This window comes from Vipera berus (genome assembly GCF_964194415.1).
Source record: "Vipera berus genome assembly, chromosome: 3".
Lineage (NCBI taxonomy): Eukaryota > Metazoa > Chordata > Lepidosauria > Squamata > Viperidae > Vipera > Vipera berus.
The window spans coordinates 1,983,943-2,054,198 of NC_138204.1; the positions used below are offsets into that span (position 1 = coordinate 1,983,943).

Genomic DNA, 70,256 nt, shown 5'->3' on the forward strand with positions numbered 1-70,256 from the left:
CTTCCGAGTGGGACCTGTGGGAAGGACAGTGAGGGAGGGGGGGTGGTAATCAGCCCATAGAAGGGGCATCTCTTTAGGTCCCAGAGATGCTTTTTCAGGAGGCAACTGGACTTTCTTGCTTTCATTTGAAGATGTTTCTCTTCTCATCCCAGAAGCTTCTTCAGGTTCTGACTGGAAGGTGGGGAAGGGAAGGATTTATACTCCTTGCAGAGAGCTGGTCATTTGCACTCTTTCAGAGAGCCATTGAGGCCACCTGGAGGTTTACCTATGTCCTCAGCTATGCTTTTTCAGAAGGCAACTGGACTTTCTTGTTTCTCTTTGAAGATGTTTCGCTTCTCATCCAAGAAGCTTCCTCAGGTTCTGACTGGATGGTGGGCAATGGAAGGATTTATACTCCTTGCAGACAGCTGGGGATTTGCATTTTTTTTAGAGAGTCCTTGAGGTCACCATGAGGTGGGGAATGGAAGGACATAGAAAACCTCTAAATCAGAGGTCTCCATCCCTTCTCAACTGGCGGACCGGAAGGAAAGGGAGGGGGAAGCAATTTATGCGTACACGCGTGCACACACACAAACAGAGCTGCGAGCACATGTGATGCAAATGGAGTGGAGCTAGCACCCGCATGACACTCACTAGCACTGCCCCGTTATTGCTGCGGGGGCATTAGCGCCACCCCGTTTTCACCGCACGGTGCCCCGTTTTTGCCGCGCCCCGCCCCGTTTGCATAGCAGCGACACTACAGTAGTGTGAGTAAGGGTGACTGCATGCACGCATGTGTGTGCACCGGCCAGCATGTCCCGTGGCCCGGTGGCCAGCAGGCCATGGTCCAGTAATGGGCCACAGCCCACAGGTTGGGGACCCCTGCTCTAAACGGCCTGAACGACCCTCTAAAAGAAGGCAAGTGACCAGCAGTCTGCAAGGAGTATAAATCCTTCCCTTTCGCACCATCCAGTCAGAACCTGAGGAAGCTTCTCGGAGGAGAAGCGAAACGTCTTCAAAGAGAAAAGCCAAGAAAATCCAGTTGCCTGGCGGGGAATGGAAGGATTTATATTCTTTGTAGTCATCCGGTCGTTAGTACTCTTTCTGAGAGCGATTGGGACCACTTGGGCTTTATTTGTATCCTGTACCCAAGTGGCCACAACAGCTCTCAGGAAGAGTACTAACGACCAGATGACTACAAAGAATATAAATCCTTCCATTCCCCACCATCCGGTCAGAAGTGAAGAAGCTTCTTGGATGGGAAGCGAAACGAGAAACGAAAGTCCAGTTGCCTCGTGAAAAAAGCACCTTTGGGATGGTCCTACATGTTTCTTCTCTCTTCTCCAGAATTATGTACGTTCAATCCAAGACCAGTTGCAGAAGCTGCCCACCCCATACGAGGAGAAAGGATTGGGGAGGGGGTCTAGAGGTGGTGAATCACTTCATGCCTCCCTGTTTTGAGGACTTTGCGGTCCTCCAAAGAACGTCCTTTGTCTTTTAAATGCAGATGGACCGCTGAATCCTATCCCAGATGGGTTTGTTCTCCTGTGTTGTTCCCTGGGCTTGTGAAGGGATCGTTTTGTTTCCCCAGCGTACATGTGCAGATCAAGGGCTCTCTAAAAGGAGGCAAAGGGCCAGCTGTCTGCAAGGAATATATAAATCCTTCCATTCCCCCACCCTCCAGTCAGAACTGAAGAAGCTTCTGCAATGAAAAGCGAAACATCCATGTCTAGAGGAAAGAGAATCTCCACAGTCTCTTTGGGTCCTTTTCAACTGGCATCATAGAGGATCACATGGGGGCAGGGGGAAAGAGAGCTAGACGAAGATTTCCACCCTGTGCAGATAAGTCCTCAACTTATGACTACAATTGGGAGTGGAATTTCGATCGTAAGTCGAGTCACCACGTGGACAGATTTGATTTTATGAGCAGCCTGATAGCAGTCACGAAGCAAATGATGTGGTTGTGGAAGTGAATCCAGCTTCCCAAATGGACTTTTCTTGCCCTAAAACTGCCCCCTCCCTAAAAAAAATGGTCCACAATGAAGCGGCTGCAGAATGTTTCAATCTGTCGAATGTCAGCCGGTTGCCCAGTGTCCGAATTGCACAACGGCGGGACAGCGAGGGTGATGTGACGCACAAGTACAGAACATAAAGCAATTTTTCAGAGGCTGTCGTAACTTTGTCGTTAAACAAACGGGCGTAAGTCAAGGGCTACCTTTAGCAAGCTCACCACCTGAAATAGCAGTTGTCCTTGACTTACGACAGCTCATTTAGTGACCATTCAAGGTTACAACAGGGAGTTGTGACGGCTTTTCACTCTTACAAACGTTGTAGCATCCTGGTCTGCTCCAGCCTACGACCGTCCCAGTTTGCTTCAAGGACAACCCCTTTTATCTTTTTAAATCAATAGGCTGGAAAAAAAACCAAGCCAAATTTATTTCCAGTTCCAAATAATAAATAAGTCCTTCAAACAAAAAAGCAGCAGAATATTTTCCTTAACAAAAATAAATGATTCAAACCTCAAACAAGAGTCAAACAGGAAGATTAGCAAGAACAGACCAGGATTTCCTTTGGAGTCCTACGAAAAGTTGCCTTCAGCAACCAGCACTGCCCACACCTCCCCCTTTTATTAGCAGCCCCAAGGCATGGCTTCTCGATGCCTTCTCCTCCTTTCGCTGAGTTGCCTCATAGACGTCCTCTGCTCTACTCTGCTCAACTGCCTTCTGCTTCTAGCACAGTGGTGGCGAACCTACGGCACGGGTGCCAGAGGCGGCACTCAGAGCGCTTTCTGTGGGCACCCGCGCCATGCCCCGGAGGTGGCAACTGTCCCTCTTCAGGTAAAGGTAAAGGTAAAGGTTCCCCCGCACATGCGTGCTAGTCGTTTCCGACTCTAGGGGCCGGTGCTCATCTCCGTTTCAAAGCCGAAGAGCCAGCGCTTGTCCGAGGACGTCTCCGTGGTCATGTGGCCGGCATGACTGGACGCCAAAGGCGCACGGAACGCTGTTACCTTCCCACCGGACTGGTCCCTATTTTTCTGCTTGCATTTTTATGTGCTTTCGAACTGCTAGGTTGGCAGAAGCTGGGACGAGTAACAGGCGCTCACTCTGTTACGCGGCACTTGGGATTCGACCCGCCAAACTGCCGACCTTCTGATCGACAAGCTTAGCGCCCTAATCCACTGAGCCACCGCGTCCCTGTCCCTGTTCAACTAGCCACCTAATTTGCCGGGGTCCCACATGGCTGAATGCATCCCAGCATGGCTGGTTTCCCTCCCCCTCCATCCCGTCCCTCCTGGCCTCGCACGCTCTCCTTTTCCCAGGCACGACCCACTGCATCAACTCCTCAGCTGTTGGCTGATCATCCATCTTGGAGGCAGCTTCTTTGAACTGCTGGCGATGGGCTGCGGAGTCCCAGAGTGCACCTGTCGAGGGGCCGGCAGGCTGTGGCTACTGATGGAGACCATTGGCCCCCATGCGCTCGCTGGCCTCTGTGTGCAGGGCCGATGGTGTCAGGCAGCAGCTGCCCCAGCCGTTGCCTTGCCCCATGGCAATGGCACCCCCACCCGGCCTCGCCTCACCCCACAGGATGAGTCTCCTGCCTACCGCCCCACCTACCAGAGACCTCCTGGAGCTCCCCCAACCCTGCCCACCCCCAACAGGTGTCTCTCCCCATGGGTGACATTGAGGTGACCACACCCACCTTGGCCACACCCACCCAATCTTCCATGACCACCACAGCCACACTCACCTGGCACCCAGCGATAAATAAGTGGGTTTTGGGTTGCAGTTTGGGCATTCGGTCTCTAAAAGGTTCGCCATCACTGTTCTAGCGTCTCTAAACAGATTCAGCTGTGACTCCTCTGAGTCTGAACCCTCCTCCTCACACAGCTGAGCCTCATAACGAACATGACTGGAGGGGCCAGGCTCTTCCTCCGACTGAGAGTCCTGCAATCCATCAGAGCCTCCCTCCGACACCGAAGGTTCTCCAAACCCCTCCTCCTCCTTCTCCTCGTCAGATCCGTTGGACTCAGCTGCTGGGAGCACAGGCTGTCACGGAATCACAACACATCCCCCCACGGGTCATGTGATCAAAATTAAAATGCTTGGCAACTGGCAGTTATTCGTGACGGTTGCAGTGTCCCGGGGTCATGTGATCACCTTTGGACAAGCAAAGTCAATGGGGAAGCTGTATTCATTTGACAACCGTGTTACTAACTTAACTACTTAACAAGTGTGGCAAGGAAGGGCATAAAATGGCAAAGCTCACTTAATGACAAAATTTTGGGGCTCAGTTGTGGTCACAAGTGGAGGACTACCTGTACTTTAAGCCCTGTGCACCCAAGTCAGGGGTCTCCAGTGGCTTTTCAAAGTTGACCAGCAATCCTAATTATCCTCAGCCCAAATGTTATCCTTGGAACATCTACCTTGTGATGTTCCAGCAAAGAGCTGGAAACAAGATCTTGGGGGGGGGGGAGGAAGAATGGAGGATGGAGGAAGAAGAAGAAAGAAGAAAGGAGGAGAAAAAAGAAGGAAGGAAAAGAAAGAAGAGATAAGGAGAAGGGAGAAGGGGAGAAGGAGGAGGAGAAGGAAGAAGGGAGGAAAAGGAAGGAGAAGGAAGAGGACGAGAAGGGAGGAGAAGGAGGAGGAGGAGGAGGAGGAGGGGAAGATGGAGAAGGGAGGAGGAGGAGGAGGAGGAGGAGGAGGATGGTCTCTGAGCTTGATTTTCTTGCAGACGTTTCATGACCCAGGTAGGGAACATCATCAGTGCTAGAAGGGAGGGGGGTTCAGGAGGAAGAGGAGGAGAAGGAGAAGGGAGGAGGGAGGAGGAGGAGAAGGAGAAGGAGAAGGAGAATGTTAGATGTTTTGTGCCAGCCATGGCAGTTCCCCAAAAAGGTCATCAGATGGGAGCAAAGAGGCTTCTTTGCTCCCACTGGTGGGTCAGGGGTCCCCGGCCCCTGCAGCCCCATTGGTGAGAGTTAATTGGTAAGGGAGGGGCTGAGGACCCCCATAAAAACCTCTGCTCAGGGGCTGCTCTCTGCTTGCGCTCTGCTCTCTTTTTTTTGTTCTCTCTTCTGCTTGCTTGCTTGCTGATCCATGAGCTCAACCCAGGCATGGATGCCTCCATGCCAGGGAACTCTTTCTATTTACTTTATCGTTAAATAAAGCTTTGAATGATTGCATCCCTGCGTGATGCCTTTTACTTGGAAGCACCTTAACGAATCATCGACCTCGTGAGACCATCTCACAGAGAAGGAGAAGGAGAAGAAGGAGGAGAAGGAGGAGGAGGAGGAGGAGAAGAAGAAGAAGAAGAAGAAGAAGAAGAAGAAGAAGAAGAAGAAGAAGAAGAAGAAGAAGAAGAAGAAGAAGAAGAAGAAGAAGAAGAAGAAGAAGAAGAAGAAGAAGAAGAAGAAGAAGAAGAAGAAGAAGAAGAAGAAGAAGAAGAAGAAGAAGAAGAAGAAGAAGAAGAAGAAGAAGAAGAAGAAGAAGAAGAAGAAGAAGAAGAAGAAGAAGAAAGTTGTTCATGGAGGCCACCCCCAAAGGCTCCCCTTACACTGAGACAGTTTTCATGTTGGTCTGGAACTCCGGAAGCCACTTGCTCTTCAGCATGTCGTCCTTCCCACGGTATTCCCGAAGCATGTAATTCAGGTACTCCTCCTGCAAGGAGATGCTCCCTCTGGTTAGGCCACCTGTGTTCCAGGTGCTTTGGGAAGAGTAACTCAAAAATATCTTTCACTTGAAAGAACCCTCAAGCTATGATCCAGTTCCGGGGAGATGGAGCTGAGAAAGGGGAAGGAAGTTACGAAGAATGGTGCCAAGAAACAAAGGGGAAATCAAGACGAGGGGCTTTGTAGTCCAAGACACCTGGTGGGCCTCCATTTGGAGGAGATGGTGGCAACCTACTGTGATGATCCAGCCCTCTTTGCAAGGGCTGGGGAAAAGTGGGGATGGGGATTTATGGTCAAAAGAAGGTCCCTACCCAGTCCACAGAGCCATCACAGTTGGCGTCCACTTTCATGAAAATGACATCCACATCTTCATCAGAAAGTTCGCCCAGGATCTTCTTGATCGCTTTACGGAACCGTTCCATATCAAGTCCTAACAAGAACCAAAAACAGAGGCCATCAAATCCGTCCCAAAGGTGCATCTTTTTTCAGGAGGCAACTGGACTTTCTTGTTTTTCTTTTTGAAAACGTTTCGCTTCTCATCCCAGAAGCTTCTTCAGGTTCTGACTGGATGGTGGGGAATGGAAGGATTTATACTCCTTGCAGACAGCTGGGGATTTACATTTTTAAGAGAGTCCTTGAGGCCACCTGGAGGTTTATCTGTGTCCTCAGGATTGTCTGAGTGGTGCAAATGGGGGTGGAGCCTTCTTGGAACTGTTGAAACGACTGTGTTGTAGACTGGAGAAAGATGACAACCCCCTTCACAAACGCAGGGCGCAACATGGGAGAACAAACCCATCAGGACAAGAGTCAGCGGTCCATCTGCATTTGAAAGACAAAGGCCACTTTTTTGAGGACAGCAAAGTCCACATTTTGGACCAAGAGGACCACTGGTTGGAAAGAGGGTCCAAGAGGCCATGTAGCTCAAAACTGAACAGCCCTCCCTCAACCAGTATATGACACTATCTCTCTCCAGTCTACAACATGGTCCTTTCAACAGTTCCAAGGAGGCTCCACCCCCATTTGCACCACTCAGGTGACCCTGAGGACACAGACAAACCTCCAGGTGGCCTCAAGGACTCTCTAAAAAAATGCAAATGACCAGCTGTCTGCAAGGAGTATAAATCCTTCCATTCCCCACACTCCAATCAGAACCTGAAGAAGCTTCTTGGGTGAGAAGCAAAATGCCTTCAAGGGAAAACCAAGAAAGTCCAGTTGCCTCCTGAAAAAAAAAGCACCTTTCGGACAACCATGACCTGGAGGATTGAGCATCTCCATGGAGAAGAAGCCATCAAACTCGTTCTTGGTGTCTCTAGGACTGGGAGAAGATCTCAAGTGGTTGTGTGGTCTTCAAAGCCCAAGGCAAGACCCCCTCTTTCCCCCACCAGACAGAGCCACGGTGGAGTGAGGACCCTCCTCACCTTCTCCATCCACGTCTGCTTCTCGGAAGGTGCGCTCCAACTTTTGTAAGTGGTCGTAGTTGATCTGCTCCTCCAGATGTTTGCAGCGGGCTTCGTCGTAAACATCTGCAAACTTCATCAAGTGCCGATGGGACGAACACAGGCGCCCCGCCTTGCTCAGTATGCCAGGAAGCCTCATCTGTGTGAAGGATCAGAACATCCGTAGCCCTTGACCTACGACCACAATTGACCCCCCCCCCAAATTTCTGTTGCTAAGCGAGACATTCGTTAACTGAGTTTTCGCCCCGTTTGACGACCTTCCTTGCCTCGGTTCTTAAGCGAACTGCTGCAGTCGTTAAGGTAGTCACATGGTTAAATAAATCTGGATCTCACTTGTCAGAAGGTTGCAAAAGTGGATCAGGTGACCCCTCCCCCCTGGGATACTGCAACTGTCATAAATCCAAGTCAGTTGCCAAACGTCGGAATTTTTGTCACATGACCCTGGGGGAGGCTGCAACGGTCATACGTGCGAAAAACGGCCATGAGTCACTTTTTTTCCAGTGCTGTTGCAACTTGGAACAGTCACGAAATGAACCATTGTAAGTCGGGGACTAACGGTACAGGTAGCTCTCAAATTACAACCACGATGTCCTGGTTCCGACAGATGAAACTCTTCCAGGCATTGTTTACCTTAAAGGAACTTTTATTTGAGTAGCAGAATATCAGCACTTACATGTAATCGAAGCCGAAAGCTGAATCCCCGCCCCCCCTGGGCACCTAGTATCAAAGCACAATTCCCTCCTCCAATGAACAGTCATAAATCACATCCCCCAATTAGGCTTCCTCTCTGTTCTGTCCCAGCATACGTACGTCTTTGTTACTTCACAAAGACTTACCCCTCTTTTAACCAGTAGGCTGGAAAACCAACCCCTTTTATTTGAGTTACAGACCTGATAATTGTCCCAAAAGCAAAAGGGAGCACAAGTCAAACAGGAAATACTTCACAGGCAAGGCAATCAGAACGTGATCCTGTGAAACTGGAGTCCTTTGCCAACGGTTGCCTTCAGCAACCAGCACCGCCCACACCTTCCCTCTTTATTATGCAGCCCCAAGGTGTGGCTTCTCGATGCTTTCTCCTCCACCCTTGGAGTCGCCCCATTGCCTCCCTCTGTCCTGCTCTTGTTGCTTGTCGGCGTTTGCCAGCATCTATGATGTCTTCCAGCTGTGAGTCCTCAGAGTCTGACTCAGCTTCCCAGCACAGCTGGGTCTCAGCCTGAGCACGAGTGGAGGGGCCAGGCTCTTCATCCGATTGTAAGTCTGGGAGCTCCTCAGAGCCTTCCTCTGACTCTGATGGCTCTCCAGGCCCCTCCTCCTCCTCCTCTCATTCCTCAGACTCAGCTCCCAGGTCCACTGGCTGGCACAGAATCACAACACTCTCCAGCTCTCCAGCCCGCCAATTCTTTATCAGCGCTGGGCTCAGTAACCTTGATTCTCACGCTAACTTTCGTGTTATGTCTAGCTGGACTCTCACATCCCCCCGCTCCCAGCATCATCTAACTCTAAAAGTGAAAGGGAAAATATGGCTATATTTCCATCTGTTGTCAATGCAAAAACATCCGATGTGAGCAGCATTGACACACAATTTACAAGCAGAATTTTGGTGGCCAAAGGAAGCAGTTAAGTCAGTTGCACCCAGTTTTACAGCCTCGTTGGCCAAGGTTCTTGAGTGAACCATGGATGAATCATGAGGTCACTAAGCAGACCTGGCTTTCCCAGTGACTATGCTCGTCGGAAGCCGGAAGGGAAGCTTGCAAACAGCATTCAGGTGCCTTCAGGACAATCATCCTAAATGCCGCTAGTCCTCAACTTACAACAGTCTGTTTAGTGACCGTTCAAACTTACAACGGTTCTGGAAAAAGTGACTTAGGACCATTTTTCACACGACCGTAGCAGCCTCCCCAGGGTCATATGATCAAAATTCAGATGCTTGGCCACTGACTCATAGTTATGACGGTCGCAATGTTCCCGGGGTCACGCGATCCCCTTTTTGTGAACTTCTGACCAGCCAAGTCAATGGGGGAAGCCAGGATTTGCTTAACGACCGTGTGACGAACTTCACAATTGTGGCAACTCACTTAACAACCGTGGCACCAAAAGGTGGTGAAATGGGGCAAAATGCATGTAACCACCGCCTAACTTTGGGCTCCGTCGGGTCTATAAGTCGAGGACTTACCTGTACCTGCCCAAATTAGGATTGCATAATCGAGAGAAAACCCCGACGGTCGTAAGTGCAAGAAATGATTGTCAGCCAAATTTTCAGTGCCACCAGAGGGTTGAAAGTTGAGGATGACCTGCGTTTTGTAGCAGAGTCACGACAAAACCACACTCTCATCAAGAGAGAAATTACGACTCCACTTTTAGTAAATTAATCTCAGAGAAGATCGGTTAATTCAGGGAACCAACGCAGATCCTTTGCAAGTTGGGTGTCTCACAGTGAAGACAACTTACTTGCGGGTCCATCAACCCAACTACAAACAGGCACATTATGATCACAATGGATCCCCGAATTAGACAATCGTTTTACGACCTTCCTTGCCACTGCTGTCAAGCGAATCACGGCCATCGCCAAGTCAGTAACACGGTTGTTAAGAGAATCCGGCTTCTCCCCATGGACTCTGCTGGTCAGAAGGTGGCAAAAGGGGATCAGGTGACCCCCCGGGGACATGTGTGACCGTCATAAATGTGAGTCGGTGGCCAAGCGCCTGAATTTTGATCGCGTGACCCTCCGGGGATGCTGCAGGTCGCCAGTCTGAAAACTGGTCATAAGACATCCTTTTTGGTGCCGTGGTGACTTCGAACCGTCACGAAATGAATGTTTGTACGCCGAGGAGTGCCTCCACAGCTGAGGAGAAGGAAGAATAGGCTTTGAAGAAAATCCAGGCTACGTAAGGGAGGTGGGACACTTGGAGTTGAGCTGGAGATGGAGCAAAGCTTGAGGAGAAAAGCAACAGCAGGGAAGATAACCATTAGGCCTCCTCCCCACCACGCTGCAGCCCTTTTCCAGGAGCTCCCTCTGAGGCGCGTGAACCACAGGGGGAACCAGGTACTTACGGCAGGGTGTGGAGTTGTGGCAACCTGCTTGAAGCCCAGGTCTCCCTCGGAATCCACGCCTCCCCTAAAAATAGAGAGGCAAGCCAACATCAGCTCCAAGACCGTCAATGCTAGCCTGTGATTAGCAGAGCACACACTCCCCGCTAAAGCGCCCAGAGGAAGGGTTGCAAAAAAGGAGAGATTCATAACTCAGCGTCGAACTCTGAGCGTGGCTTTTTTCTTGCAGGCGCTTCATGACTCGACTGGCTAAAAGCATCAGTCCAGAAATGAGAGGGGTTTGTAGAGGGGTGGAGAAGGAGAAGGACTGTGGAGTCCTCGGTCCTCTCTGAGACTGGTTCGTTGCTTGCAGATGTTTCCTGATCCAGCTACGTGACCTCGGCAGCGGTAGAAGAGAATGGCGTTTGCAGAGAGGAGGAGGAGGAGGAGGAGGAGGAGGAGGAGGAGGAGGAGGAGGAGGAGGAGGAGGAGGACTATGGGGTCCTCAGTGCTCTCTGAGCTGGGTGGTTTTCTTGCAGACGTTTCATGACCCAACGAAGTAACATCATCAGTGCTAGAAAGCAATGGTGTTTGCAGAGAGGAGGAGGAGGAGGAGGAGGAGGAGGAGGAGGAGGAGGAGGAGGAGGAGAACTGGGGGGTCCGTGGTGTTCTCTGAACTGGGTTGTTTCCTTGCAGCCCTTTCATGACCCAACTAGGGAACATCATCAGTGCTAGAAGGGAGGAGGAGGAGGAGGAGGAGGAGGAGGAGGATGGCGTCCATAGTGCTTTCTGAGCTTGGTTGTTTTCTTGCAGATGTTTCATGACCCAACTAGGGAATATCATCAGTGCTAGAAGGACGTGGGGTTTGCAGAGATGATGAGGATGAGGAGGAGCAGGAGGAGCAGAAGCAGGACTGTAGTGTCATCAGTGCTCTCTGAGCTGGGTGGTTTTCTTGCAGACGTTTCATGACCCAACTAGGGAACATCCTCAGTGCTAGAAAGCAATGGTGTTTGCAGAGAGGAGGAGGAGGATGATTATGGGGTTCATGGTGCTTTCTGAAATTGGTTGTTTTATTGCAGATGTTTTATGATCCAACTAGGGAATGTCATCAGTGCTAGAAGGAAGTGGGGTTTGCAGAGAGGAGGAGGAGGAGGAGGAAGAGGAGGAGGACCGTGGGGTCCTTGGTGCTCTCTGAGCTTAGTTGTTTCCTTGCAGACATTTCATAACCCAACTAGGCAACATCATCAATGTTAGTGTTAGCTCTAGTGGCTAGCACTGAAGATGTTATCTATTTTGGGTCATGAAATGTCTGCAAGAAAGCAACCAAGCGCTGAGAGCATCAAGAACCTTTCAAGATACCAACTGTTTACCCTCACTTCTTGAAAGCTTTCCTTGTACATGGGCACCATAAAGTGGACTTCCCTTCCAGATCTTTTTCAAGGTCCACCCCCAGTCAAGATCAATCCTGAGAATCATTAGATGGGGCTGAGTTCATACATGTAACTCTCAATCCAGAGCAGTTGCTCAACCTTAGCAACACTGAGATATGAGGATGTCGGCGTGGCTGACTGGGAATTGAAATCCACATATCTTCAAGTTGACAAAATTGAGAAACACGGTTCTATAATCATGGTTGAATGCCCACAACACCTTGAACCACTAAGCTATCCAAACCTCATTTCCGCCTTTCACCAAACATATTGTGTGGATATAAGCAGAGAATCCATTCAGAATAAACAGAACAGAGTTGGAAGGGACCTTGGAGGTCATCTAGACCAACCCCCTGCTCGAGAACATGGCCCTCTACCATTTCAGACAAATGGTTGTCCAATTTCTTCTTAAAAGCCTCCAGTGTTGGAGCATTCACCGCTTCTGGAGGCAGGTTGTTCCACTGGTTGATTGTCCTCACTGTCAGGAATTTTCTCCTTAGTTCCAGGTTGCTTCTCTCCTTGATGAGTTTCCATCCGTTACTTCTTGTCTTGCCTTCAGGGGCTTTGGAGAACAGCTTTGATCCCCTCTTCTCTGTGGCAGACCCTCAAATATTGGAAGACTGCTGTCATGTCCCCCCCTAGTCCTTCTTTTCATTAAACTAGACATGCCCAATTCCTGCAACCATTCTTCATATGTTTAGCCTTCAGTCCCCTAATCATCATTCACGTTACAAAGTCCAAAATCATTTAAGATGTTGAGAGACTGGAAAAAATCCAGAGAAGAGCAACTAAGATGATCAAAGGCCTGGAGAACAAAACATACAAAGAACGGCTGTGGGACTTTCAGGGGGTTGGACTAGATGACCTTCAAGGTGCCTTTCAACTTTACTATTCTGATTATGACTTGGGTTTGGCCAGTCTAGAGAAAAGAAGAAATAGGGGAGACATGATAGCAGCATTCCAGTATCTGAGGGGCTGCCACAAGGCAGAAGGGGTCACGTTATTCTCCAAATCCCCTGAAGGCAGGTCAAGAAGCAACGGATGGAAACTAACCAAGGAGAGAAGCAACCTGGAATTAAGGAAAAACTTCCTGACCATGAGGACAATCAACCAGTGGAACAAAAGTTGCCTCTATAAGTTGTGGGTGCTCCATCACTGGAAGTTTTTAAAAAAGAGACTGGACAATTATCTGACTGAGATGGTGTAGGACCTCCTGCTTGAACAGGGGGCTGGACTAGAAGACCTCCAAGGTCCCTTCCAGCTCTGTTCTTCTAAGCTGTTGTGGTTTGCCAACCACGTGGCGTTGTTGTTAAGCCAACTGCAAGTTACTGAAGAAGCCATGATTAAAGAAATGTGTAACTTGGCACCAGGAACGAACCCAACATCAGCCATGGATGCCAGCAGAGAGATGGAAATCATCTGCTCCTGGTAGAAGGACCCCAAAGCGACCACTTACCATGTGATGGAGGGATGGAGACTCAGCTTCCCTGGAGTGCTGGTTTGAGAGCCATTGCCCCAACTGAAGAAAGCATTGGGGGTCCTCCCAATGGAAGAGGCTGGGGTTGGATGGTAGGACTCCTGTTGCATGTTTAGAGACACCGATTCAGGAGGTCCAACCTGAACTTTCTCCACTTCTTGGCTCCCCACAAACTCAACTGTGATGTCAAGCCTTGGAACGCTGATCTCACTTCCCAGAACATCTGGAGCTCTTGATGTTGCCCTGACACAGGTGGTCCCCTTCCCTACACAGGTTTTCTAGTCGCGGTGGAAGTCTTTCACTCCTGTCATCCTTCTACCTCTTTGGGGACAGTGACCGTCTTTTCGTCCTTTAGGGACCCACCGTTGGGACCACAGGAACCCTACTACAAAGGCCGAAGGCAGTTTACAACACACACAATCCACAAACTCCTATGTTGCAAGCCAGCCAAGGATCCATATCCTAGGTCCATCAATCGTACCAATGATCGCCAGGATGAGATGGTTCTTAGATCTTTGCAAGAAAGCACGGGAAGGGTCCTCAAAACAGTGAGGCATGAAGTGATTTGCCACCTCTAGACCTCGCCCCCTCCCAATCCTTTCTCCTCGTATGGGGTGGGCAGCTTCTGAAACTGCTCGTGGATTGAACATACATAATTCTGGAGAAGAGAGAAGAAACATGTAGAGAAGAAACATGTAGGACCATCCCAAAGGTGCTTTTTTCACGAGGCAACTGGACTTACGTTTCTCGTTTCGCTTCCCATCCAAGAAGCTTCTTCACTTCTGACCGGATGGAGGGGAATGGAAGGATTTATATTCTTTGTAGTCATCTGGTCGTTAGTACTCTTCCTGAGAGCTGTTGCGGCCACTTGGGTACAGGATATAAATAAAGCCCAAGTGGTCCCAATCGCTCTCAGAAAGAGTACTAACGACCGGATGACTACAAAGAATATAAATCCTTCCATTCCCCGCCAGGGAACTGGATTTTCTTGGCTTTTCTCTTTGAAGACGTTTCGCTTCTCATCCGAGAAGCTTCCTCAGGTTCTGACTGGATGGTGCGAAAGGGGAGGATTTATACTCCTTGCAGACTGCTGGTCATTTGCCTTCTTTTAGAGGGTCGTTCAGGCCGTTTAGAGCAGGGGTCCCCAACCTGTGGGCTGTGGCCCATTACTGGACCATGGCCTGCTGGCCACCGGGCCACGGGACCTGCTGGCCGGTGCACACACATGCATGCATGCAGTCACCCTTACTCGCACTAGTGTCGCTGCTATGCAAACGGGTGAAAACGGGGTGGCGTTAATGCCCCGCAGCAATAACGGGGCAGTGCTAGTGAGGATTATGCGGGCAGTAGCTCCGCCCCATTTGCATCACGTGCTCGCAGCCCCATTTGTGTGTGTGCACACGTGTACGCGTAAAGCAGCTTTGAGACAACCATGATCTGGTTGATGGAGAATCTCCATACATGTAGAACCATCATACCTTTCTTTCATTAGGACCATGGAGGAGTAACCACCACCACCCTGCTGATCTCATCTCAGGGCATCAAGCCTTACGTCATTGTGTCTTACTTTGGAGAGCAGTTATTTTGTCCACTAACCCACCATGACCCCATCCTACCACCTTCTTTTGCTGTTCTGTGAGTCTCAACCTCTTCTCCACTCTTCTGCTCTGTGGATCAGGCCTCCTTGGATCAAGTAACATCTCTGGTAGCTTCCCGTTTTTCAGTCTTGTGGCCACCTCTGGTCTCATGATGGCTGGTTGACCACCAGCCCACCTCCCGTCGCTTTGGAGATGCTGGTCCCAATTTCCACTTTCAACTCATTGCTGCCCTTTTTGATCAGAACATTATTAGACCTCCTTCTCCATCATGAGGACAGTTTCTCATGGGTCTCTTCACTACATACTGCACAGGCAGTCCTCAACTTACAATGGTTCATTTATTGACTGACATTACAACAGCACTGAAAAAAGTGACCTGTGACCCATTTTTCACGCTTACAACTGTTGCAGCATCCCCACGATCGCGGGATCAAAATTCAGATGCTTGGCAACTGGTTCATATTTACAACGGTCGCAGAGTCCTGGGGTCACGTGATCCCCTTTTGCGACCTTCTGACAAGCAAAGTCAATGGGGAAGCCAGATTCCCTTAATGACCATGTTCCAACTGCAGGGATTCACTTAACAACCGTGGCAAGGTAGGTCATAAAATGTGGCAAAACTCCCACTTAATGACTGTTTCACTTAGAAACTTAAACTTTGGGGTCAATTGTGGTTGTAAGTCGAGGGCTATCTGTACAGTACTCCTCGAGTTACGACTGGCCACTTAGTGACTGTTCAAAGTTATGACAGAACTACGTATGGACTGCTTAAGACCCAGATTTGAAATTCTGAGGGTTGGGTCACACACATACATCTGGATCACGGGTCACTCGATTTGGGGCCCTTGGCAACTGGCCCACATTTTCTGTGTCCAACAATCACCTGTTTTACCAAGATTTTGCCCAAAACCTGCATTTGTTGTGATTCCTCACCAGCCAGTGGATCCGGCAGCTGAGTCTGAGGAATCAGGTGATGAGGACGGGCCTGATGTGACATCAGAGCCAGAGGAAGGCTCTGAGGAGCTCCGAGACTCACAGTCGGACGAGGAGCCCGGCCCCTCTACTCACGCTCAGGCTGTGACACGGCTGTGCTGGGAGCCTGAGTTGGACAGCGATGAAGCACAGCTGGGAGATATCCAGGATGCACGAAAGCGCCGGCAAGAGAAGCGAGTAGGACAGAGGGATGCAGTGGGGCGGCTCCAAAGGCAAAGGAGAAGGCGTTAGGAAGCCACGCCTGGGCTGAATAATAAAAGGGAAGGTGTGGGAGGTGTTGGTTGCTGAAGGCAGCCGTTCGTGTGGAGGATCGAGTTTCTGTGGACTGTGTTTGTTCGCCTTAGACGTTGACTCAGGCCTGTGAGAATAAAAGGGGTTGGTTTTTCCTTGTGGTTCCTGCCTGTTTCTTGGAAGAGGGGGTTCTCCTTCTGAGCGTAACCAGGACTCACGTAGACTGGGACAGAACAGCATTTACTTCGTTTGGGGCTGTTGGGGGGGGCACAAAGGGACGCTCAACCAATCTCACTGTACACATGTTGTATTCTGATAATAAAGGTTCATTCATTGGCTTGTATCTGCTGCATTCGCTTAACGACAGGAGAAAAAAAAGGCCACACGATAGGGCCACTTGCGCGACTGACCTGTTTACAGCCGTCACGACTTACAAACATGATGGACAGTTACCCTTAGGGTCGTAAATTGAGAGAACTACCTGTGTAACTTTGCAACATCCCTTCCCCCCCCCATTCTTTATTGACTCCTTCAAGATGGTCTTCCCAGCATATTTTTACAGACCCCGTAGCTCATCCCCATGAACTGTTTCAAAAAATATGACACAATAAAAAAAGAAGAAAAAATCCCACAAGGGGGTTCCCCGAGGACCCCCTTTTGACTTCCTTCGTCCGCATTCCCAAAACATATAGTTCTCGACTTACAAGGGGACGCCAAATTTCAATTTCTGAAGGAAGACAGTTGTTCCGTGGCTTTTGCCCCTTTTTACAACTTTTCTTGGAATTGTTAAGTGAATCACTGCAGTTGATAAGTTAATGACATGGTCATTAAGCGGGTCTGGCTTGCCCATCGACTTTGCTTGTCGGGAGGTCGCAAAAGGGGATCACGTGATCACACACACACACCCCGGGACATTGCAACAGTCATAAATATGAGTCGATTGCCAGCTTCCAGTTTAACAATTGCAGTGATTCATTTAACAACCACAGCAAAAAAACAAAGACCGTAAAATCAGATGTGATTCACTTAACTGTCCCGCTTAGTGATATAAATTCCGGTCCCAGCTGCAGTCGTTAAGTCGAGGACTACTTCTGCTTGATCTATTTGTACATTGCAGTGGTTACGAATGTTGACATGTATAATCAGGGATACAAAACACGGATAAGAACATTCGGCGTCTGTCCCCAGACGGTCTCTACAAGCAGTCTTGCCCTAAGTTGTAATGGGTTTATTTTTTCTTAATCAAGACCAACGTTGGCTTTTTATCCGTTTTCTTCTGTCGATGCAGGTGAAGGTAGAAGATGGGACGGTCTCTTGATGGGTTGGTCAAAAATTGTTTTCATTCCCAGACCAGGCCACGCAGGAGTGTTGGGAAAACCAAGATCTCCTTTTCTCTGGAGCATCAGGGGCTCATTCGGTCAACCAGGTCACCCAGCCGTACCCAAGGCAGAACTAGAACTCACCATCTCCTGGTGATTGGTCGAAAGTCACCCAGCTGGGTTTTGTGCCTAAGGCGGGACTAGAACTCCCAGTCTCCTGGTGATTGGCCCAAAGTCACCCAACCAGCTTTTATTGCTAAGGCAGGACTAGAACTCACCGTCTCCTGGTGATTGGCCCAAAGTCACCCAGCCGGCTTTTATTGCTAAGGCAGGTCTAGAACTCACCATCTCCTGATGATTCGCCCAAAGTCACCCGGCCAGCTTTTATTGCTAAGGCAGGACTAGAACTCCGTCTCCACCTGCTGGCTTTTGTGCCTAAGGCGGGACTATAAGTCCCAGTCTCCTGGTGATTGGCCCAAGTCAACCAGCTGGCTTTCATGCCTAAGGTGGAACTAGAACTTACCATCTCATGGTGACTGGCCCAAAGTCACCTGGCCAGCCTTTATTGCTAAGGCAGGACTAGGACCCCCACTCCTAGTAATTGTCCCAAAGTCACCTGGCCAGCTTTTGGGTCTAAGGCGAGATTAGAATTCTCAAGTCTCCTAGCGATTGGCCCAAAGTCACCCAGCTGTCTTTCATGCTGAAGGCGGGATTAGAATTCACTGTCTCCTGGTGACTGGCCCAAAATCACCCAGTCGCCTTCCTTGCCCAAGGCAGAACTAGAACTCCCAGTTTCTTGGGGATTGGCCCAACCTCCACCAGCTGGCCTTTGTGCCAAAGGCAGGACTAGAACTCACCGTCTCCCACTTTCTAGCCTGGAGCTTTTAAGAGCCGGCCAAAGTGGCTTTGAATGCGCCCCAAAGATGCCGGTCCAGAGAGCCGATGCCAGCTACACCCAGACGCCGTGAACCACCGCAGACCAAGGATGACGTGAACAAAAAAGAATCGAGAACTTGGGAGGGTCAACGAAAAAGACCTTGAGGGGGGACCCCCTGCAAGAACACGACAACTCTAGAAGACGCGGCGTTCTTGAAATAACAGAACTTTATTTAGAAACTGTTTAAAAGTAGAAAAAAAACCCTGTCCAAAGGAGTCTGGTTTGAATATCGTTTAGGGCAAAAAGTATTTAGAAGGCCACAAGAGAAAAAGCACCTCTGATGTTTTAAATAATGGCTTTCTTTTCTTCCTTCCTTCCTTTCCCTTCTTTCGTTTTTTCTTTTTTCTTTTTGGCATTCGTCAAAACGTGGGTCTCCCGCTGAATTGTCACAAGGAAATCATGCACTACACAACAAGTTACCGTTAACTCTTGTTTTCTACACACACGTATCGAGACACACACAATCACCGGAGGCAAACGGACGAAAGGAACACGCCAAGCCGGAAGCTTAGTCTTTGCTGTGGCGAGGGGGAACGGGGCGGGGGTGAGGGGGTCCAAAACCTCCAAAATCCCCCTCCCCAAGGAGCAGCCATTGGGGAGAGGAGGAGGAGGAGGAGGAGGAGGAGGAGGCGGCTTGCTCTGCACAAGAGGGGAGGGTGGGGGAAAGAGGGTCAAGCACAGAATACTGCAATAATCAAAATTCACCGGAGCACTCTTATATCTTCGGCAACCTCGGACCACCTATTTAATGCGCAATTTTTCCTCCCTCTCTTTTTTTCTCTCCAGCACCTGCGCAGGTAACTCAGATCTGGGGGGGCTGCAACGGAGGCATTGCACGCCCACCCAGGCGGCTCTCGGCGCGGGCTGCAAACCCAACTTGCGAGTCCAGTCCAGCGAGTGCGGAACGTTGCACCCAGGTGCGCCCTCTCCGACCCTTCGGATCCAGAATCCCCGTTTTGCTATCCTAGTGAGAGAGGAGGGCAGCTGCTATCCAAAAACAACAGGGTGCGTTGTCGGGTTGTTCTTCACTCGGTGGCTTTGGAAGCAGAGGGAGTGGGGGGCAGAGAGGAAGCGAGAAGGACCCCCCGTCTTGAGTGGAGCAGAGGTGGAGCAGCAGGGACGGTGTGTGAGAAAGGAGATTCAGGCGAGGAGTGAGGATCCTATTCAGAAGTGTCCAACTTTGGCCACTTGAAGACCGGTGGACTTCAACTGTCAGAATTCCCCAGCCAGTGTTCAAAGTGGCCAAGAAGAGACGCTTCTGTCCTTGTGGCCCAAAGCTCTTACTGCGTTGGGCCACGAGAAGACAAGAGGGGAACGTGCTTCACCTTTCTTTTCTTTTTTTTTTGCAACTTGAGCCTACTACAAACTCCATCCTCCTACGACACCCTCAGCCACGCTGGCCCACTTCCACACAGCTCCCGAACTCCGACGAGCAGCTCAGACAATCCCACTTTCTACGCTCTATTTCTCTTTTTTGAGCGCCTCGACTCTCCTCTGTCGCTTTCCTGGATGCACCGCTTCAGCCCCACCCACCCCCGCCCTCCTTACACGACGACCCCCTGCCGAAAAGACAACCCCCAAATCCTTAGGGAGCCTCTCCTGCTTCGCCCACCCCACCCGACCCTGACTGCCCTACAAACACACCGCGCTGCAAATCCTCCCTCAATGTTAGGGCCCGAGACGGAGCAACTCTGCAAAGGCCAAAGCCTTCCACCACCGCTTGCTTCCCAACGACACCAGAGGGATGTGGATAACACCGTTCCGATAATGAAAAGTGAGAAGCGGAAAAATAAAAATAAAAACAACCCGTCGGTGGGGGTGGGGGGAGGGGGGAGTAGTAAAACTTACGCAAAGTGCACTTGGAGAAGTACTTAAATTTCTGCTTTGTTTGTTTTCTGTTTTGTTTTGCTTTTTTTTTTACTTTTGAAAAGAAACCAGTTAAGTCCTCTAAGAGTAAAATGGAGTATTTTACAGATAAACACATGATTGGGGCAAAGATTTCTGACTTCTGAGGCTGCCGCCGCTGCTGCTGCTGCTGGTTAATACTCCTCTTGGTCCTCCGGAGGGCCTCCTTCATCGGGTATGACAAAGCCTTCCTAAAAGAGGATCAGAAATCGGGAAAAATAAGAATAATAACGACGACAAGGATGATGAGGATGATGATTGGCAGCTCCCTTCCCTTCCACCCAGGACGCTTGAGTGGGATCCGAAAGACTGCCTGGGACGCCAGACAATCCCCGGCCCCATGCCTGGTTTTCCTTGTTCCCTTCCGGGAGGAGGGGGCTCCGTGGCGCCCGAAGCAGAAGACCCAGATTCTGCAACAGCTTTGGACCATCTAGGACCAACCTTGTCGATTTTTTCACTAGCTGTTCAAGATGGACTATGACGTCTGTGCGTTTGTGTGTGTGATTACACAATTATATGACACCAAGACACAAAAGTACACATATACGTATGTACATCATGTATACATATTTTAACCACACGTAATAATAATAAAAGTTGGACTTCCGGTGGCTGCGCGGCGACGGAGACAGCCTTCCCGGGCTGCCCGCGGCTCAGCTGAGTGATTTTCGCCCGAAACAGCGCCGATCAGCTGTTCGGGCGAATTTGAAGCCCCCTCCTCGGGAGAAGAGGGGGTGAGGCCCCAGGTAGGGGTTGAGTTCTCCGGGGCCGCCTGAGCTTGCAGCTTGGGCGGCCGAAGGATTGAACTCCCCCGTAGCCTGGGTCGCTCCCAGCTGGCCAGCGCCTCTGCTCCTGACTTTATGGAGCAGAGCCAGGCGTCTGCGACCACCCCTGCCTGAAGGAAGGACTATGGAATAAAAAGAGCAGGCAGAGCGGTACAAGAGGAAAAGGTGAAGAGGATTATTTTATTCTACTCTCGAGCTTGATGGACTTTTTAAACTCTAAGTGAAAGTGCGTCACAATTGAAAGTAAAAGATGGCGGCTAAACCTCCCCCTAAAACTCTTCGGAGTGCTGGAACTTCCCCGGTGCAACAATCATCATTGCAGGCATTGCATCCTCCTGATGTAGTGACATCGAAGGACTTACAAGATGCTCTTGAAAAACATACCCAGGTAATCTTGGAATCAATTTTGGAATCAATGGGTGATAAATTTGCACAGATGGAGGAGAAATTGAAGAAGTTGGAGGAGAGAATGGAGGAGAGGATGGAACAGAAGTACAGGGTGATGAAGGTAGACATTTTGTCTTCAGTGTATAAAGTGGCTGAATGTGTGGAAGATTTGGATGAAAAAGTCAAAGATTCGACTCAAAAGAATGCCATATTAGAAGCAAAAGTATTGGAGAATGAAGATTTAAGAGACAAAATGGATAGAGAATTGAGTCTTGCTCAATATTTCCAGATGCAGTTTGCCATTAGAATCAGAGGTTTAAAGGAGAATATTAAGGAAGATCTAAAGCAGCTGGTTTCTGAGGCTCTCGAAGTGGTATTGAATCAGCCAGCATCTGAAATAAAAGGAGGCATGGATAAAGTGTATCGTGTGAACTCATGGATTGCTAGACAGAGAAAGTTGCCTAGAGATGTGGTGGTTTATTTTGCAAAAAGGGAAATTAGAGATGAAGTTATACAAGCTGCCTATGATACTAAAGTCGTGATTGCTGATCAAGAAGTTCTGGTTCTAAAAGAAATTCCTCCAAAGATTTTAAGGAGAAGGAAGGATTTTACATTTCTTGTGCAAGAGCTCAAGCAACGAGATATAAGGTTCAGATGGGAGATTCCAGCTGGGTTGATGGTGATGCATGAAGGTAAAAGGTACCGTCTGGTTACTGTGATGCAAGCGCGTGATTTTTACAATAATGTTTTAAAAGCAACCCCATTAACACTTCTGGAAGCTGCAAAGGGATCTGGAGAAGGAGAATATCAAGAGGCTGAAGATGGACAGACAGAGGAGAGTGGTGCTGGAGGAGATCAAGTTATAACACTTTTGGATGATCCCAGAGAACAGAGGGTGACGCGTGCTGCTTTAAAACGATCAAAAAAGATAAAAGAACAAGATCAGCAGAAGTCTATGGAACTTTCACAACGTACTTACAGCCAAGTAGTGGGAGGTGGGAAAAGATTTGGGTGAGGAATGTAAAATTTATACAAGTTTGAAATCTAAGAGAGAATTTTTACAAAATGTTTTATAGATGGTATTTAGATTTTAAAAAGCTAAGCATGTATCTGAATTATTAGCCTAAATGTTGGAGGTGCGGTGATAAAGACGTAATATATTTTCATATTTTCATATATGGTAGACTTGTAAAAAGGTTAAGGCTTTTTGGATAAAAGTCTGATGGAATATACTAAGTTGATGTTGAATTTAATTACGGCAGCAAGACTTTTGATAGGATAGTACTGGAAAGAGGAACTGCCGACCATAGAAGTGTGGATTTTAAAGGTTTCCGACCTGGTCGAAATGGTGAAGATTTCGGCCTATTTGAAAGATTACTCGCAGGAACGCTATATTATGGAAGGGAGAAAATGGCTTGAGTTTATTCAGAATAAGTATAGGGTTAAGAAGTTTTATATTTGAATAAGTCTTCTTTCTTTGTTTTTTTTTCTATATTAGTTTTTTATATATATATTTATATATATTTAATATTACTAAGGTTTGTTTTATCCTATATAAGCTAGAGAGTGATAGATTTTAGAGTTTATGGTTGTTAGTATATGGTTGTTTATGATTGTTTTTTTTTATATATACCTTGTATTTAGCTCTGGGAAGTGGGGGGGGAGGGGGGGAGGGGGGAGAGGAAGGGGGGGAGGGAGAAGGGGGGAGGGGGGATTTTTTAAGGGAAAAATTGTATGTTAAAACTTTTCAATAAAAAAAAAATAATAATAATAAAAGTTGGAAGGGACCTTGCAGGCCATCTAGTCCAACCCCCTGCTCAGGCAGGAAACCCTATATGTGTGTGTGTGTGTGTGTGTGTGTGTGTGTGTGTGTGTGTGTGTATGTATATGTATATATGTATGTATGTGTGTGTGTGTGTGTGTGTGTGTGTATGTATGTATGTATGTATGTATGTATGTATGTATGTATGTTTTTGTAGATTTTCACGGGTATAGGTATGTAGGTCTTGGCGTATTCAGGTCTTTTCCCGTGTAGGATTGAGGGTGTCTTGGCGACGTTTCGATGAGGTCCCACTCATCATCTTCAGGCTGGTGTCTTCGGGTTCGAAACGTCACCAAGACACTATCAATCTTACATGGGAAAAGATCCGAATACGCCAAGACCTACATACACACACAAACGTACATACACACACACACACACACACACACATATATATATACACATATGTAGTTTATGAGTGTCTTGGTGTCATTTTGTATAATTTGGCATTTGGGGATATTGCTGCTATTATCATTATTATTATTATTTTTGTTGTTATTGTTGTTGTGTTGTTTTATTATTATTTAATATCCTTGGGATGGTGGCATTATTTGGGGGGTGGGGTGTTTTTCTCTTTTGGGAGCAGTGCACGCGAGTTTCATTTTTATGTTCATAAAAATGACCATAAAGGTCATTCAATTCAATGGGTGCAGCTGAACGTCCCGGGGAAGGGTGCGCAGAAGGAAGTGCCAGCCCATCAGTAATGTCCGAGCCGAAAGCGGGGAATGCCACGGCCGGGTCACACACACTTACATCTGTAGCATAAAGTATTTCCACGATTCTCTGGAGGACCGGATCACTTTCGCCTTCGTTCTCCTGGCAGATCAGCTCGATGTTCCTCAGTTTCCCGAAGTAGAAATCTCGTTCCTTTTCTAAATCTTCCACAGTCATCTTTAATGCATTGATCTGACAAAAAATAGTCCATCTCAGAGCAAGTCGCGGAAGGGACAACACCGCAAAGAGCTGCGGTGGCACAGTGGTCAGAATGCAGCATTGCGGGCTGACTCTGCCGGCTGCCAGGTGTTCGATCCTGACCGGCTCAAGGTGGACTCAGCCTTCCGTCCTTCCAAAGTTGGTAAAATGAGGAGCCAGGTTGTGGGTTTGTTTGTTTGTTTGTTTGTTTTGGGGGCGAGGGGGGGTGGCGGCAAGGAGCTGACTCTATAAACCACTCAGAGAGGGCTATAAAGCACTGCAAAGTGGTAGATAACTCTAAGTTATCGGGGACCCCTGCTCTAATCAATGCACAATTTCTCATTCCTTGCCCCTGACAGAGGCTCAGGAGGGGCCAACAGACACTCCCCCCCACACACACAGAGACCCCTTTGGAGACCCGTGCGGTTTAAATCCAGCGTGAAAGGCTCGGAATTCCCATCAGGAAAACCACAGCTGCCCATGTCGCTTATCGCCGCTGACGGACATCCCGTCCCCCCGAGGCCCACCTGCTGTATCAACTCGGCGGATTCCTCCTCTCCGATCCCCCCAGGAGCCTTTTTGATCATGCCGGGCCCCGATTTATTAGCCACCGTTGTCCTCTGCGCCACCATGGGCCGCACTGGGGCTGCAAGAGAGAGAATGCGTTAGCAGCGCTCCGCAGTGGGGCGCAGGGCCTCGGCACCGCAGCCAACCGAAGTGAGCGACACCCGAAGCGTGCAACCCAGTGTGCTACAACAAGCCCAAAAGAAGAGAGTAGGGCACGAGATCCTCCGGCCACCCGCTTAGTACCAATTGTAGCCGCTTTCTTTAGGCAAACGGGAGAGTCTGCTCGTGCTGCCTTCAGCTCCGAGGTTCCCACAAAAGTGTTATCTACAAAAAGAGAGGCTTTCTAACCATGAAGAAGCACAAACACAACCCGCTCCGCAATTGCCGGTCTCAGATGAAACACGCAGCCTCCCCGCACAATCCACGCGAGGCTGAGGAAGAGCAGGATGAATGGGCAGCTTCAAAACCGGGGTTCCCCCCCCACCATTTGGTAAAAAAAAAAAAGTGAGCTCTTGCAGAACTAGCACTGGGCAAGGGTCCGAGGCGCCCTGAATTTTGAGCAGGCCGCGCTGGCTAGATTGTGAGAGGAACGGCACAGGCACAATTGAATGTAAGTATATCCTGGTGTGAAAATTGCTTCGAATCGGTTATTCTCCCGGAGGCGCTTTGCATTTTGTAAAATGTATGTATTCATCACATTTCTATGCTGCCTATCTGGCCTAAGTGACTCTATAAAGCCATTTTATTTCTTCTAGGTGCTCTGGGGTCCTTGGTGCTCTCTGAGCTGGATGGTTTTCCTGAAGACGATTCATTTCCTAACTAGGGAACATCATCAATGCTAGAAGGGAGGAGGAGGAGGAGGAGGAGGAGGAGGAGGATGGCGTCCATAGTGCTTTCTGAGCTTGGTGGTTTTCTTGCAGACATTTCATGACCCAACTAGGTAACCTCATCAGTGCTAGAAGGGAGAGGGGTTTGCAGAGGAGGAGGAGGAGGAGGAGGAGGAGGAGGAGGAGGAGGAGGAGATTCTTGGTCTCTGAGCAGGGTGGTTTTCTTGCATACATTTCATCACCCAAATAGGTAACAACATCACTGCTGTAAGGATGTGTGGGGATGGCTCTCTGTTTATGTATATTAAGAGCCTTGGTGGAGCAGTGGGCTAATGCCTCCTTAAGTAACACCAGCTGCCTGCAATTAGTGCAGGTTCGAGTCCCACCAGGCTCAAGGTTGACTCAGCCTTCCATCCTTCCGAGGTAGGTAAAATGAGGACCCAGATTGTTGGGGGCAATTAAGCTGACTTTGTAATAATGCCGCTTGGGGGTGTGTGAAAGCCCTAATAAGCAGGCATATACATAGAATGAAGGCTACTGCTAAGCTTGTAAGCCGCCCTGAGTCTTCGGAGAAGGGCGGGATATAAATGGAATTAAAATAATAAATAAATAAATAAGCTGCTTACCCTGACGCTGTTAACTGGAGTATTCTTGGTGATTTTTTGATTAGGGTATTGTTTATTTGTCTGAGTTGATAGTTCCTTGACTGGGGGATTGTTAACTGTCTAGTGCTAATCTTGATGTTAAGGAACGAACAGGACCACTGACAGGACCACGACACAAACAAGTAGGACTGACAAGGCAAGCCACTAGTGCAGGGGTAGGCAACCTCGGCTCTTTTATGACTCATGGACTTCAACTCCCAGAATTCCTGAGTCAGCGTAGCTGACTCAGGAATTCTGGGAGTTGAAGTCCATGAGTCATAAAAGAGCCGAGGTTGCCTACCCCTGCCCTTGTGAATAAACAGAGAGCTAAGCTCCCCTTCCTCCTAGCACTGATGATGCTCCCTAGTTGGGTCCTGAAACGTCTGCAAGAAAACCACCCGGCTCAGAGAGCGAAAAAGGACCCCACAGTTCAACCCTGAGCTACCTATATCCTCTGCTATGGGTTCTCTGGGTGTGTCTTAATTCTAGGGTTCCTCCGATAACTGATGTTGTCAGCTGCCACCTTACGCTTGCTTGTGTACCTCGTTTCCATGCAGTGACGGTCTGCCGTGAGCCCTGGGGAGAGTAGAGGGGAAGGGAAATGCTTGGGGGAAAGCGAAAGTAACCGCTCTATCTGCCTTAGGTGCCGCTTCAAGGCCACCCGGCTGGGAGAAGAAGGCAACCTATGCTTGAAGTGACTTCTGAAGCCATCTTGCTCGAATCGGAGTGGGCACAGTGACGGGAGGCAGTCAAGGGAGGGAAAAAGCTGAACGCGATTCTCAGTTCTGGCTTTGCGCTACTGCGATAATACCCGGCTGAGAATAAAACCGCATCTTTCTCAACAAATGGAGCTGAGGATTGTCCCTAGAGGTTCAGAGGTGGCAGGTCTGACAGATGCAGCCTTTCCATCAAATCAATCAATACTTCACCTCTGGCCAGGGTGACGAGAGATGCTACCTGTGCTGATGGGGTTGTCCCCCTTCCTGGGCCTCCCAGAACGCTGGGACTGCTTCTCCCATCATCCCCAACCGCCAGAGCTGGCCCGGGAGGAGCACTAGAACTTCCCAGCGCCCGGCACACAGCCTCTCTTACCTGTGCCGCCAGAACCAAGAGTCTTCTTCGGTTTGTTCAGCAGCGGGACCACCAGAGTGGGGGCGGGGCAGGTCTCATGGCCTTGCCGGGCCGCCACGGGGTCATAGTCCTTCCCGTCGTAATTCGCGTCGAAGAATTTCTTGAACCACTGAACAAATTCGAAATTGTCCTGGAATTTCCCTTTCACTAATCTGTCCACGGGTATTATCTGAGGAGAGAGGTCGAGGAGGTTAAGACGAGAAAGGTATCTTCCAGAATTATAGCAGAGGGGTTTCTAAAAGCAGTCACAGGCCGTCCTCGACTTAAGGGAAGGCCACACCTGGAAGACGGCATCTAGTTTTGGTTGCCAGGATGTAAAAAAAGATGTCGAGACTCTGGAAAGAGTGCAGAGAAGAGCAACAAAGATGATCAGGGCACTGGAGGCTAAAACATATGAAGAACGGTTGCAGGAATTGAGTATGTCTAGTTTAATGAAGAGAAGGAAGGGGTGACACGATAGCAGTCTTCCAACATCTCAGGGGCTGCCCCAAAAAAGAGGGAGTCAAGCTACTCTCCAAAGCACCAGAAGGCAGAGGAAGAAGCAACAGATGGAAACCAATCAAAGAGAGAGAAGCAACCTGGAACTAAGGAGAAACTTCCTGACAGTGAGAACAATTAACCAGTGGAACAACCTGCCTCCAGAGGTGGTGAATGCTCCAACACTGGAGGTTTTTAAGAAGAAACTGGACAGCCATTTGCCTGAAATGGTACAGGGTTTCCCGCCTGAGCAGGGGGTTGGACTAGATGACCTCCAAGTCCCTTCCAACATCATCATCATTAAAAAACATCACAAAATATTTGAGGGTCCCCCCCCCACTGAAAACGGCAGAAAAAAGGCTATTGTAATGTGTTTTAAGTTATACTTCTGAAAGGTTTCAAAGGCAGCCATTTTGTTTCACAGGCTTTCCTTTACTTCCAGACCTTATGTATAAAACTTAAACAACCAGGAAAGCTTAATGGAACATTACTTACGTGGCCAAATCGTGGTAATTCACAGAATCTTAGGAGTGGGAAGTGGATTCCCGAGCACTACCAGCACCCGCCCCCCCACCACCACCACCTTTGCTCGGGGCAGGGGACCAAATCAAAGCATGCTGACAGATGTCTGTTCAAACTCATCTCAAATCCCTCAAGTGAGATTTCAATGCCGCCTGCTAGCAACAATTCTGCGGCTGAACGGTCAGCAAGGGTGTTTTTTTTTTCTTCAAATGTTCAGTTAGAATATACTCGGCTTACGTCCCGTTCATTTAGCGACCGTTTGAAGTTCACCAATCAGAATAGAGCTGGAAGGGACCTTGGGGGTCTTCTAGTCCAGCCCCCTGCTCAAGCAGGAGACCCTAACCCTAGACCAGGGGTAGGCAACCTTGGCTCTTTTATGACTCGTGGACTTCAACTGCCAGAATTCCTGAGCCAGCATGGCTCAGCTTGGAGACCTCTCCCTTTCCCCTCAGCGTGGCTGGCTCAGGAATTCTGGGAGTTGAAGTCCACGAGTCATAAAAGAGCCGAGGTTGCCTACACCTGCCCTAGACCATTTCAGACAAGTGGCTGTCCAGTCTCTTCTTAAAAACCACCAGTGATGGAGCGCCCACGATTTCTGGTGGCAGGCTGTTCCACTGGTTGATTGTTCTCCCTGTTAGGAAGTTTCTCCTGAATTCCAGGTTGCTTCTCTCTTTGGTCAGTTGGTTTTTGACCTGCTTTCAAGGGCTTTGGAGAATAAGGTGACCCCTCCTTCTTTGTGGCAGACCCTCAAATACTGGAAGACTGCTATCATGTCCCCCCCCCAGTCCTCCTTTTCACTAGCCCAGGGGTAGGCAACCTTGGCTCTTTCATGACTGGTGGACTTCAACTCCCAGAATTCCTGAGCCAGCTTGGCTGAGCTTGGAAACCTCTCGCTTTCCCCTCAGCATGGCTGGCTCAGGAATTCTGGGAGTTGAAGTCCATGAGTTATAAAAGAGCCGAGGTTGCCTACCCCTGCACTAGCCAAACCCAATTCCTGCAACCGTTCTTCATATGTTTTAGCCTCCAGGCCTTTGATCATCCTAGTTGCTCTTCTTTGGCACTTCTTACAAAGCCTCAACATCATTTTTGTAATGTGGTGTCCAAAACTGGATGCAGCATTCCAGTTGTGGCCTTACTAAGGCTTTGTAAAACTGCAGTAATATTTCACGTGATCTTCATTCTGTGCCTCTGTCTATAAACTAAGGATTGTATCAACAGAATTATATAATAAAGTTGTACAACGGCACAGCAATTAAAGTTATACAATTACCTTATTTATTCTATAAAGTCACAATGGCGCCGAAAAGTGACTTATGGCCGTTTTTCAGACTTACGACCGTTGTGGCACCTCCACGGTCACGTGACTGAAATTCGGATGCTTGGCAGCTGACTCGTACTTAAGACGGATACAGTGTCCCCGTGTGTGTGTGTGTGTGTGTGTGTGTGTGTGTGTGTGTGATCCCCTTTTGTGACCTTCTGACAAGCAAAGTTAATGGGGAAGTTAGATTCAACCGGGTTACTAACAATGGGAGTGTTTCACTTAACAACTTGGGCAAGGGAGGGCGTCAAATGGGGCAAAACTCACTTAACAACAGAAATTTGGGGCTTAAACATGGTGATAAGTCAAGGACTGCCTGTAGCTTCCTGATTCTTAAATTCATTATTGTGTGCCGTGCATGATAGGATCCTAAGGAACAACCTCTTCTATCTGAATTCCTGGCCAATACTTAAGAGCGCTATCCTCTCTCTCTCACGTCTTGGGGCAAGAGACTTTTAAATCTTTTAATCTCTCTTCCTGCAGCTTAGTTCTTAATTCTCTGATATATATCTTCACTGTCCTTCTCTGAACCTTCTTTTTTTTTAAAAGTGGGATAGAAACAAACATGCTCTTGGCCAGGGATTGAGTGAGGTGGGGTCTCCCCAAAACAGAACACGGTGGATTTATACCTTTGCATGATCTGGAAATTATATATTAATGCAGAAAAAGGGGATTTTTGCAACACGCCGCTGAAAGGCCAAATTGCATTTCTTCCCTCAAGACCCTGGCATTACAAACTGCTAAGTTTGTAAAAGCCGCCCTGAGTCTTCGGAGAAGGGTGGGATATAAATGTAATAAAAATAAAAATAAATAAAATAAATTGGTTTTACACAGGAAAAGGTAAGGTGACAACCTGTTCTCCAAAGCGCCTGAAGGCAGGGCAAGAAGCAAGGGATGAAAACTGATCAAGGAGAGAAGCAGCCTGGAACTAAGGAGAAACTTCCTGACAGTGGGAACAATCAACTTGCCACCAGAGGTTGTGAATGGAGGTTTTCAAAAAGAGATTGGACAGCCATTTGTCCAGAATGGCATAGGATCTCCTGCATTAGCAGGGGGCTGGACTAGATGACCTCCCAGCTCTCTTCCAACTCTACTATTCTGTTATTCAGTGGAACGGCCTGCCTCCAGAAGCTGTGAATGCTCCAACGTTGGAAGTTTCAAGAAGAGACTGGACAGCCATTTGTCCAGAATGGTATAGGATCTCCTGCGTGAGCAGTGTGGTTGGACTAGAAGACCTCCAAGGCCCCTTCCAACTCTTTTATTCTGTAATTTTCTTTACATAATCGGTTTCTTGATTTCCTAATTTCCGCTGGAAACGATTAGGACAAGGTTGAGTCAAGGTTGACTCAGCCTTCCATCCTTCCGAGGTAGGTAAAATGAGGACCCAGATTGTTGTGGGCAATCAAGCTGACTTTGTAATAATGCCGCTTGGGGGGGGTGTGTGTGAAAGCCCTAATAAGCAGGCATATACATAGAATGAAGGCTACTGCTAAGCTTGTAAGCCGCCCTGAGTCTTCGGAGAAGGGAGAGATATAAATGGGATTAAAAAAAACAACAGAATAACAGAGCTGGAAGGGACCTTGGAGGTGGTCTAGTCCACCCCTCTGCTAGAGCAGGAAACTCTAAACCATTTCGGACCGATTGGTTGTCCAATTTCTTCCCCATCATCTGCATTTGTGAGAAGGACCCCCCCCCCAAAAAAAAACCCCAACCCAGGCATTGTGTAAATTCCCAAGGTTTGCCCAAACTTCCTGTTACTTTATTCAATCTTCAATTGCTACAAACTTCCTCAGAAGCAAGAAAGCTAATCTTTGTGTTTACTCGGATCAAGGTCTCGCAATCCACTGATTGCCAGCTGCTGTTTAGAAACACACACACACACACACACACACACACACACACACAGTTTTTGCAACATCTAGCCTAGAGAAACTCCTCGGAGAATGCGAAAGGATGCACATCCTTTTCTCGGCTGCAATTAAGGTCTCTTCCCTGTTACAAGTTTGGGGTGCTATTCCTACAAACAAAAAAAGCTAGAAGCGGTTTGCTTTTTTTTTTTAACAGAAATTCATGTTACTTTTTGAAACTAATAAATAAATATTTTGCATTAGCATGCCTCCAAAGCACTGGCCTTTTAGGAGGGCCCATTCCTTTGCTTAAGGCAACTAAACTAAAGTAAGGTCGTTAACTCACTTCAATCCCGGTTTTCCCAAACTAACAGGGAAAGATAGTCAAGTCTCAAGGCTGCTATTTGCTTGGTCGTATTCTCCCATATCCCCTTCATGGATTACTGCCTTGTCGTGGCGAAGGGGCTTGCGTAATTCAATGAAGCTATGAGCTATGCCGTGCAGGGCCTCCCAAGACGGACAGGTCATAGCAGAGAGTTCTGACAAAACGTGATCCACTGGAGAAGGAAATGGCAACCCACTCCAGTATCTTGCCATGAAAACCCTATGGACAGTACCAAAAGGCAAAACGATATGACGCTGGAAGATGAGCCCCTCAGGTCGGAAGGCGTCCAATATGCTACTGGGGAAGAGCAGAGGGCTAGTACTAGTAGCGCCAGAAAGAATGAAGCGACTGGGCCAAAGCCGAAAGGACACTCAGCTGTGGATATGTCTGGTGGTGAAAGGAAAGTCCGATGCTGTAAAGATTCTTTCTCCATAGGAACCTGGAATGTAAGATCCATGAATCAAGGAAAGCTGGACGTGGTTAAACAAGAGATGACAAGACTAAACATCGACATCTTAGGTATCAGCGAACTAAAATGGACAGGAATGGGTGAATTTAATTCAGATGACCATCAGGTATACTACTGCGGGCAAGAATCCCTCAGAAGAAATGGAGTAGCCTTCATAGTCAATAAAAAAGTAGGAAAAGCAATACTGGGATACAACCCTCAAAATGACAGAATGATCTCAGTTCGAATCCAAGGCAAACCATTCAATATCACAGTAGTCCAGGTCTATGCCCCAACCACCAGTGCTGAAGAGGATGAAATTGACCGGTTCTATGAAGCCTTACAGCACCTTATAGAACTAACACCCAAAAATGATGTCCTTATCATCATGGGAGATTGGAATGCTAAAGTAGGAAGCCAAAAGATAACTGGAATAACAGGCAAGTTTGGCCTTGGAGTACAAAATGAAGCAGGGCACAGGCTGATAGAATTTTGTCAAGAGAATACGATGGTCATAGCAAACACTCTTTTCCAACAACCCAAGAGACGGCTTTACACATGGACATCACCAGACGGTCAACACAGAAATCAGATTGACTATATGCTCTGCAGCCAAAGATGGAGAAGCTCTATACAGTCAGTAAAAACAAGACCAGGAGCTGACTGTGGCTCAGACCATGAGCTTCTTGTTGCAAAGTTTAGGCTTAAATTAAAGAAAGTAGGGAAAAGCGCTAGGCCAGTCAGGTATGAATTAAATCATATCCCTGTTGAATATACAGTAGAGGTGACAAATAGATTTAAGGAATTAGATCTGATAGACAGAGTGCCTGAAGAACTATGGACAGAGGTTCGCAACATTGTACAAGAGGTAGCAACCAAAACCATCCCAAAGAAAAAGAAATGCAAGAAAGCAAAATGGCTGTCTGAGGAAGCTTTGCAAATAGCTGAGGAAAGGAGGGAAGCAAAAGGCAAGGGAGAAAAAGAAAGATATGCCCAATTAAATGCAGAATTCCAAAGAATAGCTAGAAGAGATAAGAATGCCTTCTTAAATGAACAATGCAAAGAAATAGAAGAAAACAATAGACTAGGGAGGACCAGAGATCTTTTCAAGAAAATTGGAGAGATGAAAGGAACGTTTCATGCAAAAATGGGCATGATTAAGGAGCAAAATGGCAGGGACCTAACAGAGGCAGAAGAGATTAAGAAGAGGTGGCAAAATTACACAGAAGAACTATACAAGAATGAGCTTAATGTCCCTGATAATCACAATGAGGTGGTCACTGAGCTCGAGCCAGACATCCTAGAATGTGAAGTGAAGTGGGCCTTATAAAAGCTGAGCAACAACAAAGCTAGTGGAGGTGACAGTATTCCAGCTGAGCTATTCAAAATCTTAAAAGACGATGCAGTAAAAGTGCTACACTCAATTTGCCAGCAAATTTGGAAAACTCAACAGTGGCCACAGGATTGGAAAAGATCAGTTTACATTCCAATTCCAAAGAAAGGCAGTGCCAAAGAATGTTCAAACTATCGCACCATTGCACTCATTTCTCATGCTAGTAAAGTTATGCTTAAAATTCTACAAGCTAGACTCCAGCAGTATGTGGATCGAGAACTACCAGAAGTACAGGCAGGATTTCGAAGAGGCAGAGGAACTAGAGATCAAATTGCTAACATACGCTGGATCATGGAGAAAGCTAGAGAGTTCCAGAAAAACATCTACTTCTGCTTCATTGACTATGCTAAAGCCTTTGATTGTGTGGATCATAACAAACTCTGGCAAGTTCTTAAAGAGATGGGCATACCAGACCATCTTATTTGTCTCTTGAGAAACCTATATGTAGGCCAAGAAGCAACAGTGAGAACTGGACACGGAACCACTGATTGGTTCAAAATTGGGAAAGGAGTCCGGCAAGGCTGCATACTGTCGCCTTGCCTATTTAACTTATATGCAGAGCACATCATGAGAAAGGCAGGGCTAGATGAATCAAAAGTTGGAATTAAGATTGCCGGAAGAAACATCAACAACCTAAGATATGCAGATGATACCACTCTAATGGCAGAAAGTGAAGAGGAACTAAAGAGCCTCTTGTTGCGAGTGAAGAAGGAGAGTGCAAAATGTGGGTTGAAACTAAACATTAAGAAAACCAAGATCATGGCATCTGGCCCTCTCAATTCCTGGCAAATAGATGGGGAAGAAATGGAGGTAGTGACAGATTTTATTTTCCTGGGCTCCAAGATCACTGCAGATGGGGACTGTAGCCAAGAAATTAAAAGACGCTTGCTCCTTGGGAGGAAAGCCATGGCAAATCTAGACAGCACACTAAAAAGCAGAGACATCACCCTGTCAACAAAAGTACGTATAGTCAAGGCTATGGTCTTCCCAGTTGCAATGTATGGCAGTGAAAGCTGGACCATAAGAAAGGCTGAGCGCCAAAGAATTGAAGCCTTTGAACTATGGTGCTGGAGAAGACTCCTGCGAGTCCCTTGGACTGCAAGGCGATCAAACCGGTCAGTCCTAGAGGAGATCAACCCTGACTGCTCTTTAGAAGGCCAGATCCTGAAGCTAAAACTCAAATACTTTGGCCATCTAATGAGAAGGAAGGACTCACTGGAGAAGAGCCTAATGCTGGGAAAGATTGAGGGCAATAGAAGAAGGGGACGACAGAGAATGAGGTGGCTGGATGGAGTCACTGAAGCAGGAGGCATGAGCTTAAATGGACTCCAGAAGATGGTAGAGGACAGGAAGGCCTGGAGGAACATTGTCCATAGGGTCGCGATGGGTCGGACACGACTTCGCAACTAACAACAACAACAACAAAATTCTCCCATATAGCCCCATTCCCCATAGCTGGCTGGGGAATTCTGGGAGCTGAAGTCCACCCGTCTTAAAGCTGCCAAGGTTGGGGGAAAAAATTACTTAAGCCCTACACAAAACGTGGAACTTCCAATAAATAGGACCAATAGGGTCCAGTTCTGGCCTGCACAATTACATTATACAATATTCTCTTCTTCTTCTTCTTGCTCTTCTTTAGCAAAAAAGGTACAATGGAACATTTAGAAAAGAATCTGCTCCTTTTAGGCTGAGCACATCGTCTTTCAAGTCAACATCCACCTGATTTTGGTTCCAACCTGTGCCACACCACAACCATCTCCTCCGAGGGGAGAGGGGGAAAAAAAGACACACACATACAAGAAGCGAAAAAGTTGCCTGATGCAGAGTTAAGCCACTGGTCCTTTTACCCCAAGATGGTCAACAAAGGTAAAGGAGAGTGGTTTTCTGCAGTTTTTCCAGCTCCTGATATCCTGATGAGAAATGAAAGCTTCTACAGATAGTCCTTGGCTTACAACAGCTCGTTTAGTGACCGTTCAAAGTTACAACAGCACTGGAAAAAGTGACTTAGGCCCGTGTTTCACATTTACGACCTTTGCAGCCTCCCCAGGGTCACGTGATCAAAATTCGGACACCGGCTCGTGTTTATGACGGTCGCAGCGTCCCAGGGGTGTCACGTGATCGCCTTTTGCGACCTTACGACAAGCAAAGTCAATGGCGGGGGAAACCAGATTCACTTAACAACCGTGTCATTAAGTGAGCAACTGCAGGGCTTCACTGAACCGCTGTGGCAAGGAAGGTAATAAAACGGCAAAATTCACTTCACAAATATTCCGCTTAGCCGCAGAAATTTTGGCCTCCCTTGTGCGTAAGCCGAGGGCTACCTGCACTTGGGAATATCCCCGCTGAATCCTGATCCCTAGACAGGTGTTCCTCAGCCTTGGCAATTCTAAGATCCTGGCTGGGGAATTCTGGGAGTTGAAGTCTGCCCAGGTCTTCAAGAGAAACACTGCACTAGACCAGGGGTGGGCAACCTTGGCTCTTTTATGACTCATGGACTTCAACTCCCAGAATGCCTGAGCCAGCCATGCTGAGGGGAAAGGGAGAGGTTTCCAAGCTGAGCCATGTTGGCTCAGGAATTCTGGGAGTTGAAGTCCACCAGTCATGAAGGGGCCATAGTTCCCCCATGCTGGCTCAGGAATTCTGGGAGTTGAAGTCCACAAGCAATGAGGGGTCCATAGTTCCCCCATGCTGGCTCAGGAATTCTGGGAGTTAAAGTCCACCAGTCCTGAGGAGGCCATAGTTCCCCCATGCTGGCTCAGGAATTCTGGGAGTTGAAGTCCACAAGCCATGAGGGGGCCATAGTTCCCCCATGCTGGCTCAGGAATTCTGGGAGTTGAAGTCCACAAGCCATGAGGGGGCCATAGTTCCCCCATGCTGGCTCAGGAATTCTGGGAGTTGAAGTCCACCAGTCATGAGGGGGCCATAGTTCCCCCATGCTGGCTGAGGAATTCTGGGAGTTGAAGTCCATGAGTCATGAGGGGGGCATAGTTCCCCCATACTGGCTCAGGAATTCTGGGAGTTGAAGTCCACCAGTAATGAGGGGGCTATACTTCCCACATGCTGGCTCAGGAATTCTGGGAGTTGAAGTCCATGAGTCATGAGGGGGCCATAGTTCCCCTATGCTGGCTCAGGAATTCTGGGAGTTGAAGTCCACAAGCAATGAGGGGTCCATAGTTCCCCCATGCTGGCTCAGGAATTCTGGGAGTTAAAGTCCACCAGTCCTGAGGAGGCCATAGTTCCCCCATGCTGGCTCAGGAATTCTGGGAGTTGAAGTCCACAAGCCATGAGGGGGCCATAGTTCCCCCATGCTGGCTCAGGAATTCTGGGAGTTGAAGTCCACAAGCCATGAGGGGGCCATAGTTCCCCCATGCTGGCTCAGGAATTCTGGGAGTTGAAGTCCACCAGTCATGAGGGGGCCATAGTTCCCCCATGCTGGCTGAGGAATTCTGGGAGTTGAAGTCCATGAGTCATGAGGGGGGCATAGTTCCCCCATACTGGCTCAGGAATTCTGGGAGTTGAAGTCCACCAGTAATGAGGGGGCTATACTTCCCACATGCTGGCTCAGGAATTCTGGGAGTTGAAGTCCATGAGTCATGAGGGGGCCATAGTTCCCCTATGCTGGCTCAGGAATTCTGGGAGTTGAAGTCCACAAGTCTTCAAGGGGGCCATAGTTCCCCCATGATAGCTCAGGAGTTGAAGTCCATGAGTCATAAAAGAGCCAAGGTTGCCCACCCCTACAGTAGACTAACAAAAATGCAAATCTTATTTCCCTTTGAAAGGCAGCAGTGACTCAAAACCATTTGAAAATTACCATATGAAAACCCACATTCCTTCTGCCTTTCCAGTAATTCAAATGCAGCAATGTAAGCATTCTTTCACTCCCACCCTTTGGTGTTTTTCCATTTACTTGTATTTCACATTTTTCAACCAGAGGGGACTCTGGGTGGTATAAAACACTAGAATATAAAAAGAGCACATAAAACTTTCAAAATTTTAAAAGGAGGCACGCAGAGCTGAATGCTGCTAAATGGTAAACCATTTGCTATACACCTTCTGAAAATTCAAACCAATATCTATCTTTCCACAGAAAAAGAGACTAGCTAAGCAGAAGGATCTGGAGCTCTGACTTGGTCGTAAAATATCTGGGAATAGAAAAGTCTTCCAGAAGGTTGATGTTAGTCATATCTGAGAAAGATTAAAACCTCCCAAGAAAAACAAATCAGGATCTTTAACTTTTCTAGTTTGGACACACAAGTCAATGCAGGCAGAAATGGTGCAAACTGCAACTTGACAAGACAAGAAAAAAATACCTTCTTGCTTGGTAAAATACAAATCCCACCTTGTTATGAACAGCACATTAATCGCACATCAGCTGCACAATGTTAAAAAAAAACAAAATCCTAAGTGCTGCTTTTCCTGGAAAAGGTTCTCTCGTAAAGTTGAAAAATGAATGCCGTCTTGTCACAAAATATATATATTTTGGTGTTTGATTCTTTTCTTTTCTAACATGTGCATACCCAGGATTTGCATTTTTAGTATTATTAAGGATATGTATATGTATATGTATATGTATATGTATATGTATATGTATATGTATATGTATATGTATATGTATATGTATATGTATATGTATATGTATATGTATATGTATATGTATATGTATGTGCGGTGGCTCAGTGGGTTAGGACGCTGAGCTTGTCAATCAGAAAGTCGGCAGTTTGGCGGGTTGAATCCCGAGTGCCGCGTAGCAGAGTGAGCGCCTGTTACTCGTCCCAGCTTCTGCCAACCTAGCAGTTCGAAAGCACGTAAAAATGCAAGTAGAAAAACAGGGACCACTCCAGTGGGAAGGTCACAGCGTTCCGTGCGCCTTTGGCGTCCAGTCATGCCGGCCACATGACCACGGAGACGTCCTCGGACAAGCGCTCGCTCTTTGGCTTTGAAACGGAGATGAGCACCGGCCCCTAGAGTCGGAAACGAATAGCACGCATGTGCGGGGGAACCTTTACCTTTACATGTATATGTGTATGTATGTGTATGTGTGTGTGAAGATAGATAGATAGTTTAAACTGAACAAGACTGGGGGTGGGGTGGAACCCTCCCTACTGAATATTGATTTTTAAACAGGGGGGAGGGGAAGTGCTAGCTTCCGACAGATATTCAAAATAAATTAATTAATATTCCAAATAAATCAATGGGAATGACTTAGGGAACTTATCTCCAGCTCTCCAAGCTGCAACATTCCCTAAAAATGACATCAGAGAAAAGTTCCGAAGCTCTTACTTTGTCGACCCCCATTCGCTTAAAACCTGCTTGTAGGACCTTGTAATTCTGAATGTATTCGTGTTCCAACTTTGCTTGGAATTTCACCTTCTTGAGCGTGACGGAACCTGGGAAGAGCATGTCCATAAACTGGCAGTAAGCAGCACCTGGCAGAGAGAGGGAGAGAGAGAGAGACATCTTGGTGATAATCAGCTCTTAGCAAATGTATTTAGGGCAAAAGATGGGGATCTCTGCATTCCTTTCACAGCGCTGGCTGCCAATCCTGTTTTATGTGGGAGGCAACGTTGCAGGAGAAACTGGTGCAAGGACCTTGACTCAGATAGTTGGGTGGGAAAGAAATCTCTCAGAGAACAAAATGCCATTCTTTCGGTCTTCTGCCCCTTTTTAAAAAAAATCGACCTCCCTCTTCACGCAGCAGAAAAACGAACGACTTGCAGGCTAATTGAAAGCAGGCTAATTAAGATGGATTGATTATATTCAGAACAAATATGGGACTAAAAAGTTTCAAATAGCATATGAATAATTTTTACAATTATAGAAGTGTTATTATAATTACTTTAGTTTTATTATAAGGGAGTTAAAGGGTGGAAGGTTTGTTAATGTTGTAATAGATATTTAGCATATGTTTGCATAAGATTGCTATATGTAATACCCTGTATTCTGCTTTGGGAAGTCCGGGGGGGGGGAGGGTTGATGGGGAGGGGGGGTTATTATTAAAAAATTTGTAAAACTTTTCAGAGAAGCAACCTGGAACTAAAGAGAAACTTCCTGACAGTGAGAACAATTAACCAGTGGAACAACCTGCCTCCAGAAGCGGTGAATGCTCCAACACTGGAGGTTTTTAAGAAGAGACTGGACGGTCACTTGCCTGAAATGGTGTAGGGTTTCCTGCCTGAGCAGGGGGCTGGACTAGATGACCTCCAAGGTCCCTTCCAACTTATTATTTTTATTATTATTAAAGCAGGCTAATTGAAAGACCGTCTTTTCCCAGCTGAATCTACCCAATCCATCTGAGGGGGCAGACAAAGGATGCTATGGGGGGGGGGGCTCTCTTAAGGAGGCCCATCAGGTGGGACCAAGAAGGAGGAGGACCATCTTTTCTCTGAGGGTCCCTTGCAGACGTCCTCGCAGACGTTTCATTACCCAAACTAGGGAACGTCATCGGTGCTGGCAAGGAGTGTAGCTTGCTGTCAGATTCTGACTTCTTGCCCTATTAGTAGTAGTAGACTTTATTGTCATTTCAACAATACACAGTACAGTACACAGTGAAACGAAACGACGTTTCCCCAGGACCAAGGTGCTACATCAGACGGCATGAATCAAAAGAAGAACAGAACAACAAACTACACGTAACTCTAAACTAAAAACTTAAAAAAAACTACAAGTATTTATAGTTCCAGTTTCTTCGTGTTGAGAATTCTAATGGCTTGTAGGAAGAAACTGGCCTGGAGGAATGTTGTCCATAGGGTCGCAATGGGTCGGACACGACTTCGCAGCTAACAACAACAACAAGGAAGAAACTGTTGCACAATCTGGATCTCCGAGCCCAAATGCTCCCGTACCTCTTTCCAGATGGCAAAAGAGTGAAGAGCGTGTGTGAGAGGTGTGTGTGTAATCAGCCACAATGTTTCTGGCTTTACGGATGCAACGGTGTGATGTAAATGTCCACGACAGAGGGAAGAGCAACCCCCATGATCTTCTCTGCCATCCTCACTATTCGCTGCAGGGTTTTTGCGATCCAAAACGGCGCAGTTTCCAAAGCAGGCAGTAATGGTGGAGCAGTGGGCTAATGCCTCCTTAAGTAACACCAGCTGCCTGCAACTAGTGCAGGTTCGAGTCCCACCAGGCTCAAGGTTGACTCAGCCTTCCATCCTTCCCAGGTAGGTAAAATGAGGACCCAGATTGTTGGGGGCAATTAAGCTGACTTTGTAATAATGCCGCTGGGGTGTGTGTGTGAAAGCCCTAATAAGCAGGCAGATACATAGAATGAAGGCTACTGCTAAGCTTGTAAAAGCCGCCCTGAGTCTTCGGAGAAGGGCAGGATATAAATGGAATTAAAATAAAAATAAATAAATAAATAAATAAATAATGCAACTGCTCAGGGTGCTCTCCATAGTCCCTCTGTAGAAGACTGTGAGGATGTGTGGTGGAAGCTGTGCCTTCCTCACTTTTCTCAGAAAGTAAAGACGCCGGCGGGCCTTCCTGGTTACGGAGCAGGTGTTGAGGGACCAAGTGAGACCACAAAAGGTGGATCTGGGCACTCAGATTTAAGTGCGGAAAGGAACCAGGAAGGACTCCTGAGATAAGATTAGCAGCAGATAAAAAAAAAGTCCCTCTCAAACTATTCCAAGCCAAGCGTCGTCGTCAGGGCTTTGCAAATCAGGCGCTTTGGAGCCCGCCGGAAGAGTTCTTAGCTTCAAACGCGCACAAAGTGCTTGGAGCAGCAAGGGTGGAACTCGAAACACCAGCTGCAGAAGGAGACAGAACGGCTCCGCCAGTTCCAACCAGGCTCCCCACCCATTTGCCCTCTGATTCTGGAGACCCTGACCGGAGGGTGGGGGAGGGAAGGATTTATACTCCTTGCAGACCGCTGGTCATTTGCATTCTTTTGGAGGGTCGTTGAGGCCACCTGGAGGCTTTCCCCCCCCCCCCGTGTCCTCAGGGTCAACCTGAGTGGTGCAAATGCGGGTGGAGCCTTCTTGGAACTGTTGAAAGGACTGCGTGGTAAGACTGGAGAAAGATGACAACGCCCTTCACAAACGCAGGGCGCAACATGGCAGAGCAAACCCATCAGGACAAGAGTCAGCGGTCCGTCTGCAGGCGAAAGACAAAGGCGGCTCTTTCAAAGACAGCAAAGTCCACATTTTGGACCGAGAGGACCGCTGGTTGGAAAGAGGGGTCCAAGAGGTCAAAACTGAACAGCCCTCCCTCAACGGGGGGGAGGGGATATGACACCACCTCTCTCCAGTCTACAACACAGTCCTTTCAGCAGTTCCAAGGAGGCTCCACCTCCATTTGCACCACTCAGGTGACCCTGAGGACACAGACGAACCTCCGAGTGGCCTCAACGACTCTCTAAAAAAGTGCAAATGACCAGAAGTCTGCAAGGAGTATAAATCTTTCCCTTCCGCACCCTCCAGTCAGAACCTGAAGAAGCTTCTGGGATGAGAAGCGAAACCTCTTCAAGGAAAAACAACGCAAGTCCAGTTGCCTCGTGTAAAAGCACCTTTGGGACAACCAGGACCCTGGAGGACTGACAAGTCTCTAAAGATGCCTTCACTGGAAAAAAAGATGCTCAAAAGAACTCAAGGCAACATGGTTTGCCCACCCCTACAAATTACAGGCAGTCCTCGACCTACAATCATTCCGTTTAGTAACCGTTCACAGTTGCAGCACTGAAAAATGTGACTTGGCAGCATTTTTCACACTTAACGACCGTGGCAAGGAAAGTCGTAATATGGGGCAAAGCTCACTGAACCTTTCGCTTAGCAAAGGAAAGTTGGGGCTCCATCACTGAGGACTGCCTGTAATCCTGTTTGCAATATACTTTAAAACCCCAGATAAAAAGCCACTGTCGCTCCTGCAGGCGCATTTCCTCCGAGGTTTAATCGCAAGGAAGAAGCCTCCGTCAGCCTGACAAATACGAACAGCCTTCCACCGGGACCGGTGTCTAATCTCCAAAACAAAGAGCTCCTACAGCCTTTTCTTCTGCGTAGTCTGATATTCTATCTTATATAGAGTTTCCAAGTGGCATATACTGTATTCGGATACAGGAGAGGAATGAGAAGTGCAGAGAACAGCAACAAAGACGATTAGGGGGCCTGCAGGCGAAAACCTGGCTGAGGAATTCTGGGAGTTGAAGTCCACAAGCAGAGGTCTGCATGCCCCAAGCAGAAAGTTCGAGTTTGGTCCAGGGATGCAAAGGCAGTACACCTTCTGCGTCGCCTTTGGGGAGATGGATAGCATATACGTTTGATTAAAACATAAAACAAGCGTCAGGACCTCCTTCAAACCCACATCTTAGGAAAGGAGAACTCTGGGAGACAGTTTCTTCCACGCAGGAGCGTTTGACTAAAAATAAGCGGTAGCAGGCATAATAGACGGGATCTGAGGGATTCCCTTACAGATCCGAGATTTTAAAAGTGTCCCTAAGCAAACCCCCATCCCACAGTTCATCCAGGCGGTTCAGACCGGCCAATCCCCAGATGGTGAGTCCCTCGTGGGAAAGGAAAAATAACATCGGTCGGTTTCCACAGCTCTTCGCACCTTCTTTGGAGGACGGAGAAATAAACCAGATCCCGGAGGTCTGTATCTCTTTCCCCCCACCCTTTTTCCTAGCTTTTTTTTTCCTTTTTCCTAGCAATTTTCCTAGGGAGAAAAAGTTCAGAGGGATGCATAGCATAGAACAGGGAAGGCGAACCTTTGAGAGACCGAGTGCCCACACTGCAACCCAAAACCCACTTATGTATCCTAGGGTCACGGGTGGGCGTGGGCCATTGGGTGGGCGTGGCCGTGGTGGTAACGGAAGACTGGGTGGGACTAAAAAGTTCCATCAATCAATTCCAACTTTGCGAGATCTTTTTTCCTGCGAGAAGTTGAAATTGATTGAACCTTTTTTTTTTTTGCACACGGCGGCTGAGACCTAAAGTGAAAAGGTTTTATAAAACCCAGTTTGAAGGCCCAGGACTGGGGCGACGGCGCGTGTGCCCACAGAGAGGGCTCTGCGTGCCGCCTGTGGCACGCGTGCCATAGGTTCGCCACCACAGGCATAGAAGGCAATGTGTTTACATTGTAATGGACAGCAGACAGGAAGGCGAATAAACAAAAAGTTACATTGTGGTTAACAGAGGAAGTGAAAGCAATAAAACCAGCATCCCCTCTCACCCCTAGGAGCGTGGCAGAATCCAGGGGAAGGTGAGATCTTGCTTTAGATCAGAGGAGAGAGTTAGAAAAAATGAAATATAAATGGATTCTTGACAATAAAATACATTTACACTTAAGACACAAGGCAGGCAACTACGCACCCCCACCCGAGCGAGCCCACTGCTGTTTCCAACTACTTAAGAAAGAGAAATAAAAGGTAAAGGTAAAGGTTCCCCCGCACGTGCGTGCTAGTCGTTTCCGACTCTAGGGGCCAGTGCTCATCTCTGTTTCAAAGCCGAACAGCCAGCGCTTGTCCGAGGATGTCTCCGTGGTCATGTGGCCGGCATGACTAGACGCCAAAGGCGCACGGAACGCTGTTACCTTCCCACTGTAGTGGTCCCTATTTTTCTACTTGCATTTTTACATGCTTTCGAACTGCTAGGTTGGCAGAAGCTGGGACGAGTAACAGGCGCTCACTCTGCTACGCGGCACTCGGGATTCGACCCGCCAAACTGCCGACCTTCTGATCGACAAGCTCAGCATCCTAACCCACTGAGCCACCGCGTCCCTAAGAAAGAGAAATAGTAACGAGCAAAGGCCTCAGACAAGACGGACTCGTGGCGTCAGGGGTTCCTTACCTGAACAAAGTTGCTCGATCTTGGTTAAAGTTAGTTGTAAAGACTCGTTGATCCAGGCAAGCATGTCATGTCGGCTTAAGTTATCACTCGTCACAGAGGTGGAATACACATTCACGGCCATTTTCTAAAAGAAAATCGGTGGAGAAAGGACACGGTTTTACGCAGAGGGGCTTCACGTGAACTCGGCACCGAGTTCAAGTCTGCGCGGTCGTATCTGTTCCGAGACATCATCTGAAGCCCCAGAGGATCCCCCAACTTTTGGGCCCCAGGGACCGGCTCCGTGGAAAGAGATTTTTCAGTGGCCCGGAGGGTGCGTAGTTTTGTGGGCTGCCTTCATCCCGTGGAGGGGGCTTTGCTTGTTTGTGCAGACCACTCGCTGGTATGCCGCGGCCCAGTACCGGTCCACGAACCGGGGGTTGGGGACCCCTGATTTACGGCACTCTCTTCAGCTCACTTTACCGGAGAGAGTGTAGCTGAAGTGTTTCTCAACCGTGGCAACTTTAAGATGGGTGGACTTCAATTCTCAATTCCCAGGATTGCCCCGCCAGCCTACGTACAGCTAAAACGCTGACTCCATTCTACAAATATATATATATATAAATACGCACACAGACATTATACAAGGGGCCTTCAAACCTGGCCCTTTTATGACTTGTGGACTTCAACTCCCAGAATTGAGGATTTCTGGGAGTTGAAGTCCACAAGTCATAAAAGGGCCAAGTCTGAAGACCGCTGGGTTATACCTACTACTGTAGGCATAATGGCCTGCCAGAAAAGATGAAAGAAACAGACTCATTAACAGCCGACTGACTTAACTTTTCTGCTATGAAGGAAATGGTACCTCCCGTTATGCAAGATTTTGCTCACTTGCGCAGAAATTGTTCTCAGCCCAGAGCTGTTTACAGACAAAAAAGGGAACTGGCAAATGGATCCCAGATTTAACACCGTTAGACCCAAAGGACTAGGAAATTGGGGAAGGGGGAAGGGAAAAAGCAGGTCCGTGGGGTCAGATCGAATTACAAGAGTTTACTTAGTGACTGTTCAAAGTTACAACGGCGCTGGAAAAAAAGGGTCTGACGACCATTTTTCGCTTAGGACCCATTGCAGCATCTCCACAGTCGCGGGATTCAATTTCTGACGCTTGGCAACAGACTCGTATTTATGACGGTCACAGGGGCCCAGGGTCATGCGATCCCCTTTTCTGGCGAAAGCAAAATCAATGGGAAAAGCCAAATTTACTTAACAACCGTATTCCACACTTAACTGCAGGGATTCACTGCACTGGGCCGAGAAAGGTCGTGAAAGGGTTCAAAAACTCACTCAGCAAACGTCTCGCTTAACCACAGAAAATTTGGGCTCGATGCCGGTCGTAAGTTGAAAGCTACCGGCATAGGACGAAAGTTTGGGTTTTAAGAAGCGAGGATTCCAGAAATCAAAATGAAGGAAGCAATGATGGCTGAGACCAGAGATTTAAGGAGAATATTGGAAGCACAGGATTGAAGTGAGGCCTCCTTACGGCTCTCTGGGCTTGGCGGCGTTCTTGCAGACGTTTCAGGACCAAACTAGGTAAGATCATCAGTGCTACTGGAGTATGGAGCAGGGTTTATGTCTGCGGGAAAACCACCAAGCTCAGAGGACCCCGCGGGCCACCGCCACCCTCCACTCCCTTCTAGCACTGACGTTACCTAGCTAGGTAACGAAACGTCTGCGAGAAAACCACCAAGCTCGGAGAGCAACAAGGACCCCTCACAATTAGAGATTATTGGAATTCTGGGAGTTGAAGTCCACAAGTCATAAAAGGGCCACGTTTGAAGACCCCTGATCTAACACCACAGAACTGCATGGAACCTTAAGACCCACTGAAGATACACACACACACACACACACTCACACTCACTCCGAAAAGAAGCCAGAGAAGGAAATAATTTCAGCATCAACCACTACAAGCAGGGGTGTCAAACTGCCAGCCGGCCGGCCAGATGCATCATGCCAAAAACCGCGCCCACCCCACGGCTGGCAATGGGAAAAAAGTCACTCAAGAGACATTGTGAGTCTGACACACCTGCACTGCAGGGAGCAGTGGCTCAAGGGATTGTCATCAGAATGGAGGGGGCCAGAAGACCTAGGGACCTGCCTTCCTGCCATTACATCAGCCTACCCCACCCAGTCAGGGAGGGAGGGAGGGGAGGTGGGCACGCTGCAGACCCCACCAGCTGATATCTCCAAGTGACAGGGTCCAGAAAGAGAGCCTTCTCTGCTGTTGCCCCTCCCATGGGCAATATCATCTCCCCCTCCCCAGAGGCGAGGCAGCCAGAACACTCCTGGCCTCCTGGAAAGGTGTGAAAACACAGCTCCGTGCCAAGGGAAGCTCAGAGGAGCACACAGGGGGCTGGTTAATGTCCTGACACGACCTTCAAATTTTAATTCGCTTGAACAGTGTGTCTTCTCATCCTTGCCTCTGCTGTTTTTTTTTTAAAAAATACGTTTTTATCTCTTAATACTTTTGTTATACGCTGTGCACCAGGGAGATGAGCGGTTCAGATGTGAAAATAATAATAATAGTAATAATAATAAGAAAGGCTTTAGCACGGCGTTTTCCAAACTCAGCCACTTGAAGACGGTGGGCTCCAATTCAGTGGTGACAAGAGTTGGAAGGGACCTTGAAGGTCTTCCAGTCCAACCCCCCCTCCCCCGGCCCCTCCAAAATGGGAATTCTGGATGTTGAAATCCAGACCTTTTCAAATTGCTGAACTTGGAAAAAACAAAACACTGCTTTAGCAGAAGAGGATGGAGAGAGAGGATTTGAAGAAGTCCCGGAGCAGTTTTACGATGCCTGTTATGAAGTCTAAGGAAACTCTTTGGCATTCCTAGAGTTGCCCCAAACAATGAGATGGGCGATAAATTAAATGTTATTATAAATAAGAAGAGACGATTATATGAGAGGGAGGTATACAACTGTCCGGTGCTCCAAAATGCTGCCGAATTACAGCCCCCTCCCAGCAGCCGGTCAGCACTGGGGAAAAAATGGAAACCAAGCAAACTCAGAACGTGTTCGGCTGTCCTGCTTCTGACATAAAAGAGCATTTCTGCCATAAAGACTAAGGCGGGGCCCATGGCCTGGTGGCAAGCATTTGTCCCACTTGGGATTATAGCCTCTCTCAGCAGTACAAAGAAGGTACAAATAGCCACTTGGGATGGATGGGCAGTGCAAAAATTTAAGAAAGATTAAATAAATGAAATATAAATATGAAATATGAAAAAAAAACAAATTCTAAATACAAGCTGAGTTTGGACTGGGGGGGGGAGGAGCGGACTGGAAGAGGGAGAACTCTGCACATGCCCAGAGGAAGTCATTGAAAGGCAGGGGGGAAATTTAAGAACAAAAACACAATAAAACAAAAGAGTCTGAAGAAAAAGGACAGCCTCCTCCTTCCCCTGCCCCCAGCAGAAAGGACATTTAAACATAAAATAAAGCAAATAAAGCAGTGGGGGGGGAGGGGAGAAAAGGCAGGTGCCTGGAGCAAATCAATGAAAAGCAGGGTGGAAACCTAAGAATAAAACAAAATAAAACAGTCAGAAAGGGGGGGGGAAGCACCCTACCCACCCCCACCCCCGCCCCCCAAGCCGGGAGAACTCTGCACATGCCTGGAGCGACTCTCTGAAAGGCAAGAGTGGAAATTTAAAAATAAAACAAATCAAATAAAGCAGCCTGGGGGGGGGATAAAAGGCAGCCCCCCCGCCCCCCCAAGAGAGGAGTCCGCAGATGCTCCGAGGAAGTCCATGATAGGGCAGAGCGAACGTTTAATTAAAATAAATTAGACCCTCTGAAGCAGGGGTCTTCAAACGTGGCCCTTTTATGACTTGTGGACTTCAACTCCCAGAATTCCTCAGCCAGCAAAGCTGGCTGAGGAATTCTGGGAGTTGAAGTCCACAAGTCATAAAAGGGCCACGTTTGAAGACCCCTGCTCTGAAGCAATAAAAGCAACCCCCACCCCACCCTCCCTTTCCAGGGCAGCCCAGAGAAGAACCTCCCCCCCCCCCCCCGCAGGCAAAGGGGCTCTGGGTGTCCCTCCCCCACAAGGACCCACGAAAAGAGCTTTGGGGCAGGGAAGCCCCCCCCTCCTAAAAAAAGGAAGGCTGGGACAACAGGGCCTGGGGGGGGGGCAGCCCACTCCTTCCAGCCCCCCCCAAGCAGCCAAAGGGTGGGCATGTGGGGGAGGGGGAGGCCTCCTCCTGAGGCCACATGCAGCCCTCCCCCACCCATAAGGGGGGGAGGGTCAGCCAGCTTGGGGGGTGGGCCTACATTTGCAGAGCTCAGCCGAACCCCTTCCCCACATTGGGAGGCTGAAATGGGGCGGGGGGCGCCCCCCCACCCTTTCTGCCCCCCCCAGGCCCCCCCAAGGGAGCAAACCAGGTTAGGCCTGGGAAGCCAGGCCGGGTAGGCCCGCGACCACCCCCCCCCAATGACTCACCCCTCCCCCCACTGGAGGAGGGGCCGCAGCCCCACGGGGAAAAGGCGGGGAAGGGCCTGGCCGGGCTGGGGCCTCCCGCCTCCCGCCTCGCCTGCCCGCCTCGCCCGCGCGCCTCCCGTTACCTCAGCGGCTCGCCGTTCCGCCCGGCCCCGCCCGCCTCGCCCGGGATCTGACGTCACGCGCAGGCCGGCAGGCGCGCTGACGTCACCCGCGGAAAACGGAAGGGGCAGAAGCGGAGCGCGGGCGCGCGGCGCGGACACGCCCCCTCCCCTCGGGGCGCGGACGGGCAGGGGGCGGGGCTAGGGCCCGCCCCGTTGCTAAGAGCGCGCTAAGGCGACGTGAGGGAGGGGGCGGGGCTGGTCAGGAGGCCACGCCCTCCCTGCTTAAGGCGGTCGTTGCCGCTTCTCAAAATCAGTCGATGAATTAATTAGCCGAGCGGCTTTCGAGGCCTGGCTGGGGGGTTCCTCGACCTTAGTAGCTTTAATGAATGCAGACTTCAACTCTATTTCCTTGAATAAAGTATTATTAATATTATTAATATTACGATCAGCGCTGGCCGCGCCTCGGACCATCGTTTCCACTTCTCAACCTTTCGGCCGGAAAAGGCCGGGCAACGCTTGATCAGCCCGTTTCTATTGGCGGTGTTTGCACGGGGTGGGCGTGGCCTGAATTTAACAGCCAATCGAGGTTTAGGAGCTTCCGCTGGGTTTGCCCGACCGTGGCAACGAGTTCTGGGCTAGAGAGGCTTGCCTTACCAGGCGCTCTTTCCCTCCGGCTCTGTTTCTTGGAGGATGAGAGGGCAGAGAAGGCCATTGACTACAAAGGCGCTTTTAACTCTTGGCAAGAAAGCTTAAATCTGGGCATGAAATCCAAATCCCCTGGGTTATTTACCCTTAATTATCCTTCTGCCACATATTAAGCTCTTTGGCCATGGGGTGAAAATAAACCCTGCAATTTAAACCAAACCAACATTGCATAAATTGTCAGAAGGTAATTTTGCTTACTATTCATTGCCTTCATTTTGAACTTCTCTTAAGATCATTTTAGCTGGCCACAATTCCTTGAGCAAACACAGCTTTTTTGTGTTCACAATGTATGGTTTGTAACGTGTGAACTAAGCCATGTGGGTTTGCTCATCAAACCATTATTTGAGAACTCAGGGATCCCTTTGCAATTGATTGAAAATGGCTCTGAACATCACACAAATTGCTGAAATGAACTGTATGGTTTTATACACTACGCTACATCAATATTTTTCAAGCTGGGCAGCTTTAAGATGTGTGGACTTCAACTCCCAGAATTCCCCACACAGCTTTGCTCTCGGGGATTCTGGGAGTTGAAGTCCACACATCTGAAAGCTGCTCATGTAAAATATTGCACTATATCAGGGGTCTTCAAACTTGGCTCTTTTATGACATGCCTGGCTGAGGAATTTTGGGAGTTGAAGTCCACAAGTCATAAAAGGGCCATGTTTGAAGACCCTTGCACTACATAGACTTACGTAACAGGCCAGGAAGCTGCATCTGACAAAGCCACAAAATTAATCCAAATGACACTAACCAAGCTTAGCATCCGATGGGCTGTCTGCTAAAACAATGCAAGATGGTGACATGCATTTGAAAGAAAACTGGGATGCCTATAATTGTGGAGTCTGGCAAGACGACTGTTCAGAGAATATGCAGTATGACATTCACAGCAATTCTAGGTGGTTAGAGGACTGATAACAGTAACAAAGAGTTAAGACAATCTGCAAAGCTCAGCTAGAAGTTAGAAATAGGGATGGCCTGGAGCAAACAGAATGTATATTAGATAATTCTTGGAGCATTCATTAGCCAAGATTTAGGAATAGGGACGACTGGAGGCCAATAGGACAATTGTTAGTTCATTAATATGTTTATTGGGTGATATTTCTTATATATACCCGCCTTGTCCCACGGCCTTCTGCTTTAGTGAAATTGTATAAAGCTCTCTTAATCCTTTGTTCTGGCTCCTGGCATTTTGCTGGCTGGGACCCCTTTAGCTGAAGCGCTTCAATAAAAGGAAATAAAACCTGCACCTCCTATCTGGTGTTCCTCATTGGCTTCGACCCCAGGCTCACACCCAATCTGTGGGCAACAATCTTATTCAAAATGCAGCTGCAAGGCTTTCATCTGTTGGTTTAGCATGTTGTGTGAATGCAGCCCAAATCCCACACCAGTCCCCAGGTCTGGAGCACAGATAAGAAATTGATGGAGACACCAGTTAACTCTCATGCAATACAAGTTGTTCAAGGAGACAGCTTTTGAAGAGGAAGAAGCAAATAATGGCAGGATTATTTGTTTACACTCTGTGCTGTATATCATGAGTCCCCTCTTCACTTTTAAGGGTGTGCTTAATAATAAAGTTGGAAGGGACCTTGGAGGTCATCTAGTCCGACCCCCTGCTCAGGCAGGAAACCCTAGACCATTGCAGACAAATGGTAGTCCAGTCTCTTCTTCAAAACTTCCAGTGTTGGAGCATTCACAGCTTCTGGGGGCAGGTTGTTCCACTAGTTAATTGTTCTCACTGTCAGGAAGTTTCTCCTTAGTTCCAGGTTGCTTCTCTCCTTGATGAGTTTCCATCCGTTGCTTCTTCTCCTGCCTTCAGGCGCTTTGAAGAATAGCTTGACTCCCTCTTCTTTGGGGCAGCCCCTGAGAGATTGGAAGGCTGCTATCATGTCCCTCCTCATCCGTCTCTTCCTTAAACGAGACATACCCAATTCCAGCAACCGTTCTTTGTATGTTTTACCCTCCAGTCCCCCAATCATCTTTGTTGCTCTTCTCTGCACTCTTTCCAGAGTCTGAACATCTTTTTTACATCGTGGTGACCAAAATTGGATGCAGTATTCCAGGTGTGGCCTTACCAAGGCCTTGTAAAGTGGTATTAACACTTCACGTGATCTTGAGTCTATCCCTCTGTTAATGCAGCCCAGCACCGGGTTGGCTTTTTTGGCAGCTGCAGCACACGGCTGGCTCCTATTGTGCCCACTGCTGTCAATTCTGGGACCTTCCTTGGCTGCTGTGCATTTTAATTTGTATATGTGTACAGCAAGGTGTATTGTGGGGAACACAGCTCCCTATGTCCCACATAGCTACCCATGGTTGTGAAAGTTGGACTTTAAGAAAGCAAAACAGGAAGAAAACCCAACTTTTTTGAACTGTGGTGCTGGAGGTGGATCCCATGTATTCCTTGGATGGCAAAGGGCAGGCGTAGCCAAAATTCACTTAGTATTCCGCTTAGCAATAGAAATTTTGGCCTCCCTTGTGCGTAAACCGAGGGCTACCTGTACTTAGCAATATCACCACTGAATCCCTAGACAGGTGTTCCTCAACCTTGGCAATTCTAATATCCTGGCTGGGGAATTCTGGGAGTTGAAGGCTGCCCAGGTCTTTGCACTAAAGCCAAAGGGAATTAACAAGTCCGGGAAGGAAAACTCACAAAACTCACTTATTTTGGCCACGTCATGCAAAGCAATTCACTGGAGAAAGCTATTATATTGGGAAGATAATTATGACCGATGGCAAATTTGTCATGGCCGATGATGGGGGCCAAGTGGTGCTCCCGTTTTTTTGGGAGCTGCAGCACACGGCTGGCTCACATTTAAGGGATTGTCCACTAGGACTCCAAGATCCCTCTCAAAATTATGTCCCGTTGCCTGGAGACGGTCCGGGTCTGGATGGGGAGGAACAGGCTTCGGCTCAACCCTGACAAGACTGAGTGGCTGTGCGTGCCGGCATCTCAGGAAATTCAGACTATTCCACCTCTTACTATGGAGGGTGAGTTATTACCCCCTGTAGATCGGGCTCGCAACTTGGGGGTCCTCCTAGATTCACAGCTCTCCTCAGAAGATCATATAGGAGCTGTGACTAGGGGGGCCTTCGCCCAGGTTCGCCTGGTGTGCCAGTTGCGGCCCTATCTAGACCGGGATGTCTTGCGTACAGTCACTCATGCGCTCGTGACCTCTCGTTTGGACTACTGCAACACTCTCTACATGGGGCTGCCCTTGAGGACCACTCGGAGGCTTCAACTGGTGCAGAATGCAGCCGCGCGAGTGGTGTTGGGGGGTCTCCCGATACTCCCATGTTACACCTCTGCTCCGTGAGCTGCATTGGCTGCCGGTTGCCCTCTGGGTGAGATTCAAGGTGCTGGTAATGACCTATAAAGCCCTACATGGCATGGGTCCGGAGTACCTAAGGGAGCACCTGCGGCCCACGTCAACTTCCCTCCGCCCAGTGCGCTCCCACAGAGAGGGCCTCCTCAGGGTGCCACCGGTCAGAGAATGCCGATTGATGGCCCCCAGGGGGAGGGCCTTCTCTGTGGGCGCGCCGGATTTATGGAACCGTCTTCCGGTTGAGCTCCGGATGGCTCCCGACCTGCGCTCCTTCCGACGTGATCTAAAAACTTATTTATTTGAACAAGCCGGCCCGGCCTGATGGGCTTGGGGTTTTAATTACTGTTTTAATTAATTTATTGTATTCGGGCACAATTGTTTAATTTGTTTTTAACTTTTGTATTTTGTATTTTTGGTATTTATTGCCCTGTACACCGCCCTGAGTCCTTCGGGAGAAGGGCGGTATACAAATTAAATTAAATAAATTAAATAAATTATTCTATCCATCTCCTTTTACCACTGTTCCCTCAAGTGTCTCCTTCAAGCCTCTAAAACAAGGGTCCCCAACCTCTGGACTGTGGATCAGCACCGGACTGTGTGGCCTGTTAGCAACCGGGCCACACATCTGGAGGTGAGTGGCGAACAAGCGAACCCTATTGTAACTTGCGTGTGTGTGTGTGTGTGTGTGGGTGGGTGGGGGGAATCTAGGTTGCATGCTTCTCTTCTCCCTCACCTGGTCCTTGGAAAAGCTGTCTTCCCCCAAACCACTCCCTGGTGCCAAAAAAGATGCATGGCTGGCTGAGGAATTCTGGGAGTTGAAGTCCACAGGTCAGAAAGTTGCCATAGTAGCCCATCCCTGCCTTAAGGCAGGGAGGGGTCTTCAAACCTGGTCCTTTTTGTGACTTGTGGACTTCAACTTCCAGAATTCCTCAGCCAGGCATGCTGGCTCAGGAATTCTGGGACTTGAAGTCCACAAGTCATAAAAAGGACCAGGTTTGAAGACCCCTGGTCTAGATCAAAGTATGCAGGTTCACCAAAATGGCCGACTGAGGAATTCTGGGAGTTGAAGTCCACCAGTCATAAAAGGTCCACGTTTCAAGACCCCTGTCCTAAGGCTTTGACCTCATCTATCTTCAGAAATGGTTGCATAACCCACCCTCTGTGTCTGCCAGGCCATTTATGCCCCCCCCTCCAATAAAAACAACAGGGCCATTATAGAAGAACACTGACTTTAATTAAACCGTGATATAAATGTTTAAGGCAAACTTCGGTCAAAACCGTTACTTTTTGTTTCCAGCACTAAGAACACAAAACAAAAAAGTGGGTTTCCCCCCCTTCCCCCCCCCCCAACACTAAGGCTCAGTTACAGCCGTCCATTTTGGGACTGAGCTTCAGTCCCATGAAGCTCTTTAACAAAAGAGAGAGAGAGAAAAGTATGAAGTTTTTTTTCTTTAAAAAAAAAGATTATATAAAAGCACACACCATTTTGACATTAGAAAAGTATAAAATAATAGCACCAATGTATTTGAACATCTTGGGAATGACATTTCGGAAACATTCTCTTAAAAATGCCATAAAAAGGTGGTTCTACTATGGCAGGGGTCTTCAAACTGGGCCCTTTGATGACTTGCGGACTTCAACTCCCAGAATTCCTCAGCCAGGCCTGGCTGAGGAATTCTGGGAGTTGAAGTCCGCGAGTCATCAAAGGGCCCAGTTTGAAGACCCCTGGATTATGGCTACTTTCAGGTCTCTTATATTTATTTTTAATATTTTCTTAGAAACCAGAAGGGATCAAATAGAAATCTCGCTGGATGAAAGATGAAAGATTTGCTACACTCTTAAAAGGGGGTGAAGAAGGAAAGACAAGAAGGCACATAAAATGGCTACCTACCAGCACCCACATTTTCGCCTCAATCCCCTGAACTTCTCTCCCCCAAGTGGGGGGGGGTGGAGTGCGGGCTGTAGAGAATTCCCCATTGACCCCATTCCTTTGCTTAAGGCAGGGGTCTTCAAACTTGGCCCTTTTATGACTTGTGAACTTCAACTTCCAGAATTCCTCAGGCAGGCGTGCCTGGCTGAGGAATTCTGGGAGTTGAAGTCCACAAGCTTGAAGACCCCTGGCTTAAGGCAGGCAAACTTCTTTCACGGGACCAAGGATTCGGTTAAAACAAAGTCAAACCAGCAAACACACCTAACCTATAATACAGTCATGATTGTCCCACACCCAGAGGTATCAGCAACAGCACTCGCGCATGGATGCACAACAACACACGCACCACCCAATTCGGGCAGGCATTTCAGTGGCTCAGGAAACGCGACGCACATCTTCCCAGGAATCTCTGCTCCTACCCTAAATTCCTGGCATTCGTTTTGAGGGACGCTGCTTGGTCATCCTCCCCGAGACTTGTCATCCCAAGGGGAGTCGGATCCATCCGGACGCCAGCAGCTGGAGAATTGCAGCAGGCCCATTTTAAGGGGCCACCAAGAGGTGGGCAGAGAGCCAGGCTACAGCTGGGCACATTTTGTAGGCTGAAAATCCAAGGCCCTTAGTGCATTGTTGGAGAGCGTGAAGCGGCGTCCCTTTGGCAACCTCAAATACTGACAAGGAAAGGCCACAAAGAGCTCCCCCCATTTGCCCGCAGGGAAACGCATCAAACCGGAGCTGTGATGGCTCTCGTCAATTGTCCCATCTTCAATGTGTCTGACTTAAGAAAACTTTCCCTAATAGATTGACTGTCTGCCGTGCCAAGTCTCCTACCCTATCGTTGATGGAAAGTTGGAATTTGCTTCGAGAACAACACGGGCCACACCCTGGTTTCTGCCAACGTGTAGAAAGACGGTTTGCACCTTCCCGGAGGGATCTCTTGGTTTTTTAGACAAGACATCCCGGTGGCAGAGAATGAATAGGAGCATAACTTGTCTCCCGCACCGATTTGCGTGGTTTGGTTCCTACAGACACCAGGAAGTCCCGAGTAGGGCGTGGACAGCCTCCGTGCAAACCTCGACGTTCAAGATTGTGGCAATGTTTCAGATGAGCAACGGGTTTAAAACCAGCAAGCAGAAAGACCCTATTAAACCCCAGGATGCCTTTATCCCCCAGTTAGCGGCATCCCTTCTACCCAACTCTTATCCTGGTCTAATGAAATCAGGGTTGGAAGGATGGACAGTCCAGGAAAACAATCAAGCTTCACGAGGAGAATAGCAGCATCAATGAGGATCGAAGTTCGCTGGGGCCCGAACGAGGCCACGAAGCTAACAGGGTTGTGAATCTGTTTAGCAGCTTTCAACTCTTTTTCTTTCTGCAAATGGGCTGGATTCTTCACAGAAAGAAGTCGAACCGCAGTAAAACAGTTGCAGATTTGTCTTTTTCGGTGATGCGGTTGGGTTTTTCACTGCCTCTTGGGAATTTCCCTGCCTCTGAAGGGACTACGGTTGTGCAAATGAAAAGAAAAAGGAAAGAAACACCCAGCGAAAACTGAAACGGGTTAAAGGAGATAACTGTCCTTGGCACTAAAATACCCCAAATGCATTTTTCTCTGCATTAAAGGCATCGTGTAATTTAAAAGTGAAACAAGAGGGACAGAATATTTTGCTCCACGTAAGTAGGATTGTCACCCGGCTTGCATCCAGCCCAAAGTCCTCTCTAGGAATTTTCACAGCTGTAAAAGTCTCTCCCTACCCCTTACTCCCACAAGTTTTACAAAAAAAAGAAAGAAAGAAAAAACAGTTGAAAAAAGAAAGAAATTTTCCCGTTGTTTCCCCCCCCCCAGTGTGAACAGTGGGACAAACACAAGTAAAAAAAAAAAAAAGCTGGCTCATTGCTACAGATCAGGCAGTCTTCCTATTTCAAGTTTCACTTTTGTTCTGTCGGGAAACTGCTCTTCGTTCCAGTCCGCACAAGACGAGGGATGAATGCTACCTCTGCAGCACGCACACACACACACCCCAAAAAATTCTGGTTGGTTTGTTGGTTTGTTTTGGCACAACAGGAACTCAACGGTCTCTCGAGCTTAGAAGAAAAGTTGTGGATTTTTGTCTGCAAAGGTGGTCTCCTTTACCAGGGGGGGCCCAGGGTGGGCACAGCAGGGCTCCTGCAGCCTAATCGCAGGCAAAATAATCTTTCAGGGGTGCAAACAGGTGACGGATGACGGGGACGCTCCACGACCGGCCGAGCAGCTTCTGACGTGCCAGGCGGCCCATGTTGGACACATCGGTGTAATGTAGTGGGAAGCCGAAGATCCTGGTGGGAGTAAAGACCATTAGCACCCCGTCTCTGCCTGATCTGTAAGGAGAGGCGTTAGGACCCCACTCCCCCACCCACCCCCCAAAAAAGGGTGGTTGGTTGACCCTAAAGAAGAATCCTAACCCTAACCCCCAAGACAGGAAACAAAAAGGCCAAAACATCTCCCCACCAGCAACCAACACCCAGATGAGCAGAGATCAACACCAAGATTAACATTAAATTGATCATCATCAGGAGGCAAACAACACCCCGGTCAAGGACTACTGAACAAGCTGGCAGGAAAAAAAAAACAGCCCAATTTGAGGTCTCTAGCGGTGGGGTTCAAAGAATTGATCAACCGTTCCTCGGCCCGAAGAGCAACTCAAGAACACGTAAAGGCACGGGCTTCCCTGAATGCTAACGGGTGGGGATGGAGGAGGAAGAGGCCTGAGGAAGAGGCAGAGGTGGAAAACTGCTGCAAGGTGGTCGGTTTCACCCCCCACTACCACCCAGGAACAAAACCTCACAGGCGGCCCTGAAAAAACTCGGTTGCCAGGCTTGCACCGGCTTGCACAAAGCAGGAGCCTGTGCAAGCTGCCTCCATCCCAGCCGGGAAAGGGAGAAAGGCAGCTTACGGTAACTTCCTCCGCCTCCCCGGGTGTCCTTAAGTCTTCTTTCCTTCCTCCGCGCCACAATCGCTGGCCCACACTTACTTGCCACCCTGCATCGGCTGGCATCTCCCTTCTCCGTTCCAGAAACGGCACCCCCATTTTCTGCCCCTTCCCTTGTGGCGGAAGGGAGGACAGGAAAGACGCTTCGCACGGAAGGACGCTACGGTAATCTCTGGGAAAACTACGCCCAGTGGAGCTGGGCGAGGAAGGCCAGGCTTCCCCTCCCCCGATGGTTCTGCAAAGTGGATCTGCTTCCCACGTTCCTCAAGGGTTTTGCAGAACCGTCGGAGAAGGAGAAGCCTGGCCTTCCTCGCCCAGCTCCAGCTGCCATAGCTTACCGTAGCGTCCTTCCGTACGAAGCGTCTTTCCTTTCCTCCCGCCGGGAGGAAGGGAGCAGAAAACGGGACTGCCATTTCCAGAACGGAAGAGGGAGACGTGGGTGGCAAGGAAGTGCAGTGACGGTGATGGAGGGCTGGTGGAAGGGATAAAACGGCTGGCAGATAATAATGAAGTTGGGAGGGACCTTGGAGATCATCTAGTCCAACCCCCTGCTCAGGCAGCAAACCCTATACCATTCCAGACAAATGGCTGTCCAGTCTCTTCTTAAAAACTGCCAGTGTTGGAGCATTCACAGCTTCTGGAGGCAGGTTGTTCCGCTGGTTAATCGTTCTAACTGTCAGGAAGTTTCTCCTTAGTTCTAGGTTGCTTCTCTCCTTGATGTGTTTCCATCCGTTGCTTCTTCTCCTGCCTTCGGGCGCTTTGGAGATTAGCTTGACTCCCTCTTCTTTGGGGCAACCCCTGAGATACTGGAAGGCTGCTATCCTCGTCCTTCTCTTCATTAAACTAGACATACCCAATTCCAGCAACCGTTCCTTACATGTTTCAGCCTCCAGTCCCCTGATCATCCTTGTTACTCTTCTCTGCACTCTTTCTAGAGTCTCAACATCTTTTTTACATCATAGCAACCAAAACTGCATGCAGGATTCCAAGTGTGACCTTACCAAGCCCTTGTAAAGTGATATTAACACTTTACGTGATCTTGATTCTATCTCTCTGTTAATGCAGCCCATCACTGTGTTGGCTTTTTCGGCAGCTGCACCACCCCCACCCCCCGTCAGGGCACAAACCACGGGATAATTGGTGAAGGAGAAGAAGGCGGCGGGGACCGAAGAACACCCCTCCAACGGCAGACGCGGTTGTTGCACAGTGGCGGCACAGCCTTTTTCCGCCACTCCCCCCCCCGGCTCCAAAACGACGGAGGGGGACCGGGGAAGTAGCATGGCAGTCTGGCTCATGAGCGGAGGGAAAGGGACGAGGCGGGCGCGCAGCTGATGTGATCGAAACCGCCCTGTCTTCTTTTGGTTTCCGTCCCTCCTTTTTTGGACTTTTGGGGAGGGTTTTTTTTTTTTAAAAAAATCCCCCGCCTGGAAGGAAGTGGAACAAAAACCAGAACTGTGTTCCGGAAAACACAGATTTATCCCAACCGGTTTGCCGAACTCAGGAGAAAATTAGGTTATCGGTTCTGCCAAACCAGTAGGAACCGGCAGAATCCCACCACTGGACATCTCCCACCAATAGTGACAAGGCCACCCACAGTATATAAACAGAGAGCAAATGCTACTCCCTTCTAGCACTGATGATGTTCCCTAGTTGGGTCATAAAAGATCTGCAAGAAAACCACCCAGCTCAGAGAGCACCAAGGACCCCGCAGTCGTCGTCCTCCTCCTCCTCCGCCTTCTAGCACTGATGAGGTTCCCTAGGTGGGTCATGAAACATCTGCAAGGAAACCACCAGGCTTGGAGAGCAGCAAGGAACCCATAGTAGTAGTTCTCCTTCTCCTCCTCCTCCTCCTCCTCCTCCTCTTTCTCTTCTCCGCAAACCCCACTCCCTTCCAGCACTGATGAGGTTCCCTAGTTGGGTCATGAAAGGTCTGCAAGGAAACCACCAGGCTCGGAGAGTAGCAAGGAACCCATAGTTCTTCTTCTCCTCCTCCTCCTCTTCTCCGCAAACCCCACTCCCTTCCAGCACTGATGAGGTTCCCTAGTTGGGTCATGAAAGGTCTGCAAGGAAACCACCAGGCTCTGAGAGCAGCAAGGAACCCATAGTAGTAGTTCTCCTTCTCCTCCTCCTCCTCCTCCTCCTCCTTCTCTTCTCCGCAAACCCCACTCCCTTCCAGCACTGATGAGGTTCCCTAGTTGGGTCATGAAAGGTCTGCAAGGAAACCACCAGGCTCGGAGAGTAGCAAGGAACCCATAGTTCTTCTTCTCCTCCTCCTCCTCTTCTCCGCAAACCCCACTCCCTTCCAGCACTGATGAGGTTCCCTAGTTGGGTCATGAAAGGTCTGCAAGGAAACAACCCAGCTCAGAGACCAACAAGGGCTCCAGAGTTTTACATTTGTGTTAAACTCCAAGGCCACCCCTCCTTTCTGCCATTTCATAGTGGGAAATGAGAGCATTACTCACAGAGTCACAGAGAGATGGGTTACCCTCTGCAGGCTGTAAAACAACACCGAGAAATTGCCAAGGAAATTCTGAAACATCTCAAGAACCCGACAGAGGGAACGACAGGCAGGAGGATGTTTTGAAAGACGACAAAATGATCAGACAATTGCAAAGTGGGTCTCTTGAAACTGGGCATCCCCAAATATGTTGGAGGAGAAGCATGACACACACACACCGTTCCAATGAGTAGGACAAAACCCAGGCCTGCCTGGAAACTTATGAACACCAACTCATCTGAGCAATTTGGGGGAAAAACTCTTGGAGTCTACAGCTTCTAGAACAGGCGTCTTCAAACTTGGCAACTTTAAGACTGGTGGACTTCATCTTCAACTCCCAGAATTCCTCAGCCAGGGTTGGCTGAGGAATTCTGGGAGTTGAAGCCCACCAGTCTTAAAATTGCCAAGTTTGAAGACCCCTGTTGCAGAATAAACACAGAACACCTCATCCATCCTCTTTGCCAAGTACAAGGCAGAAGCATAAGGACCACCCTCGGCTTATGACCAAAATTGAGCCTGCAATTTCGGTCGTAAGTCGTGAACATCACAAAGCCAGGTCACCACAGGACCATGCCTGATTTTAAAACTATTTTGGCAGGGGTTGTTAAGTGAAAGCAGGTCATCAAATTAACGTTGCTGTTGTTAAGCAGACTCTGGCTGGGGAATTCTGGGAGTTGAAGTCCACCCATCTTTAAAGTGTCCGAGGTTGAAAAACACGGCTCTAACTAGGCCTGCATCAAGGAGATTTTTCTTAAGAATTCTGGGAATGGAAGCCCACCCCTCTTAAAGCACGGTGGCTGTGGGCATCTGGGAGTGGAAGCCCACCCCTCTAAAAGCACGGCGGCTGTGGGGTTCTGGGAGTGGAAGCCCACCCCTCTTAAAGCACGGTGGCTGTGGGGTTCTGGGAGTGGAAGCCCACCCCTCTTAAAGCACGGTGGCTGTGGGGTTCTGGGAGTGGAAGCCCACCCCTCTTAAAGCATGGTGGCTGTGGGCTTCTGGGAGTGGAAGTTCCACCCCTCTTAAAGCACGGTGGCTGTAGGGTTCTGGGAGTGGAAGTCCCACCATCTTCAAGTGGCCTTGGTGGAGAAAGTCTGTCCTAGCTTCTTCCCTTGGGGAGCCGTTCCAGCACTGGTTGGTTTTTCCACTCCTTCCTTCCCCACCCCTCCTCACCCCTCACCTTTCCAATTCTGTGCACCACAAATCGTCGTCCTTTCCATTCATGGAGACGGGCAGCGTCTTGGCCTTCCCCTGCCGGATGGAGTTGGACTTGGTGGTGATGGTCCGGATCTTCTTCATCTGCAGAAGAGAAGCAGAGAGGAAGAGGAGGAGGAGGAAGAAGAAACATGGCCGCTTGCAGAACGGTTGGGGTGCGAAGACGTTGGCCCAGGGATCTTTCCTTATCCCTTTCTCTTAATTAAAAGTTGGATTAGTTTAACCGAATGTAAAATACAAAGCAAACGGAAACGATGGGCGGACGAGGGAAGGGAAGAGGAAAAAGCGTGGGGTGGAAGGGAAGAAAGGCGTTGGCTTCTAATAAAGGAGAATATTTGTAACTCAGGGCTGGCCTGAGGGATCCTTGGTGATCTCTGAGGCTGCTCGTCTTCTTGCAGACGTTGCGTGATCCAAACTAGGGGACATCATCAGCGTTAGAAAGGAATGGGAATTGCAGGGAGGAGCAGGAGGAGGAGGAGGACTGTGGGGTCCTTGGTGTTTTTTGAGCTTGCTTCTTTTCTTGCAAAGGTTTCATGACCCAAACTAAATTACATCCTCAGTGCTAGTAAGGAGCTAGTAAGGAGTTACCTAGTTCGGGATGTGAAACGTCTGAAAGAAAATGAGCGACCTCAAAGGTCACCCAGCACCCTTCATTTGCAACTCTCTTTGCACAACAGAAGATAATAAAAACTACAGCCTCCGCTTTTTACTCTGACACGATAACGCTAGCCATTTATAATAACATTCCGTCGAATCCGTGGAATCAAAACTGAACTTTTGGTTTATTTATTTATTTTTCCCCCACGGTTAAATCGATTGCTTTATTCTATGACCCATTTTTTCCCACCCTTACGAACGTGGCCGCATTCCCCCATGGCTCACAGGATCAAAATTCAGATGCTTGCCAATCGGTTCATATTTATGACGGTTGTAGGGTCTGGTGTGTGTGTGTGTGTGTGTGTGTGTGTGTGTGTGTGTGTGTGTGTAACAACAACAACAAAGTTGGAAGGGGCCTTGTAGGTCATCTAGTCCAACCCCCTGCTCAGTCAGGAGATGTATACCCGTGGTGAACCTATGGCACGCGTGCCACAGGTGGCATGCAGAGCCCTCTCTGTGGGCACGCACACCATCGCCCCAGTCCTGGGCCTTCAGCTGGGTTTTATAAAACCTTTTTGCTTTAGGCCTCCGCCGCTGTGTGCAAAAAAAAAAAAGGTTCATTCAATCAATCAATTTCAACTTCTCTCGGGGAAGAAAAAAGATCTCACAAAGTTGGAATTGACTGAACTTTTTAGTCCCACCCAGTCTGGCATTACCACTGCAGCCACACCCACCCAATGGGCCACGGTCTCTAAAAGGTTCGCCATCACTGCCCTATACAAATCCGGAATAATGATGATGATGATGATGATGATGATGATAAAGTTGGTAGGGACCTTGGAGGTCATCCAGTCCAACCCCCTGCTCAGGCAGGAAACCTTACACCAATTCAGACAAATGGCTGTCCAGTCTCTTCTTAAAAACTTCCAGTGTTCACAACATCTGGATGACAACAACAAAGTTGAAAGGGACCTTATAGGTCATCTAGCCTAACCCCCGCCCAAGCAGAAGACCGTACATCCTTTCTCACAGAGGGCAGTCCAGTCTCTCCTTGAAAGCTTCCAGCGATGAAACCAACATGCACAAAGGAGAGCTATTCCCACAACATCCTTAAACCCAGAGGAGAAAAACTGGGGACATCGTGGTTACCTTCGCCGTCCGGCTGTACTCCAGGCAGTCCTGAAGCTCCAGCTTGTCTCCCTTGGAGGCCACCACAGGCCTGCAAAGAGAAAAGGTTGACAGACACTCTGCCCTCCGCCGCCCTCTCCCGCCCCCCGCCCCCCCACAACGCCCTCTCAAAGTCAGGCTACTTAAGTTTGCACGGTGCAGGGAACGCTCCCCCCAGGAAAAGAGGACCACAAGGTACGGATAGAGGAAGGAGACAGCATTTGTGGCTCTGGGCTGAAATGAGGAGTCCTGGGTACTCTCTGAGTTGGGTGGCTTCAGACGTTTCATGACCCAACTAGGGAATATCATCAGTGCTAGAAGGGAGGAGGAGGAAATGGACTGTAGGGTCCCTGGTGCTCTCCGAGCTTGGTTGTTTTCTTGCAGACATTTCATGACCCAACTAGGTAATGTCATCAGTGCGAGGAGGAGGAGGAGGAGGACTGTGAGGTCCTTGGTGCTCTCTAAGCTTCTGCTTCTCCTCCTCCTCCTCCTAGCCCTGATGACGTTACCTAGTTGGGTCATGAAATGTCTGCAAGAAAACCACCAAGCTCAGAGACCCCAGCATTATCATCCTTCTCCTCCTCCTCTCCACAAACCACCCTCCCTTCTAGCACTGATGATATTACCTAGATGGGTCACGAAATGTCTGCAAGAAAACCACCAGGCTCAGAGACCACCCAGGAACCTCAGACCAAAAGGTACACATACACACACACACACACAGAGAGAGAGAGAGAGAGAGACAGACAGATAGACAGAGAAAGGCAGAGACTGTCTAACATCCTATCTGTATCCCAAAAAAGCCTCATGTGCATTCTTGCAAGGAGGGGAGTAAACCACAGAGAAGCCCATTTCCCACCACACTTCTTATTTTGTTGGGCGCAGGAAATGCTCCCCAGGAAATCAGGTCAAAAATACACACATGCAATAAGAAGGCGCACACAAGAGACACACACACAGAGGGGGGGGGCAGTTTTGGGGGGGGGCAATAGCCCTTTCCCCCTAATGTTTCAATAAGAGGCATCCTCACTTGCCCAGAAGAATGACAAAGGGAGACCCCTTGGCTGAGGGAAAGTATCCGAATAGACATCACGAGCATCCTCGGCTTTTTCGTTCGTGCCCAGCTTAGGAGCCATTTTGTGAGTGTGCACGATGGCCTCGCTTTGCTGAAAGGGACCCCTGCTCCCTCCCCACATGACAAGTGTGCAACGGACACCCCAGCCTCCCCCCGTCTTCTAGGGACCGCACTGAGCCGGTTGCAGATCGGGCGGTGCCAACTTCTCTCTTACCTATTCATTCCTGGCAGGTTGCCCCAAAAGTATCGGGCTCTGTGCGCAGCAGAGACCTTGACAGCATCGATCATCACTGGGTTGCACTGCGGAGAGAGCGGAAAGGAGTTAGCTGGAGAAATCCCCAGTCCCAGCACTGATGGTGCTACCCAGTTGGGTCATGAAAGGTCTGCAGGAAAAGCGCCAGGCTCAGAGAGCAACAAGGACCCCACAGTCCTCCTCTTCCTCCTCCTCTTCCTCCCTAGTTGGGTCATGAAATGTCTGCAAGAAAACCAACCAGCTCAGAGAACCACCTAGGAATCCACAGTCCTCCTCCTCCTCCTCCTCCTCCTCCTGCAACCCCCCTCCTTCCTTCTAACACTGATGATGTTCCCTAGTTGGGTCATGAAAGGTCTGCAAGAAAACCACCAGCTCACAAACCACCAAGGACCCCACAGCCCTCCTCCTCCCCCTCCCCCTCCCCCTCTTCTAGCACTGATGATGTTACCAAGTTGGGTCATGAAACATCTCCAAGAAAACAACCAAGCTCAAAGAGCACCAAGTCATCGTTCTCCTCCTCCTCCTCCTCCTCCTCCTCCTCCTCCTCCTCCTGCTGAAACCCCCCCTACCTTCCAGCACTGATGATGTTACCTAGTTGGGTCATGAAACGTCTCCAAGAACATAACTAACCTCAGAGAGCACCAAGGACCCCACGGTCCTCCTCCCCCTCCTCTCCACAAACCTCACTCCCTTCTAGCCCTGATGATGTTACGTAGTCAGGTAATGAAAACAGCCCAGCTCAGAACGCAACGAGGACCCCCCCCTAAAAACCCACCAAGATTGGCACGATGGCCTAAATAAAGCAGCCTTTCTCAGCCTCGGTCACTCCTAAGCTGCGTGGACTACAACTCCCACATTGGCCCCGCCAACTAGCGGCTGACGTTTCCATCTCCGCCAGGTGCCTCTCCGCTGCCATGAACTCTTCTAAGAGTTCACGGCAGACCCTCAAAGCCCCCCCCCCCGTTTCCTTGGTCTCCGAGCCCCGTGGACCCCGCCGCAGTTTTTACCTCCAGGAAACGGGAGATGTCCCTCTTGTCGTTGACCCGCATGGAAACCACGTTTTCGAAGAGCCAGAAAAAAGGACGGTGTTCCCCAGCCTTGGGGCGGGTGTAATTCAGAAGATGGTAGAACTCAAAGAAAAGCCGGCCGGTTCCTTCTGTCAGCCGGAACAGAGGAGAAAGGAGGCATCAGGGAGAGCTCGGCGTCCCAAATCGGACCGAAGCCAACTCGAAAACGGACCTCGAACGGCTCAGCTTACCATACAAACCTTTTCTGGCTGGATTGGCGATGGACAGATCGTTGCAGGGACTTCCGCCGATCACCAAGTCGAAGGGACCCCATTCGTCAATCTGCAAGGGAGACCCAGCGTTAAGGGACAAGCCTCCACCCCACGCCAGCTTCCTCCTTTAGGGAACCGGTCCTCTCGGTACAACCCTCGCGGAGCTCAGGTGAGCCAAGCTGTCGGCCGTTGCGCTCTAAATGGGGGGCGCCCAGCCAGCCGACCCCATTTGATGACCTGTTTCGGCGGGCCGTGGTTAGGCCGCTGCGACGTTGTTACGGGAAGCCTGGGTTCAAGGAGCGAGGGGGGAGGGAGGTGGTTTTGCCGAAAACCGGAAGCCAGCTCCGGGTTTGGGCAAAACCGTCGTAAAATACAGACACGTGATTGCAGCAGGCGGCAGTTCTGTCGTGAAACGTCTGCACGGAAATGAGCAAGCTCTGAGAGGCCTTAAGAGCCCAGAGTTCTCCCCCGTTTCTCCTCCTCCTCGACTCTTTCCTCGTACTGATGATGTCACTTAGTTGGGTCATGAAACATCTGCAAGAAAACCACCCAGCTCAGAGAGCAGCCAGGACCCTGATTTATTTTTTCTTTCTCTTTCTTTCTTTCTTTCTTTCTTTCTTTCTTTCTTTCTTTCTTTCTTTCTTTCTTTCTTTCTTTCTTTCTTTCTTTCTTTCTTTCTTTCTCTTTCTTTCTTTTTCTCTTTCCTTTTTCCTCCTCCTCCCTCCTCTTCCCACTGATGCTATTCCCCTAGATCAGGGGTAGGCAACCTTGGCTCTTTTATGACTCGTGGACTTCAACTCCCAGAATTCCTCAGCCAGGAATGCCTGGCTGAGGAATTCTGGGAGTTGAAGTCAACAGGTCACAAAAGAGCCAAGGTTGCCTACCCCTGCCCTAGATGTTTCGTGAAAGGTCTGCAAGAAAACCACTAAGCTCAGAGAGCACCGAGGACCCCACAGTTGTCCTCCTCCTCCTCCTCCTCCTCCTCCTCCTCCTCCTCCTCCTCCTGTTCCCTACACAGCCACAAGTTTGTTGCTACTCGAGCCTATGCAGAGACATCTTCTCAACTCACAATTAGCACCTTTTTGGAATTAAATAAAGGCCCTGGGTGGTTTTCTCGTAGATGTTTCATGACCCAACTAGGGAACAGCATCAGTGCTAAAAGGGAGGAGGAGGAGGAGGAGGAGGAGGAGAACTGGGGTTCTTGGTGCTGTCCGAGCTTGTTGGTCTTCTTGCAGATGTTTCATGACCCAAACTAGGGAACATCATCAGTGCAAATAAGGATCCATAGAAATAAGACTGTGGAAATGAAGAATGAACGGACTGAGTCCGCTTGTGGCTAGCAAAGGATTTTAGGCTGATCCCTCTTTTGACTTCACCGCCAGGTTCTTCCCTCTCCTCCTACCATAACCCACCACCACCCTGCCTTGAGACGCTGAATCCGGATCCTCAGATTCCTTACGTGTCTCTTGGTTATGTTCCTCACGTCACGCACGTATCTGATGTTTCCTTCATGGCGCACGGTCCCCACCGAGATGGAGTCTTCGCAGATCTCGGAAGCAATGTATTTCTCCACTTGGATGCCCAGATCCCGCAGGACCAGGTAACCTAGGAAGGCAGAAAGGCCTGAGGTGAGAAAAAGAGGATCCACCGGGAGGGATCAGCGAGGAGCATCCGGCCCGGGAAATATCCGCCTCGTATGGCGGGAAAAAGAATCCGCAACCTTCACATTCTTGTGGAAAACCTGCAATGCTTGTGCCCATGTGATGCCATCAAAGGGTTTTTCCAGCACCCATTGATGGAAGGAAACACACCGGCAGTCCTCGACTTACGACAATTTCCATTGCTAGCAAGACAGCTGCCAAGCGAGTTTTGTCCCATTTTACGACCATTCTCACCACAGTTGGGAAATGTATCCCTGCAGCTGTTCAGTTACTAACACGGACGTTAAGTGAATCTTCCCCGTTGACTTTGCTTGTCAGAAGGTCCCAAAACGAGATCACCTGACCCACCCCGGGACGCTGCAAACCGTCATAAATACGAGTCAGTTGCCAAGCGTCCGAATTTTGACCACGTGACCGCGGGGATGGTGCAACAGTCGCAAGCGTGAAACGGCCACCGCTCACTTTTTCTGGTGGCCTCGCAACCGGGAATGGTCACTCAATGAATGATTGCAAGTCGAGAATTACCTCCACGTGCCCGGTGGAAGGATAGCCAACCCGAAGGTAGTGAGTTACAGGAAGGAAAAATATGTGGCTGACGAAAGAAGGAAGGAGAAGAGACATCCAGTATATACAGACTGGCTTTAGAGAAGGAAATGGAATCGGCCCAACTCTGTGCCAAGACAGAAAGACTGTGGAGAAAAGCAGAAATTACGCTTGGTCTTGCCATATTCCTGACAGCGGCTTCACATGGTAGAATAAGCACCTTTCTCCAGGCATTGCAATCCCAGTTTCCTGAAGGCATCAGTAATAAGGAAAGCTTTATTTAGCATATGGCAACAATATGGGGGAAAAGCACATCACAATTACATTCTCAACGAGCAAATATAATAATATTATCTATACGTATAGGTCACAGGTCTGCAACCCGCGGCTCCGGAGCCGCACACGGCTCTTTTCAGCCGTCTCCTGCGGCTCCCAGTCCTCTGCCATGTGCAGCCCCCCCCAAAAAAAAGTGGGACTAAAAAAGTTCAACCAATCAATTCAGATATGCAGGGTAGGTACATATCTCGCCTCGGCTCTACTCTTCAGTCAAACCCTGTCCTGCGCATGCGCGCATGTACACACATGCGCACACATTTTTTGTGGCTCCCAGTTTTTCCTTTTGTGAGGGAACCGGTTCCGAGTGGCTCTTTCACTGTTTCAGGTTGCTGATCCCTGGTATAGGTAAAGTTAAAGGTTCCCCCACACATGCGTGCTAGTCGTTTCCGACTCTAGGGGCCGGTGCTCATCTCCGTTTCAAAGCCGAAGAGCCAGCGCTTGTCCAAGGACGTCTCCATGGTCATGTGGCCGGCATGACTAGACGCCAAAGGCGCATGGAACGCTGTTACCTTCCCACCGTAGTGGTCCCTATTTTTCTACTTGCATTTTTACGTGCTTTCAAACTGCTAGGTTGGCAGAACCTGGGACGAATAACAGGTGCTCGCTCTGTTACGCGGCACTCGGGATTCGATCCGCTAAACTGCCGATCTGATCGACAAGCTCAGCGTCCTAACCCACTGAGCCACCGCGTCCCTTTTTGTATATTTATTTATTTATTATTTATTTATTTTTGGGGCTTATATGCCGCCCTACCTCCCGAAGGACTCAGGACGGCTAACAACAATAAAAGACAATAATACAAATGTTAACAAAAAAAATTAAACTAAAGACCCAATGATAAAATATTAAAAAAAAATTAAAATCCCTATCGTCAGTCCAGCTCAGCCTGATGGAAGGGAAATGTTTTAAGGCCGCGACGAAAGGACCGGAGATCCGGGGCCATCCGGAGCTCAAGGGGAAGTTGATTCCACAGGGCCGGTGCTCCCACAGAGAAGGCTCTTCCCCTGGGGGTCGCCAGCCGACATTGTCTAGCCGACGGTACCCTGAGGAGGCCCTCTCTGTGTGGGCGTACTGGGCGATGGGAGACCATTCCCGGCAGCAGATGGTCCTGCAAGTATCCTGGTCCTAAGCCATATAGGGCTTTAAAGATAAGTACCAGCACCTTAAATCTCAACCGGAGGACAAGCGGTAACTAATGCAGCTCACGCAGGAGGGGGTGTAATACGGGAGTATTGGGATGCTCCCATCACAACCCGCGCGGCTGCATTCTGCACCAGCTGGAGCCTCCGGGTGGTCTTCAAGGGCAGCCCCATGTAGAGAGCATTGCAGTAATCTATACGGGAGGTAACGAGTGCGTGAGTGACCGTACGTAGGGCATCTCAGTCCAGATAGGGGCGCAACTGGCGTACCAGGCGAACCTGGGCAAAAGCCCCCCTGGCCACAACTCCTATATGATCTTCAAAACTGAGCCGTGAATCCAGGAGGATGGCTAAGTTGTGCGCCCTATCAACGGGAGGTAACACCTCTCCTCCCATAACCAAAGATGGAACTTCTTGGACTAAACAAGATGCCGGTACGTAAAGCCACTCAGTCTTGGCCGGGTTGGGCCGGAGCCTGTTCTTCCCAATCCAGATCCCTACCGCTTCCAGGCAGTGGGACATCACGTCGAAGGCATCACTGGATTGGTTCGGGGTGGAGATGAAAAGCTGGGTATCATCAGCATATTGATGATACCTCACCCCGAAGCCACAGATGATCTTGCCCAGTGGCTTCATATAGATGTTGTAGGGGAGAGAGGAGGGGAGAGAGGACCGACCCCTGGGGCACCCCACAACTAAGGGGTCTCGGGGTTGACCTCTGCCCTCCTGCGAACACCAT

The 70,256-nt window shown here is 48.9% G+C and overlaps 3 protein-coding genes across 6 annotated transcripts in view; all 3 read right to left on the bottom strand.

Annotated features, from left to right (window-relative positions):
- EFCAB8 (EF-hand calcium binding domain 8) overlaps positions 1-7,359 on the bottom strand; it is a 65,280-nt gene extending 57,921 nt beyond the window's left edge. The window contains exons 1-4 of the mRNA XM_081323882.1: positions 7,063-7,359; positions 5,956-6,074; positions 5,530-5,633; positions 1-14 (exon numbers count right to left, since the gene is read on the bottom strand). The exon at positions 1-14 is cut by the window's left edge and continues 161 nt beyond it. Coding sequence (XP_081180008.1) covers positions 1-14; positions 5,530-5,633; positions 5,956-6,074; positions 7,063-7,240 — 415 coding nt within the window. The 5' untranslated portion in view covers positions 7,241-7,359. The remainder of the gene's footprint in view (positions 15-5,529; positions 5,634-5,955; positions 6,075-7,062) is intronic.
- Positions 7,360-18,262: 10,903 nt separating this feature from the next.
- On the bottom strand, positions 18,263-49,299 carry MAPRE1 (microtubule associated protein RP/EB family member 1). 4 transcript variants are annotated; one of them, XM_081323825.1, is made up of 8 exons: positions 49,281-49,299; positions 44,265-44,388; positions 38,764-38,909; positions 27,055-27,262; positions 24,735-24,815; positions 24,452-24,570; positions 23,766-23,918; positions 18,263-20,209 (listed from the first exon to the last, which is right to left on the bottom strand). In XM_081323825.1, the coding sequence occupies exons 2-8, from the start codon at positions 44,383-44,385 to the stop codon at positions 20,153-20,155; spliced, it is 885 nt and encodes a 294-aa protein (XP_081179951.1). In that variant the 5' UTR covers positions 44,386-44,388; positions 49,281-49,299; the 3' UTR covers positions 18,263-20,152. The 4 variants fall into 4 exon arrangements, with proteins under 4 accessions (XP_081179951.1, XP_081179953.1, XP_081179950.1 ...); XM_081323827.1 differs by lacking the exon at positions 49,281-49,299 and adding an exon at positions 48,859-48,968 and having other exon boundaries at positions 38,851-38,909; XM_081323824.1 differs by lacking the exon at positions 49,281-49,299 and adding an exon at positions 48,859-48,968.
- A 6,946-nt stretch (positions 49,300-56,245) lies between these two features.
- The window catches only part of DNMT3B (DNA methyltransferase 3 beta), a gene marked incomplete at its 5' end in the record, with an annotated part of 51,193 nt that continues 37,182 nt past the window's right edge, over positions 56,246-70,256 (bottom strand). The window contains 7 exons of the mRNA XM_081323629.1: positions 56,246-57,105; positions 61,433-61,551; positions 63,214-63,283; positions 64,521-64,606; positions 65,567-65,715; positions 65,818-65,908; positions 67,298-67,443. Of these exons, the coding sequence (XP_081179755.1) occupies positions 56,964-57,105; positions 61,433-61,551; positions 63,214-63,283; positions 64,521-64,606; positions 65,567-65,715; positions 65,818-65,908; positions 67,298-67,443 (803 nt within the window). The remainder of the gene's footprint in view (positions 57,106-61,432; positions 61,552-63,213; positions 63,284-64,520; positions 64,607-65,566; positions 65,716-65,817; positions 65,909-67,297; positions 67,444-70,256) is intronic.

Bases quoted from the DNA above. Each gene is read 5' to 3' on its own strand.
- MAPRE1 (XM_081323825.1), bottom strand. From the start codon at position 44,385: ATGGCCGTGAATGTGTATTCCACCTCTGTGACGAGTGATAACTTAAGC. The intron at 38,910-44,264 runs GTAAGGAACCCC...TCTCTCTGCCAG, and splicing joins GATCGAGCAACTTTGTTCAG to GTGCTGCTTACTGCCAGTTT. The intron at 23,919-24,451 runs GTGGGCCTCGGG...ATTTTTTGTCAG, and splicing joins CCGCCGAGTTGATACAGCAG to ATCAATGCATTAAAGATGAC.